This window comes from Chelonoidis abingdonii, chromosome 23 (assembly GCF_003597395.2).
Source record: "Chelonoidis abingdonii isolate Lonesome George chromosome 23, CheloAbing_2.0, whole genome shotgun sequence".
In the NCBI taxonomy this organism is placed as follows: Eukaryota; Metazoa; Chordata; order Testudines; family Testudinidae; genus Chelonoidis; species Chelonoidis abingdonii.
In genome coordinates, this window is record NC_133791.1 from 17,703,658 (window position 1) to 17,773,071 (window position 69,414).

General features: G+C 54.6%; 3 protein-coding genes across 3 annotated transcripts in view; 2 read left to right on the forward strand and 1 right to left on the reverse strand.

Moving 5' to 3' along the window:
* Nucleotides 1-9,400: 9,400 nt before the first annotated feature.
* FAM131C (family with sequence similarity 131 member C) lies at nt 9,401-20,069 on the forward strand. The gene is made up of 7 exons (XM_075060405.1): nt 9,401-9,422; nt 9,647-9,834; nt 11,992-12,027; nt 13,008-13,101; nt 16,656-16,838; nt 18,074-18,184; nt 18,700-20,069. Exons 1-7 carry the CDS (start codon nt 9,401-9,403, stop codon nt 19,029-19,031), a joined length of 966 nt encoding a protein of 321 aa, XP_074916506.1. The 3' UTR covers nt 19,032-20,069.
* A 66-nt stretch (nt 20,070-20,135) lies between these two features.
* On the reverse strand, nt 20,136-45,095 carry LOC116829017 (chloride channel protein ClC-Kb-like). Its single transcript, XM_032787596.2, has 20 exons — nt 45,036-45,095; nt 41,571-41,741; nt 39,390-39,518; nt 37,104-37,232; nt 36,003-36,142; nt 33,912-33,989; nt 33,643-33,721; nt 30,994-31,119; nt 28,933-29,017; nt 28,311-28,412; nt 27,687-27,771; nt 26,990-27,163; nt 26,297-26,366; nt 25,804-25,914; nt 25,238-25,451; nt 24,402-24,535; nt 23,819-23,919; nt 22,968-23,051; nt 21,692-21,778; nt 20,136-21,506 (listed from the first exon to the last, which is right to left on the reverse strand). The coding sequence occupies exons 2-20, from the start codon at nt 41,692-41,694 to the stop codon at nt 21,459-21,461; spliced, it is 2,100 nt and encodes a 699-aa protein (XP_032643487.1). The 5' UTR covers nt 41,695-41,741; nt 45,036-45,095; the 3' UTR covers nt 20,136-21,458.
* Nucleotides 45,096-57,644: 12,549 nt separating this feature from the next.
* The window catches only part of HSPB7 (heat shock protein family B (small) member 7), a 15,709-nt gene continuing 3,939 nt past the window's right edge, over nt 57,645-69,414 (forward strand). Inside the window, exons 1-2 of the mRNA XM_032787597.2 lie at nt 57,645-57,854; nt 61,727-61,860. Of these exons, the coding sequence (XP_032643488.1) occupies nt 57,692-57,854; nt 61,727-61,860 (297 nt within the window). The 5' untranslated portion in view covers nt 57,645-57,691. The remainder of the gene's footprint in view (nt 57,855-61,726; nt 61,861-69,414) is intronic.

A 69,414-nucleotide genomic window follows, 5' to 3' on the forward strand; every position in this document is an offset into this window, starting at 1 on the left:
TGCTGCCGGAACCTGCAGAGGAGAGACTGCTTGTGGAGAAGCAAAGCCTTTGAAATGCCTAGGTTTGCACCAGACCCCATGGCACTGTGCATGTACACCCCCTATACACTCATTATACATATCTGTAGAGAAGAGGAATTTTATTCTCTAAGGGCCTGAGCGTCAGTCAGCCTGTGGCATCCTTCCCTAGATGTGGCCTTGTGAGGCTGGGCAGGAGTGGCACGCTGTACTTGTCTCTATGACTCACCACCCAGAACCGTCAGTTACACTCCATAATATTACTGTCTGCAGAGCCTGGTAGGTGGAGGATACCGACATGTGCCTTGCACTAGGGCTCTGCCCGCTGGGAGCCCGGGGGAAATTAGTTGCTGGGGAGAAGGATGTGGAAAGGGAGAGTTCTAGTGGGCTCGTTATCACCTGCTGCAAGGCGCTGCTTGCAAAGGAGCCCTGGAAAGGGAACGGTGCTACCCCCAGCATGGTGTTCTCAGCTCTGCCACCAGGAGCCAGGCTATGCAGGGGCCTGAAGCTGGAAAAGAGATTTGGCATAAAATGTAAATAAGAGTCATAACACCCGCTTCTTAGCTGGCACTTTTCCCCGATAGAGCTCCGGGCACCACACACAGGAGGGCAGTCTCGTTATCCCATTTTACAGATGGGGAAACTGAGGCACAGAGCAGGGCTGAGACTTGCCCGAATTCACCCAGCAGCAGAACTTGGACTAGGGCCCAGGTCTCCAAAAGCCCAGTCCTGAGTTCATGCTACCAGGCCAAACAGTTGAGAAATTCTCCCCTTCACTTTCCAGAGTGGGTGACGTTATCCCAGGATACTCTGCTCAGAGCCCGTCTCCAGGGGGGAGATTTCCTGTGCTTGTAGAGTGCTTAGCACAGTGGGGCCCTGGAGTTTCTACCTGCTGTGAAAATACAAATAATAAACAGTAACAAAACCCCAAATCAGCTAAGCCGCTTAGAGAGTCCTTGCATGGACCCTGTTTGCCGTGGTTCAAAGAGCCCTGATCTGTTCAGACTTCACCAATTTCCAGAGGACTGAACCGCTTTCAGGACCAAGGTGGTTTTGACCATTTGCATGCGGGAGCCATTCACAACCGCTGTGCTCCAGCGTCAATGGCTGCACAAGGTGTAGGACAATCGAGAATCCCGCCCTGTTCGCTTCAGGGACACAACCACGTTCGGCTCCAGTTCGCCCTGCATGAGCCAGCATGGGGTGAGCTGGATTCAATCCTACCTCCTGCATCATTGCCAGAACTGGCCACTCTGTTCCCATCTGCCCCATCTGTGCGGACCCACGAAGATGAGGGGGCTGCCCGGATGTAGAATTTGCCAGCTGATCCTTTGCAACTGGCAATGGCTGGGGAGAAGGATGAGAACCCCCAGCGTGACCCTCAGAGCCTGGAGGAGTTTGCAGGTCCAGGAGCTAGAAAGGAAGTGTCTGAAATCAATAGAGGATTTGCCAAAGTACCTTTGAGGGCAAATGAACATGGCGCCTCACAAAACCCTTTATATCAAGGCACATCTCTGAGCAGAATCACACTTGAAAGCTAATTTCCTGCATCCATTATATTCCTCCCCACCGTCAGGCAGCCGGGGGCATCAGAGCCAAAGCTGTGAAAGGGCTGCCTTGTCTGAGGGAGGACAAGGGCTTCCCACTGAGGAAGCTTGCAGGGTTTCAGTGGGGCAGGAGAGGGCCCTAAGTTGAAAGCAGGAACCGAAGGGGCAGCAGGGCGTGAGAACATGGTTTCCAGGAGGAAGTACCAATGGCTTTTCAGGAACTGGGGATGGTCACGGAGTCCCCGGGCGATGCTCTGGAACTGCTCCCCACTAAGCCAGTCAGGATTTTGGGGAGCCTCCTCTCCCTTGGAGCAGACTTGTTCAGGGCAAGAAGCTCACATGTCTTCACCTCGCTGGGTTCTGTCCTTTGGAGCATTCAGCATCCTCTGCCCCTCCGTGGCTTCCACAGTTGAGCCCACCTAGGGCGGGGTCCTGGGAAGCACGGGTTCTGCCACCCCACTTTGCAGTCAACGTGACTCTTAGCGCAACAGAGGTTTTATTCAATGCAGAACAGGGGTCTAAAACAGAGCTTGTAGATTACAGCGAACGAGGACCCCTCGCCGGGGTCCATCTGGGGGGCAGTGAGCCAGACCCCTAGTCTGCCCTTCACTCTTGTCCCCAGCAAGCTCCGACTAACCACCCTCCAGCCCCTCCTCTCTGCTCAGTCTTCGGGCCAGGAGGTCACCTGATCCCTTTGTCTCCAACACCTTCAGTGGCACCTTTGCAGAGGAGGGCCCAGCCATCAGTTGCTAGAGACAGAGGGTCAGGCATTCAGGTGACTGGCCTCTTCCTCTTTACAGTAATTCACACACCCTTATCCCACATCGAGATATTAAGATCTCCAGAGTCCCTCTATCCTGGGCCATTCACTCTAGTGTATGAGGGCACTGAAGCACTGAACTGGCAACTTCCGTACAATCCAGCCATCCTCTGAGGAAAGCTTTAACGCGAGTTACAGTGCGGCAAGTAATGGCCTCTGGGGCGCATTCTGCTCTTGGAGAGAAACGCCCAAGTCTGTTATTGTATCCATTCTTTTCATGTATTGTCAGCCAACTAAGAATGTTTCACCGATGGGCAAACGAATTGTGTTTTTTCAGCCAGTGACTGCTGGTGGTTAATAACTGACCCAGCCAGATTAGAAGTGGAGGGGCCCCAGGCCATCAGTTGCTAGGAGAACGAGTGCCAGGCATTAGGTGCACTGGCCCTTTGCTCTGCACAACACACACCCTGTATCCGCACCACCTAGATACTTAAGAACTGCCTAGGGGACACTGAGGCACCAACACAGTATTCAGAGCAAACATTAAGAACAGTCCCAGTTCGTCACAGGGATAAAATTCATAAAATCAGCTGTGAAAGGCAACGCGGCCGCCCGTCAGGTTCTCAAAGGGGATGAGATTTTTAAGGATCTGAGGTAAGGTTACCAGGTAGAAACTGTGAAAAAACGGGACAGGGGGTGGGGGGTAATAAGTGCCTATATTAGAAAAAGTCCCAAAAAACTGGACTGTCCCTTTAAAAATGGGACATCTGGTCAGCCTATGAGGCAGATGTTGAAATCAGATGGAAAACACAGAGGGCTGCAGGCCAGGGTTTGCTTTGAACAGTGTCTTGGTGACTCTAGGTGGCTTCACGCGTCATTGTAGCCTGGACCCCCGTGCCCTGGCCAAACCCCAGCGCGGAGAGTTGTTCTAAGCCTCCCTACATTCCCTGTGTGGAAGGGACATACAGGTTCTCATGCAGACCAAGGCCCTGTCTAGACTAGGGTCTGGAAGGTGTTAGCTAATGTGTTAACAGCCTAACGCAGACAAGGCAGTGTGCCTTCAACATGTGTTAAATGGGCTGAGTTAAAGCCTACCCAGCATGACCTAACGCCTTCCAGACCCACGTCTAGACAAGCCAAGACCTTCACTCTTGCACCTATGAGCTCCTGGCCCTGGTGTGTGTCATGCACATGGAAAGTGTTGCCAAACTTAGGGTATGTCGACCCCATAATCCAAGTGCGAATGCGGTGTAGGTAGACGTACACGCACTAGCTTTGATCTGACCAGCATGGATGAAAATAGCCATGAACATCATAGAATCATAGACTTTAAGGTCCAAAGGGACCATTATGATCATCTAGTCTGACCTCCTGCACAAAGCAGGCCACAGAATCTCACCCAGCCACGCCCGTAGCAAACCTGTGTCTGAGCCATTGAAGTCCTCAAATCATGGTTTAAAGACTTCAAGGTGCAGAGAATCTTCCAGCAAGTGACCCGTGCCCAATGCTGCAGAGGAAGGTGAACCGCCCCCCCGCCCCAGGGTTTCTGCCAATCTGCCCCGTAGGAAAATTCCTTCCCAACCCCAAATATGGTGATCAGCTAAACCCTGAGCATGTGGGCAAGACTCACCAGCCAGCACCCAGGAAAGAATTCTCTGTAGTAACTCAGATCCTACCCCATCTAACATCCCATCACAGACCATTGGGTATATTTACTGCTAGTAGTCAAAGACAAATTAATTGGCAAAATTAGGCTATCCCATCATACCATCCCCTCCATAACTTATCAAGCTTAGTCTTAAAGCCAGATATGTCTTTTGCCCCCACTACTCCCCTTGGAAGGCTGTTCCAGAACTTCACTCCTCTAATGGTTAGAAACTTTCATCTAATTTCAAGTCTAAACTTCTAGTGTCCAGTTTATATCCCATTTGTTCTTGTGTCCACATTGGTACTAAGCTTAAATAATTTCCTTCTCCCCTAATATTTAAATCCCTCTGATATATTTATAAAGAGCATGCATATCCCCCTCACCTTCTTTTTGGTATAGGCCTAAAAAGCCAAGCTCTTTGCGTCTCCTTTCATTAAGACCAGGTTTTCCATTCCTCTGGATCATCTCTAGTAACCCACCCCCGTTCTCTGAAACCTGTTCCAGTTTGAATTCGTCCTCTGTATAACGTGGCGCGAGACAGAAATGCACCACAGTATTCCAGATGAGGTCTCACCAGTGTCCTGTTGTACAACGAGGTACTAACGCTCTGCTTTATCTGCTGCGTGGTAATACCTTCGCCTGATGCATCCCTAAAATGCATTAGCTTTTTTCCGGCCATTATGCACATTGATGCGGCTCATAGTCATCCTGTGATCAACCGAATACTCCGAGGTCCTTCTCCTCCTTTGTACGATAGCTAAGGGTTAATGTTTTTTTACCTGTAAAGGGATTTAACAAAGGGAACCAAACACTCTGACCAGAGGACCAATCAGAAAACCGGATTTTTCAAAGTCAGGGAGGGAAGTTTTGGACTCTGGTTTCTTTTGTCTGTCTCTCAGCTATGAGAAGCTTCTTTCTTCTTCTAATCTTCTGTGTCCAACTTGTAAGTACAGGTAGAAAAACAATATAGGCTTTTATGTTGTTTTGGGGTATTTACATGTGTAACTTGCTGGAATGTTTCAAATTGGATATCTTTTTGAATCAGACTGTTTATTCATATTTTCTTATAAGCAATAGCCCTGTATTGTCATCTTGATGCAGAGTTTATATTCTTATGTCTTTTTCTTTCTTTTTTTTTATATAAAGTTTTCTTTTTAAGACTTGTTGAGTTTTCTCTCTGGGTAGGTTAAGGAACAGGGGAGGGGAATTCTCTTTGTGTTAGATCTACGGAGGGTAAAGTCTGCAGCACCAGGGAAGAAGCTTGGGGGAGGGGAAGAGATAGGATCATCTCTGTTTCCTTGTATTTGGGGTTTGTCTCTTTGTGGAATAAAGGAGACATGCTTCTTGGGTATTGTGATGTAAAAGAGATTGCATCAATACTCTCAGGTTAGCCCAGAGAGGAAAGTCTGGGTGGGAGAGGGAGAGGAAGGGAAGTGGTTTATTTCCCTTTGTTGTAGGCTCAGGGTTTCTGAGTCTTGGGGTCCCTCCAGGGAAGGTTTTGGGGAGACCAGAGGGGGCCAAAACCCTGGAAATTTTGGATGGTGGCAGCGAGATCAGATCTAAGCTGGTAAATTGAGCTTAGAGGGGTTCATGCTAGGCACCCAGATTTTTGGACGCTAAGGTCCAGATTTGGGAGAAAGGCTTATGATATATGCCTACTCCTACGGCAGGGCCAACACCAAAGGTTGAAAAATCAGGAGTCAGGCTCACCAGAAATCATGAGATTGGCTTTAAAATCATGAGATTATATAAAAATAATAGATCTGGGGCTCTCCTTATTTGCCTTCTGCTTTTTGAACCTTTAGGGGTCACATTTTGAAGCTTTTTCCGCAGCCGTGAGGGCAGGTCTGGCGCAACCCATTAGGCAACCTAGGCAGTCGCCTAGAACACTGACATCTGGGGGGTGGCAACCGTGTCGGCCGAACATCTGGCCGCCACAGTCGTTGTTGGTATTTCGGGGGCGGGACCTTCCACCGCCTCTGTCGGGGGCGCCATTTTGAGGGTGGGACCTTCCACCGCCTAGGACGCCAAAAAGGCTGCTGACGCTCCTGCATGAGGGCTAGAAACTGTCTTAAGGGGCTGTTCACAGTAGGAAGTAATGTGATGGGGGTGTAGGAATTTTGCAAGGCCCCACAGATCTGAAGTTCATCAGAACAGGGAGCTTGTCATCTTGCATTGGCCTGCAGAGCACCAAGCATGGTGGTGGTGAGAGAGAGATCATAATGGAGGCAGACGTGGAGAAGGTGCCATCTGAGCAGGCTGGGGTGGAGTAGGGGACACCTTCCCCGAGCAGGTGGATGAGGGTGGAAGAAAACCAGGCCGTGGGCTCCCTTTTCCAGACTCAGTATGATCAGCCAGCTCCATCAGCAGCTGTGCTAGTTTCCCTTGCTGGGTAGCTGTGGCCCCACAACACTTTCTGAACATGCCACACAGGCTAGGAGCACAGGAACGTGCTGTGGGGACTGCACCTCCTTAGCCAATCCTCTCCCTAGCAAACCCCTGGGAGGGCACAGCCGGCGGGGACAAAGGCAAAACTGGTTGTGCACTCAGATGTTGATGAGCAATGCTGGGGAAGGACAAGGCAGCACAAGTCCTTGCTCCATGCTAATGCTGAACCCAGACTGCTCCAAGGGGCCTTGTGAAGAGAGAAGGGGAAGTGGTTGTGGCCTTTTTGCTTCCTGAGGATGGATAAAGAAGGCTGGAAAAAGTCCATTTCTAACTCTGTCCCTTTGAAATATCTGCTGATCTCTGGTTCTGCTGGAGAACTCCTTGGAGATCCTAGAGACGGAGGGTGTCAGCGCTCTTCAGTCTTAAATTCCAGCAGAGAAGGTGTCAGAGCTTTAGCAAAGACGCTTCAGTTCCCAAGTGTTTGCCACGTGTTTAACTCAAATGCCTGTTTAACACAACGCAAACCCAAGAGGTTTAAAGAGTCTGAACAAAATCACCTCTGCCCCCCACCCCCCTACAAAGTTAATCAGCTTTTATTCGCATGACACTCCTGAGGCTAGGGTCTGACCAGTTCTCCAACCAGCCCTAGGGTTGTCCTGGAAACCCAGAGTGGACAAGACCTGAATTTTGAATGCAAAGTAAGCACCAAAGAGAAAAAATCCAAAGCTGCCTTCCGGGCCTTGTGTGTCCATCCCAGGGTCCAATTATATTTCCTAATGCAGGTCACCTAGAAGAGACAGCCCCAGCACAGGGGCTCTTGCTCATCTCTGTTACACTTCACCTCCCTGCCTGTCTTCCTGATCTTTTCCTGTTGCTTGCCTGGCCATGCAATTTATTTTGTCGGCCACAAACACCGCTGTGCCTGGCATTTCCCACAAAGGGCCCTTGACTTTAAAATGTGTTCTCCTCTTGGTCCAAACAACTCCAAATGCCTTGATGTGTGGGGAACACTGTAGCGTGCACGGGCTTTCTTGCCTTTGGGGATGGAATCGGGCGGCTCTAGGCATTTCACCGCCCCAAGCATGGCAGGCAGGCTGCGTTCAGCGGCTTGCCTGCGGAGGGTCCGCTGGTCCCGCGGCTTCGGCGGACCTCCTGCAGCCGTGCCTGCGAGAGGTCCAGAAGCCATGGGACCAGCGGACCTTCCGCAGGCATGCCGCCGAAGGCAGCCTGCCTGCCGCCCCTGCGGTGACCGGCAGAGCACTCCCCGCAGCTTGCCACCCCAAGCATGCGCTTGGCATGCTGGGGCCTGGAGCCGCCCCTGGATGGAATTAGCAATGGCCAGGGGCTGTCTAAGTGGGCTCGGGTAATTCTCCTCTATTTGATTGCCCTGCTGTGTGGCTACACGGGTCGAAGTTGTATCTGGTGTATCTGTTACATGGCCCAGGTGTGTCAATTGCTGTCCTAGCTCCCAAAGCTTTAAGGGCACGTGTTTTCTCATCATCGCCAGTCTGTGCACTCTATTAGGTGCATCAGGCAAACAGCTCAATTACCCCCATCCTGCACTCATTTCCCCATCATTTTTATCTTTGGATGCAGTAACTCTCCTTCAGCCATTATCGTGCTGTGTTCCAAACACATCCACCCTTTCTCCTGCGGCATTCGCGCTGATGTAGATAGTTGTGCCTGGTCTGGGATCTCTTCGTTGCTGATTCTGTCACCTGCACTGAAAGCTGTTCAGTTTGCACTAGAGGGATTTATTATTTTTCCAGGCCTTTGCTCCATACAGGACACGTAGAACGTTGGTTCTAAGGATCTTGTGTTTGGCATTTTTGCTAATTGCGTTCAGCTTCCACCTGTGCTGAGTTTTTCACTTGCTTAACCTATTCCGGTCTTTCCATCAAGCATGCAATCACCAGGAACGATGCTGCCCAGTTAAGTACATGTATTAATGGTTTTCAAACCTAATTAAATAAAATAAGCCTATCAATTCAAATAATTATTGATTATCAGCACTGAGGCAGCGCCTCGGGGTCCAGCCCCGTGGTGCTAGGTGCAGTACAAACACAGAACAAGCCAAAGTACAAACCGCCTGGTCAAGGGTTGGGATTACTAAAGAGCACTGCAGCAGGAGGGAGGGAGGTGGCCATTCCTGCCAAGGAACACTCCTGGCAGGTTGGGCCTCAGTTTCCCCAAATACTGACAAGCGGAATGTGAGGCCAAACCATTAATGTTTGTGGAGCACTGTGTGGCTGTCAGGTGGAATGGGCCAGAGAGGAGCAGAGGGAATAGATAGACACAGTATAAAGTGGCATAGAAGCCCCTGAGAGAGACTCTGGATGCCCATAATGGCATATTTTGATCCATAACTTAGGCCTGTGTAACAAGCTCCCTTCTCCAGCCTCGGGATCACCCAAAGAGGCTGGATGCTTCCAAGTTTATAACCACCTGTGTGTTATTTGTTGGATCTCCTCCACCAGTCCAGCAACATGCCAGGGAAGTAAGCAGCCTCCTTCGCCCTCTCTCCAGAGATCTCAGGATCCCGTCTCCCACAGCTTCTGCCAGCCACCCCCCTTGCACTTCCTTCCTCGCCTTTACCTGTTGGCAGCTCGTATGTTGATTGCTCTCTTAAGCTCATCAGCCTCGTACCTAAACCAAACCATTGAGCACCCATCCCCCCAGTTAAATCCAGTCCAGTGGGACTAGCTAGTGCCTCAGCGAGCAGAACGCTGGGTCTGCTCTCGGCTCCTAGCACTCTGTCACGCTTAGTGGAAAATTTTCCATGTAAGCTGTTTTTGATAGAACATTAGGTCTTCAACTAAACAAAATTTTTCACAAAAAGTGTCGGCTTTCCTTGAAAAATGGTGACATTTCATCAAAAAGCTTAACACCTGAAAATCAAAATATTTCTATTTGGAAATACTGCCCCAGTGCCCAATGGGAGTTGTAGTTTGGCTATTTCACGCCCTCACTCACCTCTGTGGGCCAAATTCCCCATCAAACTACATATCCCATGAGACACCGGAGCCATGAACTCTCATAATGCGCTGTGGTGGCATCTCAGGTGAGACCACAGTGCATCATGGGAGATGTAGTCTGGCTGAAGAACATGTCCTATAGAGGAGAATGGGGACATGAGGCAGCTAAACTACAACTCCCGTGAAGCACCGCAGCACCATTTTCAAACTGAAAGTTTTGGGGTTCAATTTTGGGCCCAAAAGTTGAAATTTTCCATCTCTCCCATCCCCAATTTTCCAAGCCTCTCTTTTCTAACTGCCCTGTAAATAGACAGCAAAGTAAGGTTACCAGGCCCAGCCTGTCTCTCTCTCACCCATCTCTTTTCTCCTTCGGTTGCAGAATTCTTCGCAAGTGCTCAGAAGGAATATTCCATCGCCAGCCACCCACAGTGCCCTCCTTCCACTCGCCATGACAGTCAGCAAGTGCCTGCAGCTGCCCTGGAGAAAGACAACAGCAAGGTAACCAAAGCGTCAGGACCCCAGGACAATCATCACAAGTGCGACAGGGATATGCAATGTGTGTGTTCTGGCCCCTTCCAGCAGCTTGGCCTCAATGAGACGAACAGACAGTAGCTGCTGCTGCCACCTAATGGAGTTTGCTTACTAGCTCCAAAGAGCTGTACCTTGCGGCTGAAGGATGTGGGTTCAAACCTTGCTGATGACCTGTGAGGGTGGCTATTATAACTGACCTCTAGTTGCTATTTGGCAAACAAACCTTGAGGCTTGTAATGGTCTGGTACGGTGACCAGATGTCCTGATTTTATAGGGACTGTGCTGATATTTGGGGCTTTTTCTTATATAGGTGCCTATTACCCCCACCCCATCCCGATTTTTAACACTTGCTGTCTGGTCACCCAGGGCAGGGGGGATTTAAACATTTTCTGCAGCCCGAAAGGTCACTTTGAGAGTTCTCCTGGCCAGGAGTGCGGATGACTCAGGGATGGGAAACAGACGGGGAAGCCGCTCACCCGTTCATGAGGGAGTATCAGCTATTATAGGCTGTTCAGTGGGCCGTGTAACAGCAGCTTGGTGGCTCAGACAAAGGCCAAGTGGCCAGAGATCCGTATTGCCTGTGCTTCTTGGCAGCCTCTCCTGTGAGGCCAAGCACCAAATGGGCCATTTGATCAGGGGCGGCTCCAGGCCCCAGCACGCCAAGTGCATGCTTGGGGCGGCATGCTGTGGGATGCACTCTGCCGGTCGCCGGGAGGGCGGCAGGCAGGGTGCCTTCGGCGGCATGCCTGCGAAGGGTCTGCTGGTCCCGCGGCTTCGAGGGACCCTCCACAGGCATGCCTGCAGGAGGTCCACCAGAGCCGCGGGACCGGCAAGCAGCAGAGCGCCCCCCGCGGCATGACGCCGTGCTTGGGGTGGCGAAATGTCTAGAGCCGCCCCTGCATGTTATTGTTATTATAACATCCAGCTCCCCATTGTGCAAGGCTCTGTACAAACCCAGGACACAATGACAGGCCCTGTCCTAAGGAGCTGATGAGCTAAGCCATGGAGCCCTCCCCCAGGTCAGCACCAGCAGCACAATGTTATCTTGTGTGTGTGGCGGGGGAAGCTGCTGCCAGCTGGCCAGCCCAGTGCCGGGTTCAGGGCTGTCCATCCAACACAATTCTATAAACAACGGTGAAGGGGTGTTAGAGAGGTAGTGTTGTCTAGCAGCTAGGGCCCCTGCCTACGAATCAGGACACCTCGGTTCTATTCCTCACTCTGCCACTAACCTGCTGTGTGACCATGGGCAAGTTGCTGCCTTGCTCCGTGCCTCAGTTTCCCCATCTGTTAATGACCCTGACCTGCATTCGAGGAGTCAAGCAGTATATCAGAGCTGGATGTTGTTACTACCGCTCAATACAGTCTCCCTATGCCAGGGAAAATGGTGCTGCTGGTTGAACAGCGGGAATGGTATAAAGCTTTCATTGGCCAGTGTTTAGGGCATTGTGCAGATCATTCCAAACAGCCTCCAATCTAACCTCCACAGTGGGCAACCCCCACATCCGTTTATATGTTTTAGGAATTTAAAATAAATACCTTGATGCCTCAGTTTCCCATGAGTAAAACAGAGACAATGACACTGGGCTCCTTTGGGAAGAGCTAGGGGTTCAGCTGCCCCTCTCTGAGAGAGAGAACAAGCTAGTATCATCCAGAATGATGTCTCCTCCAGCTGGAACGCACATTTCCTGCTCGAAGTGCAGACATACCCTCGCTCCCGCACCCTGCTCACTAGGCCGCACTGCTGTCCCCCACACTTAGAGAATTCTGTAGCTTTGTGTCTTTCAGACAAGCTGTCTGAATAAAGAATTATCCACCTGCAAGTCCCAGTCAAGGTTAAGGGGGAAACAAGACAAAAGCAGTGACTTGCTGGAGTGGAGATGAAGGGAATGGGGAAAGGAGGGGAATGAATGAATAAAACAAGCCAGGAGGAAGGAAGACAGAAGAAGGAGCCACTGTGCTAGCTGCTGTACAGAGAAGACAGGCCCACCCCAGAGAGCTGCTTTGGGCTACAGGAATCTCAGTTTCCCCTCCACACTGTGACCAATCTGCAGCAAAAGGACGGCTGTGGCTGGGGAGCCCTGGGTTTGGCACCGGTTTTAATTCGTTTCCTCCCCTGTGTTTTAGGAAAACCAGATGGATTTCTGCTGGGACCCTGTGCAGGTCAGTGTGGGTTGGGTGGCCCTGGGGGTACATTGCAGTTCTACAGCCTGGGAACCTACGCTGAGCTCCTGGGAGAATGCAGGGCAGATGTGGCTGAAGTGGTGCTTGCTATGCAAGAAGCTGTGCTTTTGGGGCAGGGGGTTGGCCAGGTTGGAAGTCCCTCGAAAATTGTGGCAAGTGGAGGGGATAGGTTCAAGGTGATCACATCAGCTGGCCTTTGCTCAGCTCCGGCGGGGATGGGGAGGCTGTGGTGGGCCACAAGGCCAGCACAGGGTCCTCACACTGAATGGGACCAGTGGGCTTTCATGGGACAGTGAGGTCTTGCGGACTCTTGCCATCTTGGGACTCTGTGCCAGCGGGTGCAGAACCAGCCCTGCAGACTGGGCACAGCTGGGAGGTACCTGGCAGACACTGAGCATGTCCCCCCTCCCCAGCGCACATCTCTGTGAGTTTTGTAGGATTGGCTCAGCAACAAAGATCAGTCTACTCACCCACCTGCAGGCTGGGAACTTGCTGCTTTATTTAACTGCATCATACCAGAGCATGGGGGAGGAGGGGAAGGAGGGAGTTAAGCCAGACTAAATCGGAAAGGAAGGGAGGTGTGGAGCATGGCTCCATCCCATAATACTCTGTGCAACTCAGTTAACCCCATGATGGCCACTTAACTACAGTTGCCCCTGGAGTTACCAGCATGGGAACTTCTGCAACCACCTTTGCAGCAGCAGAGCACACTAGACATGGTCCCACGAGCCCCACTCACAAGTCTACAGCAAAATGCCACCCAGCCGTTGCATCTCGTATCATGAGTCCTGAGTGTCCATGGGCTGCTGGGTCCTCTGGGAGCTCCCCCAGCCTGGAGGCCCCCACCCTGGCCTGCATGGGTCCCCTCTCTTAGAAGTGGGGCTGGCTGAAGGTGCTTGGCTCTCTCCCCACTGACCCAGCCCATCTTGCCAGCCTTTGTGTCTCTCCTTCCTCTGCAGAAATGTTTCAAGACATCCAGTGGGATCCTTTCCGATTCCAAATCTGGCTCCAGCGGTTACAATGTCACGGCCCTGGCAACCTCCTCTCTGGTGGGTAGGTAAAGACCATCCCTCCCTCCCGCCAGGCTCCGTCACCCCTGAGCCCCGGCTTGGCACGACGGACTAGCACAGCCTCCCAGAGGAGCACTGATGCAAAGATGCAGGACTGGGCAGCCAGGCCAGATTTCCAGCCGAGATCCCAGCGGGGGCTTCTCTGCCCCCTGTGTCGTTGGCAGGGGTGGATCCCGGCTGTCTGATGGAGCAATCATGGTGATTCAGATTCGCCTGAAGGAGTCTCCTCATTCTTCATTCAAATGGAGCAGGGGCCCGATCCCATCCCCACTGAGGGGATGTCCAGGGGCGCCCATCCTCCCGCCAGACCGGCCTCGGGGTGGACAAGAGCCTTGCCTTGGCTCCAGGGAACAGAAAGGGGATTCTTTAGCGAGGCTGTAGGATAAACACAGCCTCTCTGATTCCCAGACGGGCTAACACAGCCCGCCCCGCCTCGTCACCGCATGGGGAGTCCCTGAGTCCTGATCGAAGGCTGACGAGACTAAAGGGTCCTTGGTTCTGGTATGGGTAGGGCCATTGCTCGGCCTAGCAGCAGAGCCATCCAAATCCTCTGGTCAATGCCATCACGCCCTTCACATCTCAGATCTGCCCGTGGGCCCTTGCAAGAAGCTAGCGCTGCCCATGACAACAAGCAGCCTCCCCTGCACCAGGCCAGAGACCAGCGGGACCCCACAGGCCAGGCTGAGCGGCTCTAATTGCCTTGGTCCTGAAGCGGGAAGAGGAGGGAAGGGAGTTTATCTGCTTCCAGCAGCAGCCACATCCGTCCACCCCCCAGCCCCCACCAGCTCGGGCGTAATTAATTGTGTGTGGTGGAGATTAATAAAGTATTTGTTTCCATGGAAACCGCCAGCCGGCTGGCCCGGCTGGCCTGATTCCCTTTTCTCCACAAGGCCGGTGGCGCTGGAATAATGCCTGAGGCTGCCTGCCCAGAGCCGCCGTGGAGAAAGGGCCCCAGTGCCGGAGCAGCATGATTCTGCTTGGAGCACGGCATGGGGCAGGGGAAGGGGCAGACGTGGCTCCAGTCCATCCCCTCAGAGCAGCACGAGTATCCATTTGTTTGCCTCCAAAGCCCTGTCCAGGCTCCCACCCAGCACTGCTGGTGCCCCTCAGTCCCAACCCACCTCCCCATCCGACTCAACGGCCATTCCCGGAGCTGGGAGGGCAGCTGGACACAACACCCAGCTCTCTCCGTGCCCAGCCAAGGGCAGCCCCTGGATGGCGAGCGGTGGGTGAAGCTGGCCCAAGTGACTGAGGGGACACTGGTGGGAAGGTGAATCTAGCGTCTTCTCTGTCATCCCCCACTGCTGGAGACACCTGGCCTCAGGTGATTGCACAGCTCCCCCAGATGCTGTCAGAACCCCCCCCATCTGCAGCTGGCCAGGAGATGATGCCCCATCCCACCAGACACACACTTGCCACAGGGACCTCTACATTCCCGACCTCTAGCCCTGAGCTCTGCAATTCATTGTATCTAGGAATGGAGCCACATGGCCCGTCAAAGCCCCACATGATACAAAATACAGCAGCCCATCTTCCTCCTGAACACAGAGTCTGGTTCAAGGTCTCCAGAGCCCTCCATGGGACTGGCCCTGGCTCCCTGGGAGACGCCCCTCCTGCCATGGCCTCCCACCACGGCTGTGTTTCTCCGTCATCAATTAGCACAACAGACAGAACCTGCTCAGGAGGTGACCCGGGGCAGACAGAGTTGAGGGAACATGGCTCACTGCTGGGGCGATGCAAGGGGCAGCACTGTGACCAGGGGTCAGGTCTTCAGGACCCAGAGCTGCTGGAAATCCCATGAGACTGTGGGGAGAGTCCTACTGGCTTAGCAAGGGGAAAAAGACCACTGTGAAGTTTATGATAAAAATGGTAAAATAAGAGAAATGGTGATTTTTAGCAAGGCACCAGGAGCTAATGGTCAAGAGGAGCTGGTGAGCACGAGAGAGACACTTCGCCTCTTCCTCTATCCACTTAGGGCTGGGCCAGCAGGTCTCCTAAACAACCACGTCACACTAGAGAGAGAGCAGCTGGAGGCATTTATTATCCGCTCCCCAATTCTGGGTGGGTCTATGGCCATTCAGGGGCGTGGCCAATGCTTTAGCCACGCCACTTCCTCGGATTTATAAAAGTAGCTGCTTTCTCAGCCATGGCTGCATACGAGGGGCAGCTCTTCCTGTTTGCCCTGCTGCAAGAGCTCCCGGCAGAGTCCGAAAGGCCTGGAAAACCAAACAGCCACCTAGTCCGAGCCCTGTGAGACCGAGTCAGCTGGCACAGACCAGCCCCGAGCGTCTAACTGCAATGTAGACATTCCCTCGGGGGCTTCACTTGGCTTTGGAATTGCCCCTGGGTGAGCTGTCCAAAATGTTAGCACCAGTAAATTGGGATCCAACCCAGCTCTGATTATCTGAAGATTGGCCCATATGTAATGATGAGTTTGAGGGGTCCCAGTCCAGTCCCTAGTGAACTGGTGACCATCATCCCAGCTGGCACTCAGCAAAAAGGCCATCGAATGGATGAGCTTTGGAGCCTGACTATCCCTCTGGCCCCAGAGGCAGATTCTCCAGGACAGGGCGGAGGTGTATGGTGCTGCTACTGTTTGTGCTGTAGCTGAGCTGGGCTCCATGTTAACTTCACTCTTGAGAAGAGAAAGTCTGTGTAGTGCAAGGTAGCTTCTCCTGGCACGGAATGAAAGAGTACGTCTACACGGCAGATAGACACCCATGGCTGGCCTCCCTCCTCAGGGGGGCCCAGAGCTCAGGCTCTAGCCCTGGGAATGTCTGCACGGCAGCTTTATAGCCCCGCCACCCAAGCCCCACGAGCCTGAGTCAGTTGACTGGGGCCAGCCGTGGGTCCCACCCGCAGTGCTGCCGGTGCCCCTCATTCCTGACCCGCAGCCCCCTCGCTCCTCCACCTCGGATCCCACCCACAGCGCTGCCGGTGCCCCTCAATCCTGACCCGGAGCCCCCTCGCTCCTCCACCTCGGGTCCCACCCGCAGCGCTGCCGGTGCCCCTCAATCCTGACCCGCAGCCCCCTCACTCTTCCACCTCGGGTCCCACCCGCAGCGCTGCCGGTGCCCCTCAATCCTGACCCGCAGCCCCCCCGCTCCTCCACCTCAGGTCCCACCCTCAGCACTGCCAGTGCCCTTCAATCCTGACCCGCAGCTGCCCCGCTCCTCCACCTCGGGTCCCACCCGCAGCGCTGCCGGTGCCCCTCAATCCTGACCTGCAGCCCCCCGCCCCGCCTGCTCCTCCACCTCGGGTCCCACACGCAGTGCTGCCCGGTGCCCTTCAATCCCAAACCAGGCAACATCTGATAAATATCCCTCTAGATTCCTGACCAGCTCCTTAGGGAAGCCCCAGCAGAAATCCAAGCCAGCTGCTGTAGGAGAGGATTGTGGTGAGTGGGGCTGGTTGGCTGGGGCCCACCCAGCATGGACATTCCTGCAGGACGTTCCTTCAGCACCAAGTCTTGTTGCGTTGATCCCACTGGTCTGAATCCCGCCCGCTTCAATCCAGCTCCTCCCGTCTCTGCTTTAGGGTTAGTCCAGACCATAAAGGACCACATCACCAAGCCGACCGCCATGGCTCGTGGCCGGGTGGCGCACCTCATCGAGTGGAAAGGCTGGAGCGCCCCCCAGGTGGGCTGCGAGCCGTGGCTGACGGAGGAAGAGCACTATTCCTACCTCACGGACGAGCTGAGGGAGGCACGCTTTGCAGCAGGTGGGTGGGCAGGGGGGAGCTGCCAGGCCAATGAGGCTGCAGGGGATAATCTGTGCTGGGGGAAGGTGGGGCAGTGAATGCACCAGCAGCGACTCTGCTTGTGCAGCAGCGTGACGGAGCACTGCAAATGACTGGGCACTGGGGCATCCCTTGGGGAGAATGGTGGGGAGCAGTGCCGGTTGTGACAAAGCGGGGCTGTTCTTAATGTTTCCTCTGAATACTGTGTGAAGGCCTTAGTTTTTGGCTAACACTCTGGCTCCTGGCAACTAATGGCCTGGCCCTTCCCCCCTGCCAGGGGATGCTAAAGGTGGGGGAGAACAAAGAGGTCAGGTGACCTCCTGGCCCAGGAAAGGAGCTGAGCAGAGGAGGAGGGGCTGGAGGGGGTTTCAATCTGGAGCTGGCTGGAGACGGGAAGTGAGTGCAGACGTGGGGGTCTGGCTCACTGTCCCCTAGAATGGACCCAGCTGAGGGGTCCCATTCTCTGTACCTACAAGCTCTGTTTTAGACCGTGTTCCAGTCATCTAATAAACCTCTGTTTTACTGGCTGGCTGAGAGTCACGTCTGACTGTGAAGTGGGGGTGTGGGACCCTCTGGGTTCCCCAGGACCCTGCCTGGGCGGATTCGCTGTGGGAAGTGCACGGAGGGGCAGAGGATGCTGAATGCTCCAAGGAGAAACCCAGGAGGTGAAGCCGTGTGAGCTTCTTGCCCTGCAGACAGTCTGCTCCAAGGAAGAGGAGACTCCCCAAAGTCCTGACTGGCTTTGTGAGGAGCTGTTCCAGAGCATCAGCCGGGGACTCCGTGACACCCATGCATTTGGCATGTCGCTTAGCTGTCAGCCAAACAGTAACCCATGCAGAGGACTCCTGGGCCTGACCCAGCTAGAGCTCCCTCAGCCTCGCTGCCATCCAGAGGATCCCAGCGTTTTCCATACCGTGATCCCCCATCACACCTCCCCCCCAAGCAGGGTGCTGGTCCCGGCTGGAGACAGGGCACTGGACTGGATGGAGCGTGGCTGGATCCCCTCTGGGACCACCTATGTCCCAGCGATAGAATTCTGCTGGTTTGCCGGGGATGAGCCAGACTCTTCTCCTGGGAACACTGGTGTTCATCCAGATTCGCTCTGATTTCAGTGCTGTCACTCCAGATTTAACTTGGTGTAGCCAGGTTCAGGACACAGCCCACTATCAATCCCCTCCCTTTGTAACCTGTGTTTGGTTTCCCATGGTCCTGCCCAGGGGTTGCCGAACAATTCGCCATCACCGAGGCCACCCTGAGCGCCTGGTCCTCGCTAGATGACGAAGAAATGAATTACGGGGACAGCTCCCAGGAGATCGTACAGCTTCAAGGTACCTTCCCCCTCCTCTCTGCCATGAGCAGCCCTGCAGGGCTCTTGATGCTCCCAAGCCCTCCCTGCATGTAACGGATTCAGGAAGGTGCCTCCGGGCCATCCTTGCTGGTGTCCTGTATCAGTCAGGGGTGGGTCCCTGGCTCCATGTCTGTCATCTTGTTCCAAGGGGGGTGTTTGGGCAGCTGGGGGTCATGCAGCACAGGGGCAGCCTGGCCACCTCCCTGCACTAGGCCAATGCTGCATCCCTGGGGGAATCCCCTTCGGCAAGCCCCGGGTGACACCTGGAGCTGAGGGCGGGACTGGGGCCCTGGATGGACCGAGGACCCAGCAACTCCAGCTGGAGCCGAGGGCGATCAGCGCCTCAAGGAATCAGGTGTCTCAAGCTGGGCACCCAGGATTGGTGGCCACTCCTGAAAGTATTGTCCTTGCCCATTCTCTGGGCCCTGCCAGCTGACTGTCGCCTGCCCTGCTGAGTCCCTAACATGCTCTTCCCCTCCCCGGCTTTGCTTTCAGACCTGGAGAGCATCTACCTGCAGGAGAAGCTGCTGCTGAGGCCCCAGGTGATAAGTAGCCCCAACCTGGAAGGCAGCCTGCCCGCCTGCTCCTCCTCCACAAACACCTCCCCCATACCCTGGGTGCACTCCAGAGTGGACAGGTGGAACTCACCCCACCCCTTCCCCGGGGCTCTCCCCTGCGGCTCCCCCCAGACCGGGGGCTCCCAGGCAGACAGCTTGGAGAAGGAGCAGGCCTGCGTGGGGAGGGAACAGGAGAGCACGCGGCTCAGCAACTCCCTGCACTACGTGGACAGCAGCTCCTTCTCGGAGGACGAAGTGTTTTATAACTAGGTCCCCTGCCCCTCCCCAGGACAGGAAGGGGGACAGGGCTGCCCTGAGGATGGAGCGAGGGGCCCTGCTGAGGTGGCTAGTTCCAGCTCTGGACGCTGCTGGGAGCAGGGATTAGAAACCACCTACTGGTTGGACACCAATAGCATCCCTCCGAATGGTGACCGCTAGGGCAGCCTGGAGGGCCGGGGCTGCTGGGCCCTTTAGAGGCGGCATAAACTGGACTGGCGCCATTTGCACCAAGTCTGGGGCTTGGATTGATTTTCCTTCGGCCAAGGCTGCTGAGCTGCATTGAGGAGAATCTCTGCAAGACCAAGACCCATTCCGTCCCCCGGTGGGTTCCCCGAGGGCTGGGACAGCAGGGGAGCAGGGGAAGCATCTGCATCCAAGCGTGTTCAGTGTCTGTGCTTCAGCCAGCAGCCGGCCACCCGCAGCGCTCCCAGCTAGCCACGTCGGCGTGTGGTCTGTATGCAAGCCGGCACCCACCACCTTGCCTTCTTGTCTCCACATAGTTCGGACAAGCTCCCAGCCGGTTTAACAGGGACGCGCCTCTGTGCTCCCCCCTGCAATTCCAGCTCGCTGCAGAGTTGTGTTCTCAAGCCACTCAGGGCCAGGGGCTTTGGTGTTTGTCTAGCGAGCAGCTGGCTTGTACTAGGAAGTCACCCTGGTCTCTGAGGCTGGGCGTTTCAAAGGCGCCTAAGGGGGTTAGGTACCCAAATTCCATCGAGGCAGGCGGCTGGAGATGTCTAATTCCCACAAGCTCCTAAAGGCGGAAATGCTACAAACCCAGTCAGTTTGGTACTTCCTCTCTACAGGACCGTAGTTGATTGCAGGGCTCAGCTGCCATGTGGATGCTAGTTACATCCCTCAGCCACAGCCATGCCCCCTCACTGCGCTGCAGCCTTGGGTAGGGCCAGGCCACAGCGCAGTTTGGGGACCGTGGTCACAACGGGGTCAACCTCAACTACATGCCAGGCCCTACCTCCAGCCAGCCCCACCCCCCACCCCCCACCCTTGCTGTGCACAGCTGCCTTTGGTTCTCTGACCCTCAACTGCGCGAAGACCCTTAGGCTGTACCCCCCCACTCTCCCTTCCCACCCGCGGACACATACCTCAGTTTGCGGAGGCAGGAGGAATGATACAAATGAGAAAAATCTCAGCTAGCCCACTGGGGGGGAGAGGGGACAGGTAAATGTTATATTTTAATTGAAAAGACTTCGTATGTTGGCACCGCTACGCCTGGCACCTTTGGCAGGTTCCCTGCCCATCGCTCAGGGCGGGGGCTGCATCCCACGGGTTTTCCTCCCATGCAGGGAGCTTCTGTAAAGCAGGCGGCTGGCACATGCAATGACTGTTGCTGCTGGGTGCCGCTGCCTCCGCTTAGGGCTGCTCCTAAGCCCACCTCCCTTCAGCCAGCCACTGCCCAGCCAGCAGAGCGGGCATCATGCCTGGCACTGTGTGTTTTGTCACCTAGCTGGTTCCTACTGTTGCATGGAGACTGTGTGCACCTTGACAACGCTTCCTGCATCAGTGGGGGCAAGGGGAGCGGGTACCCTGGGGGCTGCAATGGCTGTGATGCCTTTTCCCCGCTGCGTTCTGTGTCTCCAGAGAAATACAAAGGATCAAGAGCTCCGCCCCTGCCGGCCCTCATCTCTGATTTACTGCGCGCCGTGACTGGGAACAAGGGATTTCAAAGGAGGACCCCCGGCTGTGTAGGCCACAACAGCCTGGCTGCTCTGGGGACAGGCAAGGGGTGGTCCGGCTCCTCAGGGCTTGTGGGAGCTTGTTCCTGGCTTACCCTGCACCCTTGCAGTTAGGGAGCAATTGCACAGTGAGGACAGGACGTCATGTTACAGGAGAATTCAATGCAGGCAGGTCTGTGATGAACCCAGACGTACACGGCAGGAGCCAGGCCCTTTCACTGCCCGAAGCACAAGCCCCGACTCCTTAAGCTCAAGGAGCATCTCTCCTAGGGTTTGCTAAGTAGCAGACTCTTGGGCCGCTAGGCCTGGCCCCGAGAGGGCGGCAGGCACTAAATTCAGGATGGCGCATGCACATTTCACAGTGCAATAGAGCCTGCAGCCTGGGCCTGCCCTCTGCGCTGACAGTCTGTGGGCCAAGGTGTTTGTCCCTGGGTAGCTCTGTGTTATCGTGTCTCCAGGGTGGGTGAGGGCTGCCAGCGGCTGGCCGGGTCCCTGGGCCAGAGAGGTCCAGGTGTTGCCCCCATTCTCACAACCGTGGCTCCTTGTGGGGGGAGCAGGAAGTGGAGGGGAGCTTTCAAATCCATTTCCATTTACAAAAAATAAATGGGGAGATGCCTGCCAGCACTGCCCCCCTGCTACTGAGATCCCCGGGCCCCAGCAAGATCCCCTGTCCCACACTCCGCTGCGCAGGAGGGGGAAGGGGCTGCTCTCCCAGGCTCCGAATCGCTCACTTCAACGTCTTCGGATTTGCCAGGTCTTCAATCGCCTTCTTCATCTGGAAGAGAAAGCGGCAGGTGGGCAAGGCCATGGCCCCACCTGGCTCCATGCTCCTCCCCGCCCCAGGGACTCGATAGCCATTCAGTCACCTCCTCAACGCCCAGAATGGGTCCTGGGGCCCCTGGCCATCCCCCGCAGGCAGCTCTCCCCCAGCCCCGAGTCCAGGCTGGCCCCAGCCCCTACCTCGCTCCGAGAGACGGCCCCGATGACCCTCCCCAAGGACGTGACGAAGACACGCTGCAGGTTCAGCAGTTCAAACAGGTTGTGAGCCTGGAAAGGAAGGAGCGGCCAGTGTGACGTGGCAGGGCAGCGCCGCCCAGTTCTCGGCAGAGCCCTCCTGCCCCCCTGCGCCCGACGGTTCCCTCTTCACATGGAACTGGCAGGGCCCACACACGCCTGGAGCAGCCCAGGGTAGCAGGGCCCTGGGTTTCCCCTATTGCACCCTTGTGTACCCTCCCCAGGCGCTTCTGCTGAAAACCGTGCAGGGAGTGGCCCCTGGAGAGGATACGGAGCCCATGTAATAAAACAAATCCCGGCTGGAATCAGAACTTTGTAACAGTGGGGCGGGGGCATCTGGGCAGCTGGCCCAGAGCCTTCCTGTCTCTCTCGCTGCAGCCGATCCATCTAGCTGGGTCTTTATACCACATTCATGCTGTGGTGACCCAAGCTCACATGGACAATCATCTGCACATGAAACAGACAAGCTCTCCAAGCAACCAATGCACCAGTCTTAGCACGTGGCCGGTGCTCATCTCCGCCTGAACAGATGCTCTTGGTTAGATGGGACTAGTACAAAGGCCTGACAGCAGGAGGACAGGTAGGGGGCAGGCACCAGGGCCACCCAGAGGATTCAGGGGGCCTGGGGTCTTTGGCGGCAGGGGGCCCCCACTTCGGCGGTAATTCGGTGGTGGGGGGTCCTTCCGCTCCGGGACCCACCGCCAAAGTGCCCCAAAGACCCGTGGCGGGGGTCCCCTGCCACCGAATTACCACTGAAACGGGACCCAGTACTTCGATGGCAGGTCCCACTTTGGGGGTAATTTGGCAGCGGGGGGTCTTTCCGCCCTGGGGCAGAAGGACCCCCCACTGAGAAAGACCCAGAGTGGAAGAAGCTCCGGGGCCCCAGGCCCCGTAAGAGTTTTCCAGGGCCCCCTGAGTGAGTGAAGGACCCCGCTCCAGGGGCCCCGAAAAACTCATGGGGGCCCCTGCGGGGCCTGGAGCAAATTGCCCCACTCCCCGCCCCCCCTGGGCGGCCCTGGCAGGCACAAACACGGCCTGGGGCTGTATTTCGATAGCCTTTGGCACCCCTGGATGGTTTGTCAGCTGCCACCTCTGCTCAGCAGGTTCGGGCAAGGCAGGCGGCTCCCAGCAATCAGTCTGATCCTTGTTAGCCTCGTCTCTCCTGCCAGGCCTGGCCTCTCCCCAGAGTCCTTCCTCCCAGGCCCTCTTCCTGCCCAGTTACCTGGTGCAGAGATGTCCAAGGTGACAGCTGGAGAGTTATTGGCTCGATGGCGCAGTCATCCCCCAGTGTCCCGCTGGAGCGAGGCTGTCGGGGAAGACAGCGAGGGGTGGGCACTGACAGGCCAGAGGAGACCATGGCAGTGGCACCGCTTTCATAGAGCGCTCTCGGGGGCATGTCGCACCCATACACTGCCTCCCACGGGGACAGGACTCGGTGAAGTGCCTTTGCGGTCGGATACCTTACGGATTGCCAGGTGCTGCCCCTTTAAGAAGGTGGAGCATCAGCAGTGGGCATGGTCTCGGCAGGGCAACAGCGGTGATATTGGGGTAGGGTCGAACGCCCCCGCAAGCCTCTTGCCTGAGCCGGCGTCTCTGGGGATGTGGCCTCGATGTCAGCACATCGCAGCCTGAGGCACTGACCCCCTCTTTGCAGAAGGGGCTCTCCAAGGGGATACAGCTCTGGGAGGGCCACAGGTGCGACATGGAGCCACCCAATTGTCTCGGAAGGAAACTGGGACTGACCCATGGTGACCACCTGCCCTGCCCTCGCTAGACTGGAGCGAGCGCTGTAATGGACTGCACTGAACAATCCAGCCCGGGCTGCCGGGACCGAAGAGCCTCTCCCATCACTCATGGGCTGAAGCGATGAGTAGGGAAGAGGCCTTAAGGTGGGGCTGACCAGACAGAGGGGACGACCTGCAGTCTCTAGCCCAGGGATCTCACCAGTTCCCATCCAGGTCTGGCCGACACTGATTCCCCAGCACCCACACCCGCTCTGTGCTAAGAGCTGCTGGCTGGAGGGGCTCTCCCAGGACCGTACGCGCAGCAGGAGGATGAGTGCTCTGAACCTACCTTCTCGCCTGGCTCCTGGGGGGATGGCTTGGCTTCATCGTGGGTCTGGAGGTACCTGACCAGCTCAGTTCTTTGCACCATGCCCACCAGCATCAAAGACTCTAGGGGGAAGGAGACAGGAGATGGGAGGAGCTGGAAGGGTAGCTCAGATCCCTGGCACCGGTTGAGCACTTCATGGTCCTGGGCCCAGGCTGATGGCACATCTCTGCCCACCACGGGAGCTGCATCCAGGGAGGCAGCTCTATGCCACGGGCACTATTAAGCCACGGATGCTCCTCTGCCAAGGTAAAGCTGCTCATGTCACCAGCTCACTCCCACCCTTCTGGCCCGGGGCCCTCAGTAGAAAGGAGAAACGCCAGCCACATCAATAAAGAGAACCGCTCCAGATGCTCCATCCCTGCCAGACTAGGAAGCGGGTCTGTCTCTCGCTGCCCAGGGCAGCAGGGCCCAGCTCCGGGGGAAAGGAAGAGGGGTGAGGGGAAGGAAGGAGAGACAGAGATGGCCATGGACCTGGGGGACAGAGGGAAGTGGAAGGGCCAGCAGGACCTGTGGCCCCATCTCCAGGCACAGTGTGGCGCGGTACCTGTGCTCTCCACAATGGGGTACTCCAGGTCGTCGGTAGAGGTCACGATGCTGAGGACCTCTTCAAAGCTGGCGCCCTTGGCCAGGACTGCAAAGTGGGTGTTCATGAACTGGTGAGTGGTCACGCTGTAGGAGCTGGGGGTGGAAGGGCCGAGGGTCAGCCAGGGCAAAGGGGAGAGCGCTCTCCTCTGACCCAGCTCCAAGGCCTCTGGACAACCATCACCACCGAGGGGGCCGGGGTAAGCCAGAGCCAGGAACCAGAGGCCACGTCTAGGGCCATGTCTAGACTACGCGCTGTATCGGCACGTTAAAATCGATTGGGGATCGATATATCGCGTCTAATCTAGACGGGATATATCAATCCCTGAGTGCGCTTATATCGATTCCGGAACTCCTCCAACCCCAACGGAGTTCCGGAATCGACATGGCGAGCCGCGGACATCGATCCCGCGCGGTGAGGATGGGTGAGTAAATCGATTTTAGATATTCGACTTCAGCTACGTTATTCACGTAGCTGAAATTGCATATCTAAAATCGATTTTACCCCGTAGTGTAGACCAGCCCAGAGACTGATGCGGGGATGGCCCTGGGAGTTGAGGACTCTGTGGTTGATCTGTTAACCCACGGTACGCCAGGGCCCCTCTTCTGCCTCAGCTCTGTCTCTGTGCCAGGCACTGCATTCGCTACCCAGCAGCGGTGGTGTGGGGCTCCATCCCCTCCAGCTCTAGCTGGCTGCCTAATCTGCCCCTCTTGCACCAGCGCCAACCCAGCGCCAGGCCAGCGGAGACGCCCCTCCGAGGGGCAGCAGGTGGCAGCAGCATCTCCCCAGGGGCTCACCCGATGTGTCTGCTCCTGATCCGGGGCAGGTAGGGCAGCTTCTTCACGATGATGGTGCCGTCGTAGAAGGAGGGCTGGAACTTCTGGGCTATAGCATTGGCAACCAGCACAGACAGGATGACGGGCAGGATATGGGCGATCTGCCCGGTCACTTCAAAGGCCAGCAGGGCAGTGGACAGGCTGTGTGTGACCGAGCCCGAAAACGCTGCCGCCCCTGCCAGGAGGACAATACAAAGGGCAATTACTTGCCTAGCACCCGGGGCAGGAGGGGTGGGTCTGCCAGGGTGCTCGTGTCCAGCTCCCGCATCCTCCTGCGTCATTCTCGCTGGCTGTCATGCCATGCAAGCCATGGTGGAGTGGAGCTGTGTCCAGCTCACAGCACACCAGGCTTGGAAAGGGAAAGGAATGGGGGAAGACATAAGGATCCTGGAGACCACCCCAGAAATATGGAGTGATACACTAAATTCTGGAGCCACCCTGCAAAGGCACCCTACCGCTGCAGCCTCATTCATTATTCGAAGCCTGTAGCCACACTCCTGAGTTGAGGTCACGTGCTAGAGACTTACCGGCCAGTGCGTAGCCTCCTGGAGTGATGGTGTTAACTACGCCGTCCGACTGGATACCATGGGGGAAGAGAAAGGCAACCACTTCCCCCACCAAACGCCCGATTGCAGCACCTGGAAAAACGTTCACCGCTGGAATCCAGCCACTCTGATCTAAAGGTCAGGGACTCACGTTCCCACCCCCCAGTGGGCCCTTCTGGGACAGAAGCACAAATGCCCAGAACTTGTCGAGTGTACGTGCCACCGGAGCAGGAACCAAAGTTCCCAGGGGCCAGGGGTGGATCTTGCTGGTCTAAGCACTCGCTGCTTTCCCCTCTCTCCACGACTCTTCTGCAGAGCAAGCGCTCTGCGTGTTGAGAGGTCCCAGCAGCCTTCTCTGAGCTCTGAGTGATAAAGGGCTGGTCCAAGGGGCAGCCCTTATTCCCCGTTATGGTAATAAGGACAATCAAAGGGGCCAATCAGAAATGGGTGCAAGGGCAGGGCAAAGCGGTCTCACCGTATACAAAGATCGGCATGAAGTACCCAGCTGGCATCGGCATGGTGGTGGCCAAGATCAGCATCCAGAACTTGAACAAATGAGAGAGCAAGAGCGAGTGAGATCCACCCACATGCACCCACTTCAGCCATCCCTAGCCCACGATGGTGGGGTGGGGGTCCAGCCATCAAACCAGTTTGCAGAGTTCTCCATCCAGTAGCAGGCCCTGCTCCGTGCATACACCCGGCACATTACCACATCAGGGGTCACAGCCAGACCCTCATTGCCCAGAGGTGACAGCTCTGCCAGAGGACCCAAAAGGAAGCCTTCCTCTGGACTGTCTAGGAGAAGCTGTGCTGAGCTGGTCTCAGCTGACCTAGCCAAACATTACATGGGAGATCTGGTTTCTTCTGGCCCTCAGATCCTTCCCAGAAGGCACAGAGAGGGAACACTTCCCCTCCATCCAGTGCACATGGCACAACCTTGGAGCCTTCTGGTTACACAGAGGCGCTGCCACCTCGTATCCCCTATCAGACTCCACTGCGTCCTTGACTTTCCTCTCTCATCTCTGCTCTATGAGGCTGCATGTTCTTGGCTCTCCCTGAACCTAGGGGGTGATCCAGCAAGGGGCTCCCAGCTCCTCAGACCACTGAGGTTCCTGTAGAATCAGACCCATGGTACCCAATCTCACGGAGACCTCGACGGGGCCGATACCTTCATCACCAGGAAGAGCGCCAGGCTGCCATAGATGGTGATGCTGGGCTCCCACCATTCAATCCACAGGTTTTCAGGGTCGACTTGAGGAGGCCTGGCCAGCGATGCGTTCTGGGACAGAAGGCCCCATGTCTGGTTGTCGAAGAGGGAGGTGAGGAGCTCCTTCATGCTGAGCTGGGAAAGAAGGAGACAGGTCTAAGCACTTCCCTGCAGAGGGGGAGGAGATGCTGTGAATCACTATCGTGTTCAGACACAGTCTGACTCTCTTGTCACCCGCACTGGTGTAAATCAGGAGTAGCTCCATAGATGGCCCCAGCCTGCTACACCTACCAGCTGTATTAAGCCTGGAAGACCAGACTGAGGGAAAATACAGGCTTCAGGGGACTGCTGCCCTGCCAGAGGGATCTTGGGTGGGAGGCAGAGAGGACGTAGGGTGTGGGCTGAGGGGTCTGAAGAGAGGAGCCATAGGTGCAGCCAAGCCTGAGGAGAAGGTTGGAGCTGGACTTCAGTGAGAAGATTACTAACAAAGTAAACTGTTAAGCCAGACCCCAGGAAGGGGGGAGTTTGTCTCTCCACAGTGTGGCCCGTCTTTCAGAGCTGGTTGGGAAAGGCCCCTGCTCTCCACCCTGGAGTGAGTGCTTAGATCCCCACTGGTCAGAGAACAGGCGAGGGGATCCCGAGATAGGCCAGTACTTACCCTGGATGCCATGAAGTGCCCCAGGCTGGGAGGGAATGTGATGGAGGCGAGCAGGAGGGCCACCAGGGAGGAATAAATGGGCTTGCTGAAAAAGACAGATCAGTGACATGCAACATTACACGGCGACCCTGGAATGGGGCTCTCTGAACAACAGGGGAAAGGGAGGGGCAGGGAGATGGCAGGTCACACAGGCTGGGTTGCCAAGTTGCAATGGGCCCATGAATTCTCCCCTAGGGTGAAAAGCCAGCAAAGGTTCTGGAGCAGGAGGGAGGTTTCCTTTCCCTCCTGCAGCAGAGGCGGAGGAGGAGGAGACGGGCAGCGCAGAAGCCGAGCATGCCAAGGACACTCCAACATGGAGCCTTCACTGCCAATGGTTGCTTAGGAGGGAACAAATAGGCAGGCAGGTGCTGGTGCCTCTTGGGGACTGAGCCAAGGAACCATGCCAGATCCGGTGGGAGATGACATCCAGCGCAGCACGAAGGGTGCGGAGGCTGGAGGGACAAGACGACAGGGCCAGGGCAGAGAAGATCTTTGGCCACACACATGGCTTGCACACCTCCCGTCCTGCTGCACTTTGGGAACAGCCCCCACTCCTGAGAGCGTCTCTCCCTCCAGAACACCTACTCTGTAGCCAGCAGCTTGGCGGTGATTGTGTTCCTCCGGACGTATCCCAGGAGCCAGCGCTGACAGAAGAGATACGCACAGCTTAGAATCCCACAGATCCCCCTGCCGAGATAAGAGAATGAAAAACAGGAATTACCCCCCACTTCTCCCCGAGAGCAGCCTGCGTCCTCCAAGACAGCCGGAGGTCTGCGCACGTGGTGATTTCATCGCCAGACATATTCATGCCATAGCATAAAGACATTCATCTGACGAAGTGGGTATTCACCCACGAAAGCTCATGATCCAAAACGTCTGTTAGTCTATAAGGTGCCACAGGATTTTCTGCTGCTTTTATAGCATAAAGAGACCATGAATGTAGCAATTCCCAGGTTTGGCTAGTGACTTTATCTACAGCACCTCCCAGCTCTTAATAGATTTCATCCTCACACCCCAGGAGCAGTAAGGCTCTGCTAGCATGTCCGTTGTACAGATGGCAGAGTGTTGCCTCAGTAACTTGCCCACAGCGGCCGTTTGCCAGGCCCCCGGGCAGCAAGCTCTTCACTGGGTTGTCTCCCCCTCCTTGGAAAGTGACACCTCTGCACCGAACAAAAGACAAACCAGACCAGACTGGACCTGCTCTTACCCGACCACCATGAAGAAGAAGGTCTCTGGGAGATCAAATGGGAAATCAATCTTAAAATTGGTCTTGAATAGAGCAGTGATGGTTTCTGGGAGAAAGAGTCAGAAGTCATGACCACAGACACCCCAGGCCAATTCAACATGCACCCTCCAGTTCTATTAGCATTAGCCACGGGAGCGATGGAAGCGCCCTAAAAGTGGGGGGGGGCATAGGCGTCTGGACCGTGATCCCATCCCTGCCTTGCCTCTTCCCCCCGAGCCACTGGCCCCGCCTGTTCTGGTGCCCCTGATTAGCCAATAGGGAGCTGAGTGTATATCACAGATTCCGTCAGCAGCGGCAGCAGCCGGACTGTGCCAGCGGACTGGCCCGAGTGCTGCTGGGATGGGGGCAAACCAGAGCCCAGCCTCCATGATGACATGATATTTACATCCCCACCTGTGCAGCAAAGAACGGTACCTGCTGACCCACAGCCCAGAAAAGCCCACCCCACCAGTGGAAGATGATTCCCAGCCACATGTCGGGGGATGCCACCAGCCCATGGATGGGTTCTCAGAGCACGGCTCTACCATTAAGGCATCCGCCCAAGCCAGCCTGCAGTGTTGGCTGTTAGCCTGGCTGGCTGCTTTGGATTTCCATGTGGAGCTGGCATCTCACAGCCTCCCAAGACATGCTAGCAGCACCTGGCACTTCCCCATCCCCCCCGATCGTTTCGGTGTCACTCAGACTCTGGCCTTTTCTTTGACAGTTTAAAGGCAAGGGAAGAAATGAGGTGACGTTTGATGCTCATAAAACTGCAGGAGACAGAAACACATCTGGGGCTCTGCAGTCTGCCACACACTCCTCTTCCCAGGCACCTCAGCCATGACCTGCAGCCCCCCCCATCTCAGCCCCCTGTTCCAGTCCACAGACACGGCTCTGCTGATGCAGCTCAGCCCTGACCTGTGGTGGCACCGACGGCGGCCAGTCGTGCCAAATGGCTGGTCCTTTTATGTTGCGAACAAACAGCCGTTAGAGCCTGGGCTGGCAGAGTCATTTCAGTTTCACTGCTGCAATATGAGCCTCATTCAGTCTGCCTGGAATGCTTTGGGCCAGCACGGCAGGTGGCTTTATCAAGCAGGGCCATGTCTGAAATTGCACCACCAGGGACCAGACCGTGGTTCTGTCAGCTGCATCCAGGACATAAAACATGCATCGTGCGCTATTAACGACCTGATCTTAGCAGGATATGGGACCAAAACTCAGCCTAGAGCCTGCCCGTCTGCTTTCAAAGACCAGTGTCTTTTGCTGGGTTGTTCTGACCTCAGGGGAAAGATGAATTCTTTTCTGGTCTAGGGTTTTGTTTAAAAAAGAAATGCTGTTCTGCCTGAACGGAGCACCGTTCATCCCGAAGGATAGCAAGCACTCTGCCAACTAGACTGCTTTACAAAAGGAATCTTTCAACCATCATTAAAATGCAGCTACTTCTGGGGTTGGGCACAGCAGTTGTTTAACAGCATGTGACAAAAGCGCTCACACACACACACACACACACACACACACACACACACACACACACTTACTTACTTACTTACTTTTGGGTAGGAAGAGAATTCTGTATGCAAAGTGCAGGAGGTATATAGTAAGATAGAATGTAACTAGCTGAGATGAATTTGAGCCAGAATATCAGGTTTGTTCTTACAAGTTCTCTACAGTCCCTTCCCCTTGTTCCTTCTGTTTTAAAGAGGACCCTTGTCCCTTAGATATTGCAGAGCTGGAACTAATATGATCCACCCGATCTGACTGCCAGTGTGAATCAGCAGAATAACTCTGCACTAAGTATCTGTGGCTCCTGACGCAACCTCCCAGCCAAGGTCTCACCTCCAAGTTCTGACCCAGCCGGATGCTGCTTATCTCATAGGCTCCCAATACACAGCGGTAGGACTGGAGGAGGGATATTTCAGTGATGGGGCAGCCCAGCTGTGCACACGGATACCCATGTGTGGTTTGACCTTCTCTTCACTCATGGGCTATCCCACCACTCCTTGTGCCCCTCTCCAATCACTCAGCTAGCGCTGGTCCCTGTACCTTGCTCACTGTTGAAGACGGCGAGCAGGCGGAACATGAAGGCTCCACAGGTGGCAGAGAAGAAGCCCCTCCAATAGTCCCTGACTGCGAAGTGGGATGACATCACCTCAATGCTGAACAGGACCCCTGAGGAAAGAGGTCTCAGGTTACTAGAGTGGCAAATGAGAGGCGAGAACTCGCCATAGGCATCTGAGCAGGCCCTGGGGGAGCTGGATGCCAGAGCAGACCCAGAATGAGCCAGGTGCTTGTGCCTCATCTCCTGGCAAACTCTCAAGTGCTTGTTAAACATTATGCCCTGGGGAAAACATACAGCACCAAGGGCCCAGATCCTCACACCAGTAATCTGGACCATTCACGAAGAGACCACTTAGACTCCTCCACCTCCAGCACCACAAATGACAGTGTTACATGACAGAGAGGAGATGCTGATCTTTGAAGTGCAGAAGAGTCCCCCAACCTGCTGCTGTGAGGCCACTGCCAATTTCACGGCTCAGTGCTGATGTTACAGAGCAAGGCCCTGTGCGCGCTGACCCTTGGAGACTTTGTATTAGTTCTTTCTTTGTCATTGTCACGGAGTCCCCGGGCGATGCTCTGGAACTGCTCCCCACAAAGCCAGTCAGGACTTTGGGGACCCTCCTCTCCCTTGGAGCAGACTATCTCAGGGCAAGAAGCTCACACGTGTTCCCCTCCTGGGTCTCTCCTTGGAGCATTCAGCATCCTCTGCCCCTCCGTGCGCTTCCTACAGTGAGCCCACCCAGGCGGGGTCCTGGGGAAGCCACAGGGTCCTGCACCCCCACTTTCCAGTCAGACGTGACTCTCAGCCATCCAGTAAAACAGAGGTTTATTCAATGACAGGAACAGGGTCTAAAACAGAGCTTGTAGATACAGCAAACCGGACCCCTTGGCTGGGTCCATTCTGGGGGGCAGTGAGCCAGACCCCCATGTCTGCACTTTACTCCTCGTCCCCAGCCAGCTCCAGACTAACAACCCCCCTCCAGCCCCTCCTCTTTGCTCAGCTCCTTACTCGGGCCAGGAGGTCACCTGACCTCTTTGTCTCCAGCACCTTCAGTTGGCACCTTTGCAGAGGAGGGGCCCAGGCCATCAGTTGCTAGGAGACAGAGGATCAGACATTTAGGTGCACTGGCCCTTTGCTCTGCCAGATACTTAAGAATTGCCATGGGGACACTGAGGCACCAACACAGTATTCAGAGAAAACATTAAGAACGTTCCTAGTTCGTCACAGTCATAAAGTGCCTTAGGCTGAGCAATACAAAGCTGCAGTCAGCGTAGGGGGAAAACACAGCACTAGAGACATAGCAATGCAAGATGGGCTCGATTTAAAGCTCCATGGAGAGTCATTCCATTGACATCAGAGGCCTTTGGAGCAGGGCCTGGGATAACTCCAAATCCACCCTGCATCTAGTGACAGAAATTCCAGCGGGGACATTGTTTCCGCCTGCTGCTGCTGGAGAGCTCAGTTCTGAGCTTTTCTCCTCAAAGGACCCACATTAGCATTTGTACTGTTGAATTTTAAAAGGGGTTTCACAGAAGCTAATACGCATAGAAACCCTAACTCATAAAACCCTAACCCTGGTTTTCCAGGTAGGGTCATCATGGTTTTGCCACCTGGTTTTCCTTCTTAGGGGACCTCTCACCTTCCTGGGAGCTCTCTTCTGGGTATTCCCATACACAGTTCAGGGCAGACATCCCAATGCCTGTCTGTGCACCCAGCTTCCACCAGGTGCCATTTTGTTCTGAGTCACTGACTCGCCACGCTTAACAGGATCAATTGCTATTCATTGAGCAATAGCAGAAAGGGCGTGAAGACAACAGGAGGTGATTTCCTACCTCCCTGCTGGGTCCAAAAGTGCAGGCCTTTAGGAAAGGTAGGAGGGAAATTGGCAAGGTGGGGTGGGGGTAAGGAGCAAAAATGGGAACAGAAGGGGCAGAGCAGAGCCAGTTGGAGCGAGGGCTGTTGTACTGTTCGGCAAGACAAGGTTTTCAGCCCCAGAGAACAGAATTTGACCATGTGAGATCCTCTATTAGCTAGCACCAATAGAAGGCTGTTATCCTTTATGTCAGGCGTTCCCAAACGGTGGTCCGCATACCCCTGGGGGTACGCAGGATCTTTAATACTCGGTGCCAGTTTGTTATATAAAACACGGTAGGTCATTTATTTCAAGACGTACCACCGAGAACACAGATATACAGCGACACTGATGTATAGAGCCCTCCCCTCCAATCACCATGCAACGCAGGTTCAGTTGCCCAGCAACAGTCCAGTCTAACTGAGCTCAGAACTTGGGGGTGGGGGGTTGGAGGGTTCGGTTGTATACGTCACACTGTAACTATCTCTGTTTGTAACTGAAATATGGACAGGTGGCTAAAGACAGGTGGTGTTAAGAAGAACACACAAAGTATCAGTGATGAGAAGGGGAAGGGGAAGCAGGCTGCTGGTGGGTAGCTCCGGCAGGGAGGGCACACGGGCAGCCGGGGGTAGCTCCGGCAGGGAGTAGAACACAATAAGAAAAGTTTGGGAACCTCTGCTCTGTGACCCAGCTGGCAGGGGGGAGGCACCACACACTCCGCCAGCATGTGACATGGTCCCCACCGCTGCTGCCCCCCAGGCCGGGCCAGCTGCACTCTTACCGCTAATGGGAGCCCCGAAGACGGTCGCGACTCCAACAGCAGCACCTGCCACCAGCATCTCTGTCTGCTTACTCTTGTTCTGGAATGGAGACACACGCAGAGCAGGGTGGTTTGCCTCAGACTCTAGCACTCACAGGGAGCCCTCTACGCTGCCAGCGGGGACCAGTCGATAAGGGCAACCCCGGGAAGGAGGGATCGGGGTGTCTGACCCCACCCACTGAGTCCCCTCTCCTCTCACCAGCAGGCGGCCACCCCATTCGCCGCCTTACCTCATACTCCCCAACGACAGACGTTCGGATCTTTCCTAAATACGCTGCGATCATGCTGGAGAGGTGCACGAAGGGGCCCTGGAGAGAGGAGGAGTTGGGTGCTCAGTGGTTTGCACGAAGAGCAGAGACTCGCTAAAGAGCAGTGGCATCCTTGGAGAGAAACGCCACAGCCCAGCTGAGCGAGGTGTAACCTGATGACATCAGTGCAGCGACAGCACGAGGTGTGGATCTGGCCCCAGCTGGTCACCTGAATTGCTTGGGATGAGAACACGGGCTGGAAAACCCATGAGATCAGATGGCCTCAAGAGATTACCTCCTGCAGCCATGACCTATCCGATCCCCCTACTGCCATACAGATCAGCGGTCAGTTCACATCTGCCAACAACGGGCAGTTACCCGAGGAACCAGGTCTAGAACCCTGCGCCTTCCAGCCCAAAAGGCACAGACCTCTGCCGCTTGAGCTGACGGAGAAGCACTCGCCTCTGTGCGTTCCAGCCACTAGACGGCACCATTGTCTTTAATGTGTGGAAGGAAAACTTGTGTTGTTACAGGGGATTTCAGTTTAGGAGACAGGCTGGAGGTCTCATGCAGCCAGTAGCAAAACATCATTCGAGTTTCTAAAGCTTACAGTTGATCATTTTCATTTCATTTCCTAGGGGGAGATGTGGGGGCTGTATCTCAATCCCTTGCTCAGCTGACCTCAGATCTGGACTCCTAGCCAAACCCCCAGGTACAGCAATTTTCAGGTCAACCCAAGTAAACAGGGAGATTTTAGGTCACTTGGAAAAATCAGCTGTTAAACAGCAAGCTGGTCTCAACCTTAAGTGCCACTGCCCCACTCTGATATGAGCTAATTCCCACCTGCCCACCATTGCTGATCAGCCACTGGACGGTTTCAATCTCCGTTTGTTTGCCGCTCAGAGAGGAGAGGCTCTTGAGCACTGCCACGGAGTCCCCAGGCAATGCCCTGGAACTGCTCCCCACAAAGCCAGTCAGGACTTTGGGGAGCCTCCTCTCCCTTGGAGCAGACTGTCTGCAGGGCAAGAAGCTCACAGGGCTTCACCTCCTGGGTCTCTCCTTGGAGCATTCAGCATCCTCTGCCCCTCCGTGCGCTTGCCACAGCGAGCCCACCCAGGCGGGGTCCTGGGGAAGCCACAGGGTCCTGCACCCCCACTTTGCAGTTAGATGTGACTCTCAGCCAGCCAGTAACACAGAGGTTTATTCGATGACAGGAATATGGTCTAAAACAGAACTTGTAGGTACAGCGAATGAGACCCTTCCGCCGGGTCCATTCTGGGGGGCAGTGAGCCAGACCCCCACGTCTGCACTTCACTCCTCATCCCCAGCCAGCTCCAGACTGACAACCCCCTCCAACCCCTCCCTCTCTGCTGAGTTCCTTTCCCGGGCCAGGAGGTCACCTGACCTCTTTGTCTCCAACATCTTCAGCTGGCACCTTTGCAGAGAAGGGGCCCAGGCCATCAGTTGCTAGGAGACAGAGTGCCAGGCATTTAGGTGCACTGGCCCCTTGCTCTGCAGCAATCATACACCCTTATACTTACACCACCAAGATACTGCACAGGGGACACTGAGGTACCAACACAGTATTCAGAGAAAACATTAAGAACATTCCCAGTTTGTCTCAAGCACGTTACAGACACCCCGTTCTCAGACCCAGAACGGCCCTCGGGTTCATTGCATGTGTATCTGGAGATTCCTGTCTCTCGCTGGACTTGGAATCTGTTGACACAACCTGACTGAAACTCGCCCTCAGATACTAGACAGCTAAAGATCACTCAGGTGCCCTGAATCAAGGTCAAATTCCTAGCTGGTGTACATCAGCATCATCCCACTGATATAAATGGATTTACTAAGTAAGTGGAGCTAGCCCTACTTGGGACACCCCAGCACCTTTTAACTTCATCTCCCTCCCAAGATTTGGAAGAGTCCTTTGTAGGGAGCATGGGGCTCTCCTTTCTGTACTTTCTATACTATCCCCGATGGCCTACACCTGCCTGGTCCCTCAAGAGGAACCAGCAACCAAAATGTCTCCTCAGTCTCATTCAGCCACGAGACCGAGCAGGGGACACTTACAACTTTGCCGAGGAATATGGTGCTCCCACACGCGAGGGTGCAGGTTAGCCCTACCACTTTGGCTCCAAAGTTTTTAATGGCCAGGTACTCCTCCAGCATGACTCCAGTGAGAATGGTCTTCAGCTCCGGGATGCCAGAGCCTGGAGAAACACAAAAGAGTAGGACACGCCAGCAAACCACTTGGTGAGCCAAGAGTTAGCAGAGTCTGGATCTCCAGTTCTGGGATTCCAGTGAGTCTCCAACCAGGAACCCAGTATCAACAAGGCCAAGGGGGTATACTCTGAGTTGGGTACTTGAAATTCAAACCAGATGCCACTAGATCATCCAAAAGCAGAGAGATGCTCTGCTTCTACCCAAGGTGTCTTCCACATTTGTTGGGTTCCAGGGATAAAAAAAAACAAACCATCTGTTGCTTGCTATAAGGCAAAGACCTTTGTGCACACTTGACATTGAGAGCCAGTGAAAGGTTCCCTGTGGTCAGCCCTGGAGACAGAAGTCCTCTGTTTATCCACTGAGCCCATACAATGTGGGAAGCGGCAGCACAAACTTCCCATGCACCACCTGGCCAATGCCCTTCAATGCATCTGACCTGGGGCACAAGAGGGGAGTTCACTCTCCAGGCCCTTCCAGTTCTTGACCTGTCTACTGTGATGGCCAACAAGGGACCCACTTAGTACTGACCGCCATGGGATTTTTGTGATGTGCACATCTGTCTCCGGCTTTCTCCACTCTGCAGGCCACTCTCTAGGAGACAGACCTTCTGATGGACCATCTCCCAAACCATCACCCGAACCCCCCACTGCTTAGCTCTCAGAAGGTTTCATTCTGAAGACCCTCCCACCCAAAATGGAAGAACCATTGCATCTACTGCCCACTGGGCTGCACTTTCCCCCTCATGATGTTGGTCAGCATGAGACCGCGGTGCAACAGAAGAGTCACCCCTGAAGCACTTGATATCAGGTTGGGTAGTCAATAGCCTGGGGCTTGACTCCAGAAGAGATACCAGGCTTGTAAGGAGCTATGGGACAAAGGGATGATTCTTATTCATAAGATGGCTCCTCTGTGACCTGTGAGCCTCGTGTCTGAGCATGTCAGACTCACCTCCCGAGTGTGGAGTGATGCTCTGAGAGAAGCCAGTGGAGAAGGCGGACAGGGCAATCGGGTACATAGTCCAGGACAGGTACTTCAGCAGTAAGTGATCCCCGAGCTCTTGGTAAAGCCACATGTGTGCTAGAAAACGAGTACAGCAGAGATGAAGGAAGTGATGCAGCAAAATGGACCAGTGGCCTAGCGAGTGCAATATCCTGCCTCCCTTCACAATACAACAGACCAGTTGTGCATCTGTTCTGATAGCCCACATACGACACATCAGAACAGAGCGACAGTCCAACTATTCCAACTTCCCACCATTCTAGTTCATACCAATGGCCCATCTATTCTGGGATTCCATCTCCTGCCGCACCATAACAGATCATTAGTCCAGCTATTCCAGTTCACTCTCTCCAACAGTGCTCAGTGGCCGAGGGAAGATGTTAATCCCATTCAAACATCTAATTGTACAATAACAGCCCTTGGAGTAAGACGGGAAGATTCTTCCTGACCCCGATCTGAAAATCTTCCTATGCCCAGAAGCATGAGGATCGGCAGTGCTTGGTTTTTTTACCCCAGCTAGTGTAAACTTCAGATTCCATTCTAATTTATATGTGTCTAGTGCAATAGTGAATCTTACTAAGTTGTTTGCACCACTAATACCCTATGGCAGTGAGTTCCACGGGTTTGTTACACAGTGTCTAACTCTTTGATTCTCTGAATGCTTTTCCCACCTTTCATTCACCACAGCCTCCAACTCTGCGTTCCTGCAACATTACCCTACATAAAAAACATGACACCAAAACAAACTGGGGTGGGTTGTGATAGGACAGTCGAGGGGGAGGGGAAGAAGGACTGGCAAAGGGTGGGGTGGGAACAGTCTCTATGATGGGTTTGACCACAGGGGTTCTTGTGGCCAATGTGCTCTAAGCATTTCATGTTAAAATCAATGTCAGTAGCCTGAGAGGGTCTGTGAAAATACGTCATATACACAAGGCATCCTTCATCTGAACCCTCTTTCTATTGCCCATTCTTGGGACCACATTCCACTCTCCTATCTGAAACCCAAATCCCTCTTTCCTCAGCGCTCTGCCCAGCTGCTGCCTTCCAGAAAACAGACGGGGGCTGCATTGAACAGGCAGCTGAAGTAAGCAAGTCACCGCACCACCTGGAGTTGGTTCGTGCCATCAGTTGCACAGCCAGCGTTGCTGGAATCCGCTCCAGACGGGCACAGAAATTCAGTCTGGGATCCCTCTCTCACTCTCTGTCCCCTTCTTCACGTGGAAGAATGAGAACAACTTGGATTTCTGTCTTCACCTGGAATGGATTCCTTGGGGAGGATAAAAGCCTCTTTTAGATTTCTGTGCCCACTTGGAGTGGATCGTCCTGAGCGCACTCTGGGTGTGACAGTAATTAACAGAGATACACAGAGGAGCTCCCAGGATGCTGCCTGATCTAATGCGAACTCCACTAGGTGTCAATGTAACCTAAGTTTTCCCTCTGGGCCTGGATTCTGGCTTTGTGTATTTACCCGTCAGTGGGCTGCCAGGGTACTGCTGCAAATCCTTCCGATGGAACAGGGCAATTCTCGACTGCTTTCCAGCCACAGATCTCAGTGGGGAGGGTGCGGGGAGGTGTTGCTGTTCCCATGCAGTGGAGGGGAGGGAGGGGGTAACTTGCCCAGGGTTATGCAGAGAGTCGGTGGCAGGAACAGAACCTGATGCTCTTGATTCCTAGTTCAGTGCCCTACCCACCCAACTCCTTTCCCTAAGCTTATGATGTTTGCTCAGCCAGTGATACCCTGCACTGAATGCTGCCATCATCCCCATGGTCCAGCATCCCCATGGCACAGTCAGTGAACCCCACAGAGACCAGCCAGGGCGGGAGCTTCCTCTCAAGTGATGCTGCAGTAGAGTCTTGCAAAACACCCCGTGCACTCCTAGGACAGGCCATTGCCTTGGGTCTCCTACGTGCTGAGTAGGCAGAGGGCAGGAGCAGCGCAGAGGGAATTCACTCCATGTCCAAAAAACCCCCACTGAGCAGCTTTGGCTGCAAGGACTATGGGCCATTCAGGAGAGGCGTCCAGTGGAACATTGCAAGCCAAGGCCTGGCCAGGAGCACCTGAGTACTAATCCCATCTCTGATCCTACCTCCTCCTGTGGCACTGGGCAAGTCACAGCCCGTCTACCTGCCTCAGTTTGCCCAGGCGGATAATCATTCTGCCCTACTCACTGTAGAGGCCGGGGTGCTTCATAGTATTCAGCTGAGAGAAAGCGATCACAACCGGCCAATAGTTACCTTTTGATACCCTGGAGACCGTGAAATCCATGGCGAAACTGATCAGCGCCATTATCACCCCCAGGAAAAAGAGGAAGTACCAGTCATCACCGACACGGAACAGCTGGCGCTTCACACACTCCAGGCAGCCTGCAGGGGGCACCAGTGGGACAGGGCAAGTCAGACAAACTCTGCTAGGGCCAGGTAAATCACCTTACAAGGAGGGTCAGCTACACCCCACAGGGCATGAGTTTGATTGTTGCACGGCAACTTGTTCCTTTTGCAGAGGGACTGTGGCTAACCCAGTAAAAACACTGGCCCCAGATCAGGGCCCAGGCACCAGGAGAACTTCCTCCTGCTTGGGCTCCTGGGGAAGGATTGGGGGGGTTGCTCTTTTCAGCCCCCTTGTAGACAGAGGTTGCACATCCCTCACAGGAGGAAAGTGAGCAGAGCTGGTCAGTAGCGCAGGGTCTGGCACTGAAGCAGAAAGTGACCATTTGTTCTGCACTCGGAGGAACAGGTTCCCGGAGGATGGGAGAAGCACAAAGACACTTTTTAACCAGCTCGGTTATCAACCAGGAAACAAAGTTCCCCTGGTGGGGGGCAGCTTCATTAAGGCTGAAATAGTCCACGAGTTCATTCTGAGATTCATTTTCAGACCAGCTACTGCTAGCGAGACCCACCCAGCAGCTGGGTTTTGTTCTTCCGCAGCTCTCTACACAGGCAAATGTCAGGGGAAAGGCAGGACAGACCGAAGAGGCACCATAGACATACCAGCTGGATGTTATTAAATACAGCTGATCCCCAGCCGTGGTGGATCAAACCCGGTGCAGTGATTCGGGGGCAGCCATTTGAAATCCAAGCCCAATGGCTTCGCTGTAAGAGTGGCCATGGAATAACATAGACAGACAGAGCAGGGTGACGTGCACAAGCCCCTCGACAAGTACGGAGCGTGGAGCAGGGGTTATTAGATCAAGCATAGCAGAGAAAGGACTACCAGCCTGCTGGGGCCTGGCTTTATTAACAGCAGGTTTCAGAGCAGCAGTCGTGTTAGTCTGTATCCTCAAAAAGAACGGGAGTCCTTGTGGCCCCTTAGGCCAGGTCTACACTACGCACGAAAATCGATTTTAGATACGCAATTTCAGCTACAAGAATAGCGTAGCTGAAATCGAATATCTAAAATCGATTTACTCACCCGTCTTCACCGTGTGGGATCGATGTCCGCGGCTCGCCATGTCGATTCCGGAACTCCGTTGGTTTTGGTGGCGTTCCGGAATCGATATAAGCGCGCTCAGGGATCGATATATCCCGTCTAGATCAGACGCGATATATCGATCCCCGAGCAATCGATTTTAACGCGCCGATACGGCGCGTAGTCTAGACGTGGCCTTAGAGACTAACACATTTATTTGAGCATAAGCTTTCGTGGGCTACAGCCCACTTCATCGGATGCATAGACTGGAACATATAGTGAGGAGATATATACACATACAGAGAACCTGAAAAGGTAGAGTTGGTTGGGCAACTCAGAAGAGGCTAATTAATTAAGATGAACTGTTGTCAGCAGGAGAAAAAAAAACTTTTGCAGTGATCATCAAGATAGCCCATTTCAGACAGTTTGACAAGAAGCTGTAAGGATACTTAACACGGCTGAGCCATTACACACATTGAATCTATTTCCCTCATGTTAAGTATCCTCATGGCTTCTTGTCAAACTGTCCTAAATGGGCTATCTTGATAATCACTACAAAAAAGTTTTTTTTTTATCTCCTGCTGAAAACAGTTCATCTTAATTAATTAGCCTCTTAGAGTTTGTTGGGCAACTCCCACCTTTTCATGTTCTCTGTATGTGTATCTCTCTCCTCACTATATGTTCCCTTCTATGCGTCCAATGAAGTGGGCTGTAGTCCACGAAAGCTGATGCTGGAATAAATTGGTTAGTCTCTAAGGTGCCACAAGTCCTCCTGTTAACAACAACGACACACCGTAGAGTCGGGGTGGGAGGAGGTTAGGAACTGCAACGCTCCAGCCGGGAAGGTGCCTGTGGCCCCACCCCAAAGGGGTGTAGGTGTCCCACTTGAGGGCCCACTGGCAGGGGAGAATGCTGCTTACGCACCATTTGGATTAGATGACCCAGAAGGCCTACGACAGCTCTGCCACCCCCGCTGGGGTAGGAACATTTCCATCCATTTCGGCTCTTACCTCGGATTGCCCTGCGTGTTCTGGGCCAGGACCTCCAGCTTTCTTCTAGCATTAGAATCCTCTCCGCCTCCTCCTGGGCAGCATGGTGCTCCCTCCGCACCCTCCAGGACCCTGCCGTTGCCATGGGCCAGCGATGGCTCCGGGCCAGGAGTAGCAGGTCACTGCTGGTCCCTGTGCAAATGGGAGCAGCTTGCTGGTAAGAGGTGGTTCCGGGCTGCCTCACCATAGGGGGTTCTGGGCTACAGAGAGGCCCATGTTACAAAGGATAGCGCTAACCAGAGACCATTTCACTAGCAGCGACCATCAGGGCCGCCCAGAAGATTCAGGAGCCTGGGCAGGGGCAGGTCTTCGGCGGCAATTCAGCAGCAGGTCCCTCTTGGAGGGAAGGATCCTCCGCCGAATGCAGCCGAAGAATGAAGTGGCTGCGGTAGAGCCGCCTAAGTGCCACCGATTGTGGCTTTTTTTTTCCCCTCTGCCGCTTGTACTCACTGGGCGGCGCTCTGCGGCTTCGGCAGCACTTCAGCGGCAGGTCCTTCACTAGCTCCGAGTCTTCTGCTGCACTGAAGGACCCACCACCAAAGACCAGGAGTGAGTGAAGGGCCCGCCGCCGAAGTGCTGCCAAAAACCCAGAGCAGCTCGCAGGGCCCCTGCAGGGCCCGAGGCAACTTGCCCCACTTGCCCCCCCTCTGGGCGGCCCTGGCGACCATACAGCTTTGGCAAATGGCAGGCTCAGCTGTCCTGGTCTGCATGTGTGGTGGGGATACCTACCTCCCACCAGCTGCTGCTTCCCCAACAACCCAGCCATGGGGTACTTCTTTGCTGAGTCAGAAACAGCCTTCTCATGGACCCTGGGCTGGAGTTTGAGGTTACATGGCTGCAAATCCGTTCACTAACACCAGGGACACTGAGTCCTGGTCGCTCCCCTCCCCTCCCTGCTCCCCAAGCTTGCCTGGTCCCCTCTCCCCTCCTCCATCTGTCTTGCCTCGGTTGTGGTGAAAGCTTCTCCTCTGGCTCTCCCAGAGTCCCGAACAGACTCCCTGTATGGCTGCTAGCTCACTGACTCACCCTCTCCTTTTGTATCACGCCTGAAGACAGCATTGGCCCTGCCTGGAGCTCTTGAGACAAAGTCAGTGGGACTTCAGTCCTCCTTGGGGTGGCCTAATGCCCAGGGGTGAGTGTCTGGTCTAGAATCTCACTGGAGAGCGAGGGGTGATTTAGCTCTGCTGTGCAGTTTATAGGAAAGATCTTGCACCAGGTAAAGTCACACTGTGCTAATAATAGCTGATGTTTGGCATCCAGCTGGAGTAAGCGAGTGATTAATGTGTTGACTGAGTGGATGACCTTGAGCTGCTAATGGAGTGAGACCCAACAACAAGGAATAAATTCTCTCCCTCGCCCCCCCCCTCACGCACAAGGCCCGTGAGGCCTCAGGGCATCCACGTGTTGTTCACAGGAGGCCAAGAAGGTCAAGTGTAGGACAGGAGGTTATCCGACAACTCACGCTCAGCTCAAAGCTAGGTTTGGATCCCAGGAGAGGCCCCGTGGCAAATGGACATGATTCCCTCCAGGCATCCTGCCCCTGGCTCAGCTGCCCGGACCACCTGGGGATGGAGGCTGGAGCCAAACCTCTACCCCTTTCCTGCCCACTGTCCCAGGAAGCAGGTGAGCAGGGGCATCAAAACAATAAGCGTCGCTGATGTGTCAGGAGGAGGGGCTCTTCCCTCTGAGCCAGCCGGGTAGCCCTGCCATGCCCAAGGGGGGGTCTATGGCCTCAACCCAGTTCTAAGATCAAATGAAACCAAAAGGCATTTAGGGCTGGATCCTGCCCATCCCCTGCCCCCTACTCACACAGAGCCCACCCCTGAAATCAATACGATGTAAGGTCATGATAAATGTGAGCAGGGCTGGCAGAATCCAGCCCTTAATGAACCTTTATGATAGGGACAGAAGTACCTGGCTAGAAACCATCCTGTTTCGGGTTGCGTTCCAGGAGGGCCTGGCTCTTGTATCAGCCAAACTGGGTTCACCTAATTCAGATCACTTGAGTCATCCCTGAGGATTCAGCCCCTGTAGTTTCACAGCACAGAATCCGCACCTGCAAGGACTTGCACCAAGAAGGATACACTAACAATGAAGCCTCGGGGGGCGGGGGGGGGGGAATGTACAGCGTGTGCCACGCTGCGACCAGCAGCCGGGCCCTTCACTCCTGCCGGGCCCCAGGCTTGAAAGCAGGGGCAGTGGCTGCAGGAGTGGGCTGAGAGAGCCAGTAGTGAGGAGGAAAGGAGGCTTCATGGTTAGCAGGGTGGTGGTTGAATTGGGGCTCTGATGGGCATGGGAATGGGGATCAGAGCGGGAATGGGAGGGAGTAGAGAGGATTCTAGCTAGAGCTGATAGAAAAAACATTTTGATGGAACGTGTTTGGTGTTAACTGTCTGTGTGACCAAATGGGAACTTTTCAGCAAAAGCTTCTGTGTTCATCAAAAAAACTTTCACCAAAAAACTGAAATCTGATTAATTTTTGTGTCCTGCAACCAAAATAAACCAAAAATTTCAGGGTTTGGGGTTGCTGAAAACTGAACTTTCTTTTCAGGTTTCAGTTTCTACGAAGAAATTTGTTTTGACAGAAAAAAGTGAAATATTTTGCAGCTCTGTCAAAATTTTTTGTGGGGGAAGAAACATCTTTTCTCAACAAGCTGTGATCACAAGCCTTGTGACAAGGGATCTCATTGGGCCAGGCCACATGGAGAGTCTAAGAGAGTCCAACGTGAGGAAGTTAATGTCTTCCAGCCCTTTCACCATGCACAGACTCCTCTCCGAACCCAACCCACTCTCCCCAAGCTTTTCCATGCTGATCTGGACCTCTGCACTTTTCATGATTTGCCCATTGCTCATTCATACCCTAAAGATGAGTCTTTCTTGGATGGGCCGGGGCAAGGAACCAGCAGACGGCACCAAAGACAGATGATACCTGTCCGTTAAAAGAACAGGGGAGCCCTACAGGTGCCTGCTTTCAGCACTGCCATCTTCTCCAAGTCAGTCCTGCATAGGAGTTGGGGGGAACCAGCTGGTGGCCCTTGGAGATGCAGGAATGGGATTCCGTCCCAGGAATTCAAAACAGCTGCCCTGCATTCTGCCATGCGCATTTCACTCATTCAGCAGATGTTCAGAGGCCTAGATTCGGCACTGGTATGGGCTGTGCTCCTTTCTGGGCAGGACAGGGGCAAAAGTGGTTGTTTGCCAGCTTTGTTGGCCCAGATTCTGGGCACAGCCATGACCCAGTTTGTTGTAAGTTTTTGCTGCTTTATTATTGGGAACTTATGTTAACACCCCCTGAAATTCATGGGGCAATTTGCCCCTCTAAGGGCTATTGCTTCAGGCTCTCTGCAGACTCAGACATCACTGCATTGATAATACTCACTTCACCTTTCAAGGTTTTCTTCACATCCAGGACAGCTAGAGACTTACTGTTGTTTGTTTTAATGAAAGCTGAGATCCTCACATAGAAGACGGCACCTTCAAAAGCAGAGCTGGGTTGCTGACTAGGCACAATCTGGCCCCATTCAAGCTGAGGAAGAATTCCCAGGTAGCCAGTCATGTCATTTTTCCAGCTGCTTCATGCCACCCACTGGAGTGAAGCCCCCAGGCCTGGGCCAGAATCCAGCCCAAAGCCTCTCTGACTTGCATTGCTCACTAACATGCTGAGGAACCTCAGTTTTGCTCCATAGAGAGGAAGGAAGTTGACAGAGAAGAACGAACCACAGAAAATCTGATTTCCTCCCAGCTTCCTGGAATAACTAACTAACAGGGCCGATGGCTACAGCAGCAAAGGAGCCCCCAGCTGCCAGCGTCTCCACCCAGCATGGCTGGCACAGAGGAAAGGGGCTGAGATTCTCAGCAGGTGTAAACTGATGCCACTCCATTGAAGTCCTTGGGGCTGTGTCAGTTTGCACCAGCTGCGGAGCTGGCCCCTAGGCTAGTGTCTGACAGACAGCATCACCACTGTGGGATTGAAACCACAGACTCAGAGTGTGTCTGCATTGGAGCTGGCAGGGCGAGTGCCAGATCAAGGCGACAGCCCTGCGCTGATTGAGCCAATGTAGGCGCGGCGGTCCAAGTAGCCGGAGGGACTGGCCACCCCGAATACAGGCCTATGGGGTTCAGATGTGCTCATACTCATCCCACCACTCCCACCACTATTTCTACGTTTTAGCAGGCTAGCTCAACCAGACCTAGCATGGGCATGTGTCTGGCAGCTAGGCATCTCACTCCAGCTCAGGGGTAGATGCAAGGGTGCCCACTGGGGGGGGAAGGGGAGGGCAGAAGCCCCCTGAGTTTCATACAGGAGGTGTGCAAGCTCCAGGTGGAGCTCTTAACAACAGCACAGAATTAGTGGAGAGGAGAGGTGCCCCTGGGACAGGGGGCCAGGATTTTGTTTACAAACAGAGGCCAGGTGATTAAGATAAGAAAGGGGTGGTGATTAAATGAAGGGTATGGACATTTAGCCTGTAAAAGAGGAATCCTCTCAGGGGGGAGAGGAAGGAGGGTTGTTTTAGAGAGAACACAGGCCGGGGGCTCAGAAAAAAAATACAGCAAAGCACTGAGCCCAGGTTACATTCAGAAAAGGGGGAGATTGGGGGCATAGATGAAAAGAAGGGGTCAGACCTAGGGCAGGACTAGCAGCGTACAGAGAGGTTCCCACTCTACCTGTGGTATTTATGTGGTTTCATCACTATAGTATCTGAGGCTGCACCTCACAATGTCTAACCTATTTCTCCTCCCAGCCCCACGGCGAGGTCGAGCCGTGCTGTTATCCCCACTGTACAGGTGGGACACTGAGGCACACACAGACTAAAGGCAGATTTTCAAACGCATTTAGGCACCTAGTGAGATTTTCAAATGCACTTAGAAGGTTTGGTGCTTTGTAAACCCCACTAGATATCGAGCTGCATCTCTGGGTGCCTAAAAACCTTTGAAATTCTGTCCTTAAAGCACTAGCCTGGTGTCAGAGAGGAAGTCCACAGTGGGAGTAGAACCCAGGTCTCTCAGGGCCAGCTCCCTGTACAGCAGACCAGCCTCTCTCTCTCTCTGCACAATGCTGCAAAAAAAAAAAAAAGGCACCCTGCTCAGAGCACTGCAGGACTCACCTGTGTGCGTCTCAGGACAGCTGCTGCCTCCGGAGTTCTGCAGGAATCTGCCTCCCAGCCTCTGCCCTTGCACTGGCCCAGTACCACTGCACCAGTCGCTGTCCTTCCTCTCCGCCCCACCCAGGCAGTTGTCCCTAACAACACAGGAAAGATTTACCGTCGCTATTCAAAATGTCCTTGACAAGTCAACCGGAACCACCTGGGCTGGAATCAGCGGGAGTAGCAAGGGAGGGTTCGTCCCACTAGTGCCCGAAGCGCAGGAATTTTTTGACGATACGGTTTTCCATCTCTAAACAATCGCTTCATCGAAACCAAAATGCTCCCGGGAAAGGGCCGATGTCGAAGAATTTCCCATTTCAAACACTTTGGGGGGAGGAGGTGTTTTCCATTTTAAAACTTCAGTTTTTTCAGGTGAAAGTGACCTGATTCCATTTTTTGTTGTTGTTGTTTCAGATTTTTAGTTTGAAAAAATTTTCAAGATGAATTTTTTCGTCCCACTTTGGGATTGGAAATTTTTTGGGCATCTCAAAAGTTCTTATGAGATGGGAAAATAATTTCCCCCCAGCTCTAGCTAGGAAGATCCCAGGGAGAAAACTTGGTAATGTGGCCCCTTGCCTCCCGTCCAGATCCCCCACTGAACCAAGGTCATCGAACAGTCCTGACCCCGGCTCCGATGGGGTTTCTTCCAATGTAACTAGGATGACTGACAATAGAGGATCTGCCAGGAGGCAAGAATCTGGACATATTCAGCGACGCTAATGTGACAGATAGCCATGCAATAGCAGTTCTGCCACAGAGACACAGCTCAGCTCCCCCCTGAGTTCAGCTCAGTTCTCAGGGAGTTTTTTGCTTTGTTCTTCTCTCTTTAGCAGCAGCGTTCGAGGTGTATTAAAGAACCGACTTGGAGCAATGAAAAGGCAAGGGAGTCACTGCTGTAGTCAGTGTCTGCTCGCCGCAGGGGCTCAGCGCCTGTGAACATCAGGCCTTCAGTGTCTCAAGTCAGGGTCCCAAAACTGAGCCAGAAATCAATGACTCTTTTCGAACATATTGGCCCGAACCACTCTGTGCCTCAGTTTCCCCACAGTACTAATCCACCTCATGAGTTGTGAAGCCTTACTCATGCATTGCAAAATGCTTTGAGCTTTCTCTGGAGTTCAAGTTATAACTTCTTATAATTCTACCTTAATCTGCCTACCCCAGGGAAAGGAAATCCACCTGTGCTGTCATCCTAAAGCACACCAGGAATCCAGCTCATGGCTCTTCCCCTGTCCATGTCTCAGTCACCATGTCTTTCCTCATGGATTCGCGACCCCCCACCCTTCATTCTGGCCAGAGGGGAGTGGGTTTCTGAGGGGGTTTGGGAACTTGGGGTCACAGTGTGGAAGGGTTGCTAGTCACTCACAAACCTCTTCCCACTTCCTCCCAGCATTTTGGGCTCCTTAACCTCAGTGCAGAGATCCCAAGGATCGCACCAGGCAGACGGCTCGGGTTTCCCAGTGAGCAGGGAGAAGTGGCAAGCAGCCCAATGGGAGGAACTGCAGCCCTTAATGAGAGGATGCCGACTGACTCCAGGAGGAGTGAGAGTGCTGCCCCGCACAGGCGGAGGTCAGGCACCACCTGCAGTTCTCCCCCTGATCACAGCCGGGAGCGGCTGTCTCCGCAGGCATGCACTGCCTAGTGCACCCCAGGGAGCGATGTGGGATCTGGACACCAGCCAAGCCCTGAGTGGAACCAGATGGCCCCAAGATACACCGTCAACACCGAGCACTAGCCGACCCTGAAATGCAACAGGGCCTGCAGTTTGGGGAGGCTCTACCAGGAGTTCTCAAACTTCACTGCACCACAACCCCCTTCAGACAGCAAAAGTTACTACAGGATCCCAGGAGGGGGGATTGAAACCTGAGCCCACCAAGCCCCACCACCCTGGGGGAAAGGGAGGGAGCAAGGGAGAGAGGGGACCCAGAGCCCCACCGCCTCAGGCAGGGGGCCTGTAACCCAAGCCCTGCTGCCCTGGGCTGAAGCCCTCAGGCTCGGGCTTTGGCCCTGGGTACCAGCAAATCTAAGCCAGCCCTGGAGACCCCATTAAAATGAGGTTGTGACCACAGTTTGAGAACCGCTGCTCTAGACACCACTAAAGCTGACGGAGACTCTGGACCCCAGCAATTTGTGCCTGGAGACTATGGTGATGGGCCTTCTCCAAATACCCCAGAAAGATGTTCTCATGGTTCCCCTCTGAGAACCTGATTGGAGCCTTCAGTCCCCAGCCCTGGCCTGGTGCTCCAGCCAGTACCTGTCACACCACCCTTTACCCCAGCACTCCAGCTGGTACCCAGCCCTGTCCTGGTGCTCCAGCCGGTACCCGTCACACCACCCTGTACCCCAGCACTCCAGCCGGTACCCATAACACCACCCTGTACCCCACCGCTCCAGCTGGTACCCGTCACACCACCCTGTACCCCAGCGCTCCAGCTGGTACCCAGCCCTGGCCCAGTGTTCCAGCCAGTACCCAGAACACCACCGTGTACCCCAGCGCTCCAGCTGGTACCCGTCACACCATCCTGTACCCCAGCGCTCCAGCTGGTACCTAGCCCTGGCCTGGTGCTCCAGTCAGTACCCAGAACACCACCCTGTACCCCAGCGCTCCAGCTGGTACCCAGCCCTGGCCTGGTGCTCCAGCCGGTACTCGTCACACCACCCTGTACCCCAGCGCTCCAGCTGGTACCCGTCACACCACCCTGTACCCCAGCGCTCCAGCCGGTACCCGTCACACCACCCTGTACCCCAACGCTCCAGCCAGTACCCGTCACACCACCCTGTACCCCAGCGCTCCAGCCAGTACCCATAACACCACCCTGTACCCCAGCGCTCCAGCCGGTACCCGTCACACCACCCTGTACCCCAGCGCTCCAGCCGGTACCCATAACACCACCCTGTACCCCAGCGCTCCAGCCGGTACCCGTCACACCGTCCTGAACCCCAGCGCTCCAGCTGGTACCCTTCACACCGTCCTGAACCCCAGCACTTCAGCCAGTACCTGTCACACCATCCAATACCCCAGCACTTCAGCCGGTACCCGTCACACCACCCTGTACCCCAGCACTTCAGCCAGTACCCAGTCCTGGCCCAGCACTCCAGCTGGTACCCGTCACACCACCCTGTACCCCAGCGCTGTAGCTGGCACCCCGTCCCCAGCCCTGGGGGGGGGGGGGCAGTTAGTCCTGATTAATGCCAGAGACAGCAAAATCAGAATGAGGCCTCCTGACAAAATCTCTTGGATTTTGTTCTGGGTTTGTGCAGCACCTAGCCCCCTGGGGACGTGGGCCATGGTTGGGGCTCCTGTGCAGGAGTCGCTCTCTCTCTCCCTTACACACACACACACACACACACACACTCTCTCTCTCTCTCTCTGCCTTCCTCAAGAGCCTGGCTACAATTTTGAGCCCCTTAGGAAATAAATTCCCTCAGCGCCTGGCAGGATGGATCTGAAACCCTGCAGCACCCAGGCGCATCACCCCCACCCACTCCTGCTGAATGCTGCAGCATTTTACAAGGGGCTGCCAAACAGAGTGTGAGATGGTGGACGTTCCTTATCCCAGCCTTTCAGATGCATCCTATTCCTCAGGGGACTGGTGCCGGTTCTGTCAGTGGTGACCTGGGTGGGTTCAGATATCACTGGTTGTGTTTTGGGAGGTTAAATGGAGCCTGCATCTCAGCATCACTTGATCACGGAGCAAGACCATTGGTCAGCCCCAGATGTTCTCCAGCCTCAGTCTGGATTCACCCCAAACACCCACAAACCAGGCAGTAAGTCTGGCCTCACCTTCAGCTCCATAAGGAAACCCAAGATGTCGGGGAGCTGGGCCTGGTTTCAGCTCCTGGGAAGGGACAGGCCTGAACCAGAACCCCAGATCCAAACCCACTGGGGGATCAGAATTTCACAGCCGGCCATTAACTGCGTAACAGGCTGAACAAAAACCTTGCCCTTTCCCCATGACGTCAGGGGGCTGGGAATACAGGCTTTTTCCAACGTACGTCCACGCTACACATGCGCAATAGCAGGGTTTGAGCTCGCATGCTACAAAGAGCAGGGCATACACAGCAGCTCAGCCTCTCGAGCCCAGTGGACTGCCCGGGCTCCAGCCTGAGCTCACATATCCACAGCGCTCTGGTTAGCACGCTAGCTCGTGCCCTGCTAGTGTGAGTCTGTGGACCCAGGCTAGGAGGCTTACTCCCCGAGGCAGGGTAAACACCCCCCAAGTGACTTAGGAGCCCAGGTCCCATTTTCAAAAATGATTTAGGGCCAATTTTAAAGGTATTTGGGTGCCTAGAGATGCCTTAGGTACCCAGTGGGATTTTCAAAAGTGCCTAAGAAGTTCAGGTGTCTAATTCCCATAGGCCCCAAAATACCTTTTCAGACTTGGCCTTTGGGTCCTTTGGTGCCTAAGTCCCATGAGATTTAGGCTCCTAAGTCTCTAAGTGACTTTTGAAATGGGACTTAAGCTCCCAAGTCACTTCATCCTTTTTGAAAATCTGACCCTGGGACTACTCCAGAAGCGAGCGCATCAGTGGAGAGGACTCGTGATTTGTCACCATTATAAATCCATAGAGAAGACACAGAGGCCATCTCACAGGCTTTCTGCTCCACAGGCTGTAGAGAACAGCCTGCAGGGCCTGGCGATGGGCGATGAGCTGGGTCAGGCCGCAGGGGCTGTCAGCGCTGAGGCCTGGGTGAGATGGAGGAGAGGCAGAGCGCCGAATAGCAGCACGTGTGTCTGGGGGAAGGGGAGACGTAAGGAGAGGCAGAGCAGAGGGGAAGGGGAGGAGGGTATGTGAGGGGGTGAATGCTGGCCTCGGATTGTTCATCCAGGGCTGACACAAGGCAAAATACCCACGACAACCTGTGGCTCTGGCCCCCACTGCAATTACTCAGCATCTGGATCTCCTTACATCCCCCCTTCCCCCAGACACACGCGCTGCTATTCGGCGCTCAGCCCGCAGCCCTGCTGCTGCCCAGCTTAAGGGCTCTCAGCAGTCCCCCAGTTCGGCTGTGACATGCCTCCAGGCCTGGCTCATCGCTCTGAGCAATGTACAGTCCCAGCATGGGGCAGACGCACATTCCAGCCCGCACATTTTAGCAGCACGGACATCAGCTGCATTCCTGGAGCGGACGCAGGGTAGGTCAGCCAGCCCTTTTACCAGGCTGAGAAATAAAACCTTAAATGGTTGAAGGATCGGCTAAGTGAAGGGCTGGGCAGACCCAAAGGGAGCCTGTCAGACAGCAGTGGGGGCAGGGGCTGCACAAGCTTCCCTCTCCATACAACCCTCCCCGTGATCTGCCGCTCCCCCTCAGGCCTGATCTGCAGTAACTCCTGCTCCTAATCCAGCCCTGAGCCCCCACACCACGCTCTGCTTATGACAGCCCCCCGGTATCTGTGGATACCCTGCCCCACAAATAGCCATAGTCTCTCTTGAGCAGAAAGAGACACTTCGGGAGGCAGTTTTGTGCTCCGGACAGTCTTCCCCTGGGGCTAAACTGGATCCTGTCAGCGTGGCCAGGAGAATGCACAGCACCATGTCCTGCAGCGAACAGCAGGGGTACCTCATCCCCGTGGCCAGCGCAACCATTACATAGACCCCCCCCAAAACCAGACAACCAGGGCGCTCAGCTCCTAGGAACAACCCCAGGCCATGCCAGGAGAGGGAGAGTCTCCCAAGCCCTCCGTCCCATGGAGATGGCTCATGACGCCGGCAAGGGATGCTGACATGAAGCGACGTGGATGGAAAAGGCTTCTTCACAAGTGCCAGAAACACTTCTGGAGGGTCAGGGCAGCGGAGAGCCATGGCCTGCGAGATGGCAGCTGCACGGTCTGTCCTGGGGGCCCACTGACCTTTCTGGGGCAGAAATCATCAGCCTGGAGAGCATGGCAAAGCCAGTGGGGTGGAGGCCAAGGGCCGGAGCTAGGCCGCAGGCATAACCAGCGCAGGAGGGCCAGTCTCCCTGCCAAAAAGAGCACCTTTGGTGAGGCAGCAGGATCAGCTGTTTGGCTAGGGCAAGGACAGCAAAGCTCTCCCACTCACTGCTTTGAAGCATTAGGACCAAATTCATCTCTAAAGCCACCCTCACCACGGAGGGGTTTGGCCCTAGGAGTTGACTAGATCCGGGCCCCACTGCTGCCGATTGGAGTTTTCACCCTAATTTCATGGGGCGCAGCTGGGGAGCTGCACAGCTGGAAACGCTCTAAAAGCCCCAGATAGTACAGACATCTTGGGCCAAACACTGCCCAAGGCCGTACCCCCGGCACATGCCTGATTCTCCACTGCCTTGTGTTCAGCACAGGGGTAAGTGACACTCCACAGCCATGCCAGCAGATTGTAAGTCAGGGCAGAATCCAGCCCGTCGTCCCTCAGCTGGCTTTGCTCCCACCAAGTCACACTCCAGCTTCCCTGCCTGATCATGCCGGTAGGAACACAGGAGTTGGCTCCCGGATCACCCCATGGTCCATCTAGTCTCTTGAGCTGTCTCTGTCAGTAGCGAGCATAAGCTGCTTCAGAGGAAGGCTCAAGGAACACAGGATGAATATGGATTAACCTGCCTCTAGAGGAAGGTTCTTCCTGACTCCTGGCAGCTAAGTTTGGCTGATGCCTTGAAGCAGGACAGTTTTAAAGAAAAATCTTATCTTTTGTAGCCCATTATCTCTAGAAATGTCTGACACTAAACTCTTAGCATCTGCAATGTCTTGCAGCAATGAGTTCCACAGATTAATTATATGTGGTGGAGGCAAGTGTTTGATCAGTTTTAAATGTATCGCCTTTCAATTTCAATGAATATCCCCTTGTTCTTGAGTTATGAGTAGAGGTAAATAGAAACAGCCAGTTTCTCTCTAAATTCTTCCCTGTTTCCATACCGCCATCACTTCCCCCTCTTGCTGGGTTCCTCTCTTAACCAAACAGTCCCACTCTTTTTGCTCTCTTCTCGGCCATTTTTCCCTGCCTCTAATTATTCTCATTCCCCATCTCTGAGCTCCCCGTAATCCTGCTCTGTCATTTTGGAGATGGGGTGACCAGCTCTGAACACAGTGTTGCAGATGATAGCACTCCATTCATTAATAGAATGGCACTGTGGGGGGGGGGGGTCACCTTCTGACCGATTGTAGCATTGGGCTTGTAGTAAGAGGGACATAACCAAAGAAAAATCTGGATTTCTAGATTGCCCTAAATCCTCCAGTATACCAAAGCCCTAGATCAATGAATGCAGCCACCTCTGGGGTACTGCACAATGGGGGAAGACGACATTTTATGTGTAGAAAGTGGGGCAATCGCACCCTGGGAGCAATTAGCAGACAGCACTTGGGATTCTAAGGTCTAAGAGCCGCAGAATAAAATTGCTTGGAATTTAGCAAATGTCCCTGTGAAGGGCTGAACTGGCCTTATTGAGATGTGAACCTGTGATTATAAAGAACAGAGGGATTTACACCCTAAGGATCTGCTCCCTCAGCCATAGCATTTGAGAATGCCAAGGCAGTGAGTTAGACAGCACAGGCAAATATAGCCACCATGCTGTGCTCTTCTGAGATGACTCTGACACCACTTCCCGGAGGTAGATTTAACAAGAGGGAATGTTGGCCAGGCTCATGCCCTCGAAGGACTGTGAAGAGATCTTTAACTTCCACTGGCAGGTGACATACGAGGCAGGGATTGAGCAGCATATGGGTGGAAACTGGGTGGTCACCTCGTCTGCGTACACCAGGCTGGTCTGTCAAACACAGGAAGTTCAGGGGATCTCACCAATGGAAAGATGGCTCTTTGGCTGTACAGGGCAGAGCAAATCAGGATGTGGGGTGAAGACGACTCAACCCACCAATATCAGCTGATGTGAGTCCCCCCTCTTGCCACCCTGGATTCTGCAGTGGAGACATTTGGTCACCAATATCTAGCCAGAACAAAGTTTCATTGAACGACTTGAGGACGCTGGTAACAATAATATTGAGTAATAGGGTAATATCCCTTTAAATAACTTGTGAGCTGCATATAACTTATATGCACATAAGTCACTGTATATAACTTACATGCATGTATTCCATGGTAGCACATCCCCCGGCAGCCTTTCTAGCACTCCCCATTCATGAGAGCTGCCCTCCAGCTGAGTGGTCTTTCAGATCCAGTCCCTCGCAGGCATTACTGTGATACTGAACCCCCTATTCTTCACAGGGATAGTATGATGATATAATTATGACATACTTATGATGTATTTCATGCAAGATAAGTCATGTGAGACGTCATTAGAAAGATATGATTTGCTGAATATGATTATCCTATCTGTATGCATGTATCATTTTTGTATTTGAAGGTATGAATATTGACCATGTATCTATTTCCCATGTAGCTAGTCCTGGGCAACGCTCGCTAGACAAAAGGCTTTCAATCTAGATGGCTGGCCGGGAATGGCCTATTCACATTAATGAGCTATTAGAACAATAGGCCTTAGGAGAAGTTCCTGAGGATGCTCCAGACAGCCTCTGAGTAATGGCTGCGGTGACACTACAGGGACATATGACCAGGTCACCTAGGGCTGGACTCCATCTTGAGATGTCAGTATTTTTCCACTGCTGGCCTTGGAACCAAGCTTTGAAACAAAAGGGTCCCTCCCGCCCTACGCAAAAGCTATATAAGGCAGGGGAGTGACATCATCCTGGTTCTTCACAGACTCCTCCACCCATGAAGACTCCTGGAAACACCTGAGGAACAAAGACTGAACTGAAGGAAGTGCTGGACCCAGGCTAAAGGGAGTTTTAGCCTGTAAATGGAACATCTGGGGATTCCAAGCTGTACACAAGCAGAACTTAACCCTTAAGAATCCGCAGAATTACGTTGAGAATTTGCTATTCATATCTGATCTATGTAGTATATTAAGCTTAGTTTGCTTTTTTTTTTTGTTTATTTGCTAGGTAATCTGCTTTCATTTATTTGCTATCACTTATAATCATGTAAAATCCTTCTTTTGTAGTTAAGAAACTTGTTTTTGCTTTATCTAAACCTAGTACATGGGAGTCATAACTTGGGGCAGAAACCTGTTTCATAATATTCTTCACACGGAGGGAGGGGGCAAATGTCATGAGCTCACACTGTACAGTTCCCTGTGCAGCACAAGACGGTATAATTTTGGGTCTATACTCCAGAGGGGGTGCATGTCAGAGGAGCTAGGAAGTGCTGCAGCTGAAGCCTTCCTACGCAGGGGCTGGTCAGAGCGTCTGCACGTAACTGCAGCTGGGTGCGTCCCTACCTGTAAGCGTGCTGGTGAAAGTGCAGGCTGAAGCCTGGAGGGCTTGGCAGGTTGTTACAGCAGTACAGTGCAGAAGGGAGCCTAGGTTGGTGGATCAGGGGGGCTCAGTGGTACCCTAGTTCCAGGTGGCAGCCCGGGGGGAACCCATCACTACTGCCAAGTCTTTTGGCACTCCCAAGTCTTTCAGCACTCAGCGCAGCCATTGTAACTATTGTTCTTTCACCACCGGGAGGCTGGGATCTTTAGTCCACTTCCTCACAACACCAGATGCCTGGGCCCCAGGACTGCCTCAGGGGAGTCCCAGCCTTTGTTTCAAGGCTCTGGTGCACAGACCCTCTTCCCCGCTTTCAGCCCAAACTCTCCGTCAGGGTTTGTTGCCTGGTGCACTCTCAGCCCCTTGGCAGACCTAGATTCAGTCTCGGTCTCAGGCCTTCTTTCAGGATCTCTCACTATTTCTTTCCCAGGGCCTGCTGCCACAGCTCTTCCCCACCCTGGCCACTTCCCTACCTTGCAGCTCCATTTTCAGAGATCCTTTATGCTCTCTCTACCCGCTCTAAATTCTCTCTTCTGGCCACACCTCCCCAGGAACAGAAGCCTTCCAGCTGCTCCATAGCACCCCACTATTAATCCATCCTCCTTTTTGTGCCCCGGCTAATGCCAATTCCTTCCCCAACCCCATCCTGGGAGAAGAAGTCTCAGCTCAGAAGGGGGCTGAGTCGCTCTGGGACAATCATCAGGTTCATTTATGAGCTAACTGTGCCTGTTCTTTTTATTGGATAAGGAGCAAAAGGCAGCCAGTAACCTGCCCTTCCTGTTTACTCACTGTCTCTGGAAGGGGCCGCTGCAGAGCCCAGACCTCCTCTCCACAATACTAACCTCACCTTGCACTGTACCCTGTGCATTTCCCAGGTGCTTAGGGACAAGCAAAGGCTGGCAGATGGGAAAAGTCGGATCATCAAGGAAAACGGTGCCAAAGCCTGGCTTCTATTCTTGGCTCTGCTGTCAGCTTGCTGGGTAACCTTGGGCCAGTCCTGTCCCCTTGCTGTGCCTCAGTTTCCCTGTCTAACACAGATAGCACACACCTACCTCCCGTGAGGGGTGAGGTGCTTGCAGACCCTCAGATGAGAAAAGGGCATTATTAATGCAGCTGTGTGTCCCACCATCCCCCAGAATAAACATTACACTATGACAGCGCTACACATCCCTTTCCCATCAGAGCTCGCACGTATTGCTCCCCCACACACACTTCTTCTTTTGGGCCATCAGCCCACAGCAGCCTGGTGCTGCCAGGAGCCAGCGAGAGCTGCATTATCCAGGCCGGCTGGAATGCCAGCAATGAGATCAGATTCCTCCCCGCTGTGTTTGTTTGGAGCCCTGGTGGAGGGGAAAGTTTCCATGGCCGCCCAAGTGATGCAGAAGCACCTAAATTTAGCCTGATTTCAAGAGAGCTGGAAGGCAGCCTAGAACCTAACGGGGCTTTATAAGCCCATCAGCTGCCTCTGAGTCGTGCTGGCTCCATCCACCCAGCCTGCTATAAAGGGAACAGTGGCAGGGACACCCAGAACAAGCTCTGATTCCCATTTTCATCCAGGAGGAGAGAAGAGGATTCCTACACACACACACACACACACATCTGTGGTTGGTTGATTGGTGGGTTGTTTCTCCTTCCCCCACCCTCCACAAGGCCCTGGAGGTGAATGAGCTTGAAATCTTCCTCTGCCTTCCACTCGGAGCGTAGTTTCCACCAGAGCTTCTCACCCACTCCCGTCCGGGATCAGCACATGGAGAAAGCCCGTGGGCTGTTCGGCGACGACTTTGGGAACTTCCTGAGGCCGCGCACCGAGCCCCTGGTGTTCCCAGGCAAGTTAGCACCTGCCAGCGGGCGCGGCCCAAGATCTGGCGGCATTGATCGCACGCGGGACAGGAAGGGGGGGGGGGAAGCGGGCAGTGGTGGTGGCTGGAAATCAAGGGTGTTCGTTGGCAGAGCGATCGGGTGGTTGCTTCTGTCTATGGGGGTAAAACTTGCTTCTACTGAACAACTGTCTAGTCTCCCAGTTGGTCTTTTGTGCATGTCCCTTAGCACTAAAGGGCTTTTTCCTCATCGCCATTCTTACCCTAGCTCCTGAAGAGTCACCATGAGGCTGGACCATGGGCTGGTGGAGGGAAGCTCCCGGCCCCTCTAGTTCCCTCCTCCCCTAGCAGGCCGGGCGGTAGGGAGTGGAGCAGGAGGGCCGAGTGTGGAAGAGCTCACAGACACGCCAGCCTCAGCTCTCCCCAGCAAGAGGCACAACAGAGCAAGATGAACAAGGGGGCATCTCACACCTACTCTATTGCCAGGTCTCCCAGCAGGGGGTGATCTAGGGGAGGGCGCAGATGCATGGGCATAGGGAGGCACTCACGGCCATTCACAGCCCAGCTCAAGATGCTGGCTCTGGGGAGGCTCCCAACTTTTCCAGGCCTGCCGGGGGTGCTGTAGAGATCGGTAGGACAGTGTAGGGACGCTCAGAGCCGCTGCAAGCCCAGCCTGTCCAAGCACAGGGAGCTGGACAGAACAACATGGAGCAGCAACTGGGGAGTCATGACTCCTGCAGCCAGAGACCTTGGCTCCTAGGAGGAGTCAGCTGGTGGGGGGAGGGGATGTCCGGACTTCCCAGCATGGGAGATGTTTCCTCTGGGCTGCTTGTTCCCAGCATATTCCCCAGCTATTTTCAAGGGAAAAAGCAGGAAGTCAGGAATGGGCAATGCCACCTGTCGGGGACGCTACTCGCAGCCACACGATGGACAGAAACTTTTCCATGCTCCCCAGTACCAGATGTTCTAGGAGTACTGGTCATGGGGCTGTGCTGTAGGGTGTGGGGCAGGAGTGCAAACCAGGGAAGACCTCCCAGACACTCCAGTCCTGATGGAGGCTCTACCCCATGAGAGGTTGGTGAGGGGCAGACCTAAGTGTAAATGCATTAGCCGTGCAGCTGCATTGAGGGAGACCCCAATGGGACATCAGAAGTTGGGGGGCTCAGGGGGAGAGGAAACATGACCCCTTCATTCCCCCAGGGATTGCCTTGACAGTGACTGCAGAGCCTCCTAATCCTTGGTTTGCCACTTTACATGTGGGAAAGAGATTGCGTTGCCCATGCTATGCTGGACTCAGCGAGACAAGGGATCCGGTCTTGCCTCTGGTTGCTGGGTGTTTGTATGGGACTCATGGGGGGATGCCCATTGGGTCAGAGTGCAGCTGGTAGCTGACAGACCCTGGGAACCTCCCAGTGTTTCTTGTAAGAGCATTGGGACAGCCCGAGCAGGTGTTCAATGGGACGTCTGTTGGGAAATGGCGGGAATTGAGGCAGCCTTGGTTTCCATGGAGAATAGGGGGCTGTCAGAGGAGAAGGGATGTTATCTGAGGCTATCTGGAGAACCATCTCTATACCCTCACCAGCATGTCATGCCATCATGCCCCTGATTTCTCAAAGGATCTGTATGGACAGGGAAGGGAGACACCAGAAAGAACCAGAAGAATATAGAGGAAAACTTATGCTCCCATCTCAGAGGCCCTCTGAAGTGTCTCAGTAGAGAGAGTCCATTAGGGGCAGGACAGACCAACTCTACGAAAAAGCATTTGGGGAGATTTATCTGGCTAAGTGTCCCCGAGGGGCGTTGATGGTTTTCACCAGCCCAGGCACAAGGGACGTTTCCTCCACCCAGATAGCAAATGAAAGCAAGTCTTGGAGCCAGAAGTCCTTTGTTCAAGAAACCAAAAAAATCCATGTTGTGTGGAAACAGAAAGAGAACCAATGTCACGTGACTTACCCAGGCAACCAATCCACTGGGGCGCATTGACCTCTCTGCAGGGGTCTGTGCGTGACTCAAGCGCATACGTGATCCTGCACCGGGGTGAAGTCCACCCCTACCACCAAACAGCACCAGGTCCAGGTGAACAATTCAGAGGCAAAGGGAAGGCTGGAAGTTCTCCATAAACTGTTTATCGGGTGATTTTTGCATAAAATGGACAAATTGGTAAAAATAGGGGTGCAATTGTGGGCAATTCACAGACAGGAGGTGGGGGGATGAGTGGTTTGCTGGGAGCAGTTCGATTGAGTGAGGACAGACTCAGCCCCGGAAAACAGCTTTTTATTGCCTGACCAGATAACTGAGCACAGTGGGACTCCAGCTAACGACTGCAGGAGAACCGTCCCACAAGGGTTTTGTACAAGCATCACAGCTGAGCCTGGGCCCACCTGGCAGCCGTCAGTTCCAGGGGTGCCGAAATAATGCCATTCCCCCGCACGCGCGCACACACACACACAAAAGGACAAACAAAGCTGAGAACTGCAAACTCATCATAAGGCAGACCCTGGTGTTGAAAGCTGAGCTTGAAGCACAACATAGGAACAGAACTGCTGCCACTTACTCCAGTACAAGCCCATTGTCTCCAATGGACTTATTCCAGATTTACACCAGAGGAAAGTGAAAGCAGAATCAGGCCCATTACACCACACTCTTCTGTAGTGGTGATCCTACCCAGCATACAACAGGGACCTGCCGCACAGCTGGGGCCACTGCTGTGGAGGACTGTGGTATTTCTTTTAGAGGGAAGTTCCCAGAGTAAAAACAGACTAAATTTGGGCAAAACTGGGGTTGGTGAAAGAAGGAAAGTGAGCTCATTTCAATGTGCAACTCCTTGCTGAAGAGACTTTCAATGTCAAAGCAAGGGCAGAACCTACCTGCATTACCCTGGATTAGTTGCATCTGAAGGTTTGCAGCTCATGACTTTCGGAGGCAAGCGATGGAAAACTAATACAAGGAAATAATGCATAATTAACCCATGGAACTCACCGCCACAAGACTGTCATTACGGCTAACAGCTCAGTAGGATTCAAAAAGAGTTTAGGCATTTCTGTGGATTTGGGAACATTCAGCTACTTTAATGAGGATAAAAATGCATAAGAATAATACACTTATGCTCAGGGCCTTTGCCAACTACTAACTTGGTTTAGGAAAAACTTCCATGGATAGGTTACACCACAATTGTCCAATTCAGGATCTTACATCCTTCTCTGAAGCATCCTGTACTGGCCACAGTCAGACAGGCTACTGGCCCAGACGGACCACTGGTCTGATTGTGGCCATTCCCTTACTCCTATGTGAATCTGGTCATTGCAAATGCAGACAGACAGTTAGATGCATAACTGCCACCTTTGATTGTGCAAATGCAATCACAGTAACTGTGCGCAAATCAAGCACACAACTGCACAAGCAATTTTGCACATGCACTGTTCAATGAGTCTCTTTGCACAAGCAGTTTTGAAAGTCAAGTCCTTGGTTTTCCAAGCGTTCTTCCCCCCACTGCCATAAAGAGACGTACATCTTTAATAGTGCTGACAATCAGAACCCTTTCCTGGTGAGTACAGGGCTCCAGGCTGGGGTTACTGACAAAGCAAGAGGGGTCCACTAATACTGATCCAAAATCCATAAAAACTTCTTCTGACTTTAGTGGGTTTGGGATAATACCCAATATCTAGTGGTGGAGGCAGGGAACCATCTTCCCTTGCTCCAATCAAAGATAAGAAACCCTCCCAGATTTCCAGACTAGCCTGTACAGCTGCACACGGCAGCTCCTGATAAAGAGCTGGATTCCTGTGTCACCCTGGGATGGGCCCTGATCCACTCCAGCCACAGGGAGAAATCCCTGCACAGGGATCAGGAGTGATTCACTTTGTTCTTTCCTCTCCCCGCAGCCCGGCCAGGCAACATGGGGAACATTAAGACCCTGGGGGACACCTACCAGTTTGCCGTGGACGTCAGCGACTTCTCCCCCGAGGACATCATTGTCACCACCTCCAACAACCAGATCGAGGTCCACGCGGAGAAGGTGAATGGCTCCACAGTGGCCTTCCACGTGCACAGGAGAACAGGCCTCTCCCTCAGCAGCACTGGCCACTCCCTCAGCCCATAACGCTCCCTCTGCCCTGGGTAGAGCAGTCCCCCTGACGAAGTCTTGTAGGAGTCGTGGGCACGGTGGGCAGGACAAGACGGGGTACAGTCCAAGCCCCAGGCCACGTGTTCATCCAAAATTCAGTGACCCTGTCCCAAATTTCCACCCAAACCTCAGCCCTGAGCTCCGGCTGAGCCTGACCCTGCACCACCACGATCACAACTCAAACCCAGCTGTAAACAAAGGCCCTCCCCCTAGGGCAACCGTGCAAGTGGCCTCTCACCTCAGTTTCCTTGCTGAGTCTCTACCAACTTGGCAGAAGCTTATCCTCTAGTCCCCCAATAGTGCAAATGATCTCTAACCCACAGTCCCAACCACCCCCAGCACATATAGCCCTTAAAACCTGGCTTCATTCTCACCAGACTTCAGTATCTTCTGCCACACCTCCAGCCCTCTCCCAGGACCATCACCCCAACCCTTCTTTCTGGGGTGCAACCCTGGTCTTCCCAGGGGAACCCCCCCCACCTCTCTGCTGGGAGCATCCCTCACTCCCCCTGGCCTTCTCAGTCCAGTTCTCCAGCAAGGAGACATCAGTGGGTAAATCTCAATTGCCTCCCTGTCTTTGGCCCTCAGTCCCAGCTCCAAGCCAGCAGGTATCTCACTCTGCCTGCCTCAGACTCCCTTGCTGCATTCCTGCCTTCTCCCTAAACCCACCCTCTCTCTCTAACAGCTCTCATCTCCTGCCAGCCACCTGATTGGTCTTTTATAGCCCCCAAGTGCTGCCCCGCCCTCTTCATTGGCCCAGCTGGGAACACATGGCCTGGAACAGGATCCCTGAGTCCAGTTCCTTTAAATGGGCCTGTTACCCCTAGCTTTTCCCCTCCATCTGAAACCGGCCCTGTCCCTTTTTTGGGGCTTGACCATCTTGATCTTGGGGGCTTTCCAGGCCAAGCTCTAGACCTGAACCCTGCGGGTCTGGCTAAGCTCAGTTCAGTATCTGGGGCTTGGGGTGCTTGTCCCAGTGGAATCTTCTCGTTTTCACTTTTAACAGCTGGTCCTGTGGACTTCGTTGATCAGGTCACCACGCTGGGACACCTGTGCCCCTGCACCACCACCATGCCCCATCGCGTCCCAGCACAGATCGCTGCCCCAGGATGGAGCAGGGCGATGAGCTGAGCAAGGGCTCTGCAGGAGATTCTGCAGCAGGCAGGGCAGGTGTCACGGAGTCACCGGGTAATGCTCTGGAACTGCTCCCCACAAAGCCAGTCAAGACTTTGGGGAGCCTCCTCTCCCTTGGAGCAGACTTGTTCAGGGCAAGAAGCTCACGTGGCTTCACCTCCTGGGTCTTTCCTTGGAGCATTCAGCATCCTCTGCCCCTCCTTGCGCTTCCCACAGTGAGCCCACCCAGGCGGGGTCCGGGGGGAGCCACAAGGTTCTGCACCCCCACTTTGCAGTCAGACATGACTCTCAGCCAGCCAGTAAAACAGAGGTTTATTCGATGACAGGAACAGGGTCTAAAACAGAGCTTGTAGATACAGCGAACCAGACCCCTCGGCCGAGTCCATTCTGGGGGACAGTGAGCCAGAACCCCAGGTCTGCACTTCACTCCTCATCCCCAGGTAGTTCCAGACTAACAACCCCCCTCCACCCCCTCCTCTCTGCTCAGCCCCTTTCCTGGGCCAGGAGGTCACCTGATCCCTTTGTCTCCAACACCTTCAGCTGGCACCTTTGCAGAGGAGGGGCCCAGGCCATCAGTTGCTAGGAGACAGAGGGTCAGGCATTCAGGTGCACTGGCCTCTTCCTCTGCAGCAATCACACACCCTTATCCCACCACCTAGATATTAAGATCTCCAGAGTCCTCTATCCTGGGCCATTCACTCTAGCTGGTAGTGAGGGGACACTGAGGCACCAACACAGTATTCAGAGAAAACATTAAGAACATTCCCAGTTCATCACAGCAGGTTCTGTCCAGCATCTGGGACTCAGAGCTTGTGTTGGAGCAGGCGCGCCCGGTTCTGGTCCACTTATGCCTGTGGGGCTGCATTGACTTCACTAGAGAGGCTGGCGATTTACACGTCTGCAAGACCAGAATCAGGCCTGACATATTACCCATCGGAGGAAGCATGGGAAAGCTGGGTCAGATCCCTCCCTTCCCACAGCTCCCTCTCTCTGCGGGTACTTTGGGAAGCCCAAGATTGCTCCGGGCTTTGCTGCACACACTGCCCCATTTGATCACTCTAGGTTGGCACCTGGCCCAAGATGGTAAACGCTGTTATTGCCCCAAAGTCAAGTGCCACCATTTTGTGGCAGCTGGAATGACGTCTCCCTTCTCTGTACCCTCTACCATTCCCCCCCGCCCCTGCCAGCACCTGTGGGGGCAGAGCGCGATGGGTGCTGGGAGATGCCGTCCCAGAGTGAGTGCAGGCTGGCGTCTCTGTACCTGCTTTGGGAGTGCCAGAAGACCTGGGCATGGATCTCCTCTCACATATGCTGGTGTCACACGCTGACTTTGGGGAAGTGACTCCTGATTTAGAGGAGAATCCACCTGCCATCGGTTCTTTCCTTTCTTTAACCCCTCCCCAGCCATTCCAGGGTTTTCCTCCTGGCACATGGGCCCCACTCCCAGGCCTGGATCATCCTTCCCACTGCAGCTCGCTGGAGCAGCTGCCAGGACCATCACCTTGCAGAGCTCCTGGACCACTCCAGAGTGCAGTTAGCAACAGGCCGACTGGCTCAGGGGACTGTTACTGGGCTCCAGATCCTTTTGCCTGTCGCTGGTTTGCACTTGACACAGGATGCTGAACGCTAGTTTCACCTGATCCTTTTCACCCTATCAGACTCAGTTTCCTCACCCACCCCTTGGAGATCCTTCTTCACTCACGTCTCTCTTCTCTTCCCACTCTGGGCCTGGTGTCTTCTAGCATCCTGCCCTTTGCATGGCCGGTCTCACCTATTAGGCAGCTTCTTTCCACTTCTTCAGAGTTCCCCCTTCTTCTCGCGGCCGGCTCCCTTCGCATCTCACCCTCAGTAGCCCTCACATCCGAGCTGACCTCACCTGTTCTCTTGGCTTTGTCCTAACTGCGGTTGTGAGCTGCCTTTGGGGCAAGGAGCATGTGGTATGGAGTGTACATAAGGCACCGGGTACAGGGCTGTGTCACTGATTAAAGGGCAGTTTGGAGGCCATCATATGACATGAGTTTGATGGGTCTCGGGAAGGACCCTAAATCACACCACTGGCAGTGGTAGCAGAGACCACCACAGGATAGACCCCTAGACTATGCATGCTACCCTCTGCACCCCAGAGGAGGTCCCTCTAGGGCAGCATCAAAGCACACTGGCAACGGGACACTACCGGGGAAACTTGCCCTGTGACTGCCCAGGCTGCGCCCGGCCTGGGGATAGACAGGGAATGAGGACAACATTCTCCAGTGTTGTCACCTCTCCCTGGTGCTAAATTCATTATGAGGCTGGCTGGTACATACTGATCTTCTCTGCCATTCAAGGGCTCTGTGCTGCTTGTGTGCACCGACATCTGCTGGCTCCGAGGCCAGGTTCTGGGGACACTATGTTCTGGAGAGTATCCATGGAGATAAGGTGCCCTGTGCTTTAACGATGTGCTCTTAATCATTCCAGTGGGAGCTGCAGAATGATGTAACCTTCCCCAAACTCTACTGTGCTTCCATTCAGATGCCAGCTCCAGCCTCCTTGTTTAGAAACACCTCCGGTGCACTCGCTGGGTGGGTGAGGGGAGAAAGGGAATATGCAGCTACTGCAGCAGAAGCCTCTTCCTGCAGGAGGCGCTGTCGTGTATGTTGCAGGAGCTCTGGCTAGGAAGGAGCTCTCAGCTACTCCAGTCCCGGCCTCTCCCAGCAGGAGACACTGTAGAGCACGGGTCAGCAACATATGGCACGGGTGTCAAAGATGGCACGCGAGCCGATTTTTAATGGCACGCTGGAGCCTGCCGGGACTCCAATGTGCCATTAAAAATCCTGCCGACATGGCAAGCTGCAGGGTCTGCGCTCCCTGGCCGGACCACTGACTGAGCGCAGCAGGCCACTGGCCCCTTCCCCTGGAGCCCAGCCACCGCATGCACAGCACTCTGGGAGCCAGGGCTGCGTGCTCCCGCGGGGCAGTGTTTGGCTCCGTGGGGAGGGAAAACTGCTCCCCGCTTATCTAGATCCCTGCTGCCACGCGCACAGTGCTCTGAAGGGCGGGGCAGGGCTGCGTGCGCGTGGCAGCGACAAAACTCTGGACGAGCGGGGAGCCTCATGGTAAGGGGTCCAGGGCTGGGGGGGCGGCGTTGGATAAGGGATGGGGGCAGTCAGGGGACAGGGAGCAGGGTGGGTTGGATTCAGGGACAGGAGAGGCAAGGGTGGGTTTGGATGGGGGAGGGGTGGGGATCCAGGGGAATGTGGAATAGTGGAGGCAGGGGGTCATCTTGGAAGGGGGCAGTGGAGGGACAGGAGGGGGGGTGGATGGGAATGGGAAGCCCCGTGGCAGGATGGTTGGGGATCAGGGCCCTAGTAGTGGACAGGGAGGAGAGGGGTACCATTGGGAGTAAGAGGATCAGAGAGGTGTGTTGTTTGAGAGAGGGTCTCTGGCGGAGCATGGTCTATGGAGCACGGGAGGAGCAGTCAATGGGGAGGAGGTGGATAGTCGGGAGTTCTGGGGGGGGCACTGCAAAGGAGGTAGGCGGGGTGGGAAGGGGCCTGGGCAGGAAGGGAGCAGGGGGGGTTGTATGGGTTCAGAGTTCTGGGGTCCTTATCAGGGGGAAGGGTTAGACGATGGCTATCCATTTAGGTAACCAGGGGGTTCGTCATGAGGTACAAGAGAAGGTGATGGTAAAGGGTTGAGGTGACAAGTCCAGGGAAGGTAAGGGGGTAGGGACTAGGGCGCAAGTCAATAGGAACACCCAAAGGGCAGGAGAGGCTTAAGCTAGGGGGTGGGAGTGCACGGAGGGGAGTTGGGACAAGGCTGCGTGCGGGGTTGGAGGCTTCGGGGGGCCAGTCACCAGCTTGCTGCCTGAGCCTGAACCCATCCCCCACAGCCCTCTGCCTGAGCCTGCAGCCCACACCACCCAGCTGCCTTACTGAGACCCTGTTGAAACCACCCATGTCCTCTGATCTGACCCTCCCATGTACCCCAAGCCACTGATCTTGGGACAAAGACCACCCAGAACATTAATCACCCTCCTACAACACGGAAACTGCCTACACGCCTCACAATTGCTCCAGTCACAACAGGTTTTCAAACTATTAAGTAACTTCATTAAATTAAATTAAAAGTTGATCTTACCCAGACCACTCAGCCGTGCTGTCTGGGGTTGTTACTCTAGGAGGCAGTGCTGTGTGGGGGCTGCGGCCAGGACCCCAGGGGAGGGTGGAACCAGAAGCCCGCTGCAGCAGGCTGTGGTGCCGAGCAGTCGGACTCCAGACTGGCAGTGGCTGAGGGCTCAGCTCACGCCGCTCTGGGGTTCCGCCAGCCGGCCAGGCGCGGTGCCGGCCACTAGCACTGCAGTCGGGGGTCAGGCCCTCCCACATACAGTTGGAGCTACTTCCTGTTCTGGCCATCTCTTCTCTCTCTGCACGAACTGAGGGTGGGGTGGCCGAGCAAAGGTGGGGTGATAAGGTGTCCCTGCAGGACCTAGAATGAGGGAGGGGGCTCAGGAGGTTGGGTGTGGGGCAATACTTGGGTCAGCTCCCATGTGGTGCGAGGGGTGAGGTGGAATGTGAGTGGGTGCAGGAGCTCCGTTTGTCTAGGGTGGGGGTTGGGGATTAGTGGGGTGCTGGATGTAGGGGTGGATGGCGGGGTCAAGAGTCAGGGCAGAGGGCGGGAGCATGGTGAGGGGAGTGCATTGTCGGGAGGGGAGCTGGGTTGTGTGGGGGTGCCAGAGTCAGGGTGGGGTCATGGAGGGGTGAAGGATCAGAGACTGGTGGACAGGCTTAGGGCAGGGGCCTGGGTGTGTTTGGTGGGGGTGCAAGGGCTCAGCAGAGGGCTGTGGGGGGAGGGTCAGGGCTGCAGGGCAGAAGGCTGGGTGGAGCTGGCCCCGCCATGTTTATTTTACAATACAACACTAGTTTAGTTATATAATATATAGACTTGTAGAGAGAGACCTTCTAAAAAACATTAAAATGTATGACCGGCACACGAAACCTTAAATTAGAGTGAATAAATGAAGACTCGGCACAGCACTTCTGAAGGGTTGCCGACCCCCGCTGTAGAGAATGGTGCACAAGCACTGGGCATGGGGAGATTACAGCTCCTGCCACCCGAGCCCCTTCCAGCCGGGGTCACTGTAAGGTAGGATGCAGTGGCTGTGCGCAGGAGTGCAATCAGCCCCATACAGCAGGAGGCGCTGTAGAGAGCGGCCTGGGGAGCTCACAACCACCCCAGTCTTAGCCTCTGCCACTAGGAGGTGCTGTGAGCTACAGCTGCCCCACAGCCCTACCCCCTTTGACATTCCCTATAGTGGTACCTCTTGGGAGAGGCTGGTTGCTTGAGTAGATGTGAGCTCCTCCGGGCCGAGAGCTCCTATGCAACCGTAGAGGCTGCACACAACCTGTGAGAGCAACGCCATCCGCTCCAAGAGGCGTGTGTGGAGCTGGCCCAGTAGTGCCTCTGAAGATGCACAGACGGGCTTTCCCCACAATAACAGGCCTTTGCTCATCTCCAGCATCCTCCGTCTGTGCTCGCCAACCAGGAACAAATGTAGGGTTGCCAGGCGTCTGGTTTTTGACCGGAAAGTCCAGTTGAAAATGGCACCTGCCAGTGTCTGGTCAGAAACACTGACCAGACAGCCGACGTCTGGTTGCCGCTTGCAAGGGTGCTGGGATAGTTAGGGCCAAGCAGGCGGACGGACAGGCACTGCAAGGGGATCATGGCATAGAGCCAGGATCCAGCAAGCGGCCGTGCCCTCCTCCTTTGCTCCCCCAGCGTGCGCCCACGTCTCACACACTGCCGCCTCCACTGGCGGCAGCAGCAGCACCGGGGATGTGCAGCAAGAGCACACGCCCAGGAGCAGCCCAGGCTCCACTGTCCCATCCCCCCACCCTCTCCCACTGCTGCTTCTGCCCCGCGGCCCCTGGCGAGCCCCGGACAGCGACCCTGCCACACCGCTGACAGCTCCCACCTTGCATGGGTGAGTAGCCAGGACAGGGCATCCCTCCCCGTTCTCTGCACGCCTGCTGTGACCCCTCCCCAGCATCTGGGGCAGCTCGCGGAGAAGGGGGTTGCTGCTCAGCCCCGGCAGGAGAATCCCTGTTCCCCTGGGTGGAGGGGCTCCGCCTGCTGCTTGGTGGAGGGAACGGGCTGCGAGCAGCATTTCACCTCACTGCTGACCCCCTCTGCCCCCCCAGCCTAGAGCCGTTGTGTCCCTAGCCAGCCCCTGCGTCTACAAAAGGCCCGTGCACCCTGCTCCCCCAGTGGGGCTGCCTTGTCTCTGAGCCTCACCCCCCTTCCCGGGCCTGCACCCGCCCCACCACACACACCCCT

Bases quoted from the DNA above. Each gene is read 5' to 3' on its own strand.
- FAM131C (XM_075060405.1), top strand. From the start codon at position 9,401: ATGCGCTGTGGTGGCATCTCAG. The intron at 13,102-16,655 runs GTAGGTAAAGAC...TCTCTGCTTTAG, and splicing joins GGCAACCTCCTCTCTGGTGG to GGTTAGTCCAGACCATAAAG. The intron at 16,839-18,073 runs GTGGGTGGGCAG...GGTCCTGCCCAG, and splicing joins GGAGGCACGCTTTGCAGCAG to GGGTTGCCGAACAATTCGCC.
- LOC116829017 (XM_032787596.2), bottom strand. From the start codon at position 41,694: ATGGCAACGGCAGGGTCCTGGAGGGTGCGGAGGGAGCACCATGCTGCC. The intron at 27,772-28,310 runs GTAGGTGTTCTG...TGTCTTTTTCAG, and splicing joins GCCAAGCTGCTGGCTACAGA to CAAGCCCATTTATTCCTCCC. The intron at 24,536-25,237 runs GTGAGCCCCTGG...TTCCACCCCCAG, and splicing joins ATCAGGAGCAGACACATCGG to CTCCTACAGCGTGACCACTC.